Genomic DNA, 72089 nt, shown 5'->3' with positions numbered 1-72089 from the left:
CCACCTTCTGATCTCACTTCTTGTTTCTTGATATTTAAATCCTATGTCCTGCACTTCATTTCCTCCCCTTCCCCTGGCAGGTGTCCTCTTTCGTCTCCCCTGCATTTGCGCTATCTCCAATCTCACTGGGCTTAGTAAGATCGTTGTCTTGTCCCCCCCCCCCATATGCACCTCCCCTACCTCGTCCTGCTTTGAAACACTTGTGTATGGACACGCTATAAATAAAATATCAGATCACATCTTCCTTATTCCTTGTGTCATATAGCCATCGGTTGAAATTACCTGATACTAGGGCTGAACAGTTTGGGCCAGTTATGGTTTTTAATAATTGTATTAGGCTCTCATTGAAATTTCCCTTTTCATAAGGTGAAATATACTCTCTTCTGTATGTTAAAAATACATACATAAAGAACAGTCATCTAAGGGTTATCCTAACATATAAAGTCTTTCTTATAACCGCTATGACTCCATCCCCTCACATATGACAATGCGCGTGCTTCCACCATTATGAATGCATTGCAAGCTTTAGACTGCCATACCACCACAGATTCAGGTGTGCAACACCCAAGCACAACTTCCATCCTACTTATCTCCATGAGGAGGTTTGGGCAATGTTTGTATCAAGACTTGCGTTTCTCTCCTTTGAAGATCACATAGAGTTTAGACACAATTTGAAAACCTTCCTGTTCCCTAAATAACCTGAGTCCTGCTGGAAGGGTGTGGCATGGTGGTGATTTACTAAGATGGTGGCATTATGCCTCTGCAGAGGCGAGCTGTCCCACTTTATAAATCCCTATCTACCGAACTACATACTACTTTAATTTGTTATGGCATTTTTGCGAAAGCGCAGTATAAATAAAAAATACAAATAAATAAATATACACTGTATAGCGACTTCTTTGTGATGAAAAGTCCTATTGCTAAATAATGGGTGCTCCAAGCCATCATTTTGTCACTAATCCCAAACTTCTATGTAGCAAAACTGTGTCATGCATGTAAATTCAGCAGGGCTGTATCATGCATAGCTTACTTTTGTGCTGGCTTATTTTTCCCAAACTCTCCCATATTATCCCTATCCATTCAGTATTATTAATAACCTTTGAGGGGAGCAATTCATTCTAATGTGCCCCCCCTGACCTCTAAGTCAGCTGCTCATTTTTCTAAAGTCATTCCTTTCCTCTTCAACTGGAACTTCAAGTGATTGTCAACTTTGCAAATCAACCTTTTTACCACAACAGCCCTAATCAATCACTACTGGAAACTATCACATCATTTCCAGGATCTCCCCATGAGTACGGCTATATCCAAAATAAACCCTGGTCTTTCAATCTCTCATTAGCATACCAAGACTGAGTCACATGTCCTCCTGTTTATCAGCTGCTACCGTCAGCTAGTTGCTGGTCCCATAATCTAGAACGGATTTTGTTTCTACAAAGTAATCAGCTCTTGTCCCTTTTACTTCAGTTGGTTCTTCAACTTACTTGTTTCGTGGAAGGTGGCTTCTGCATAACCACATGTAGGAAAGTAAGTGCCTATTAATCTAGGCCCAAACCCTCTTTCAGGGATTATTGGTCATTTGTTCTGCACAAAAATATTTTTCTTGGCAGGTGGAGTGTATCTTCGTGACTGTAGGCACCTATTACTTTACGAATGCAGTTGAATTGTCTGTTTCTTCTTTTTCTATGAACTAAAGGAATCCTAAAATGCTCATTCCTTTTGTGACTTTCATCATGTTGTTAGAGCCCTATGGTGTTCAATTTTCTTGGTTAAATTCATCACTTTTAATTTTGTGCCTTCTTCTTGTTTTTTCTTTTTTCTACCTCACCTAAAACTCTCACATTTTCTTCTGGTTTGCCCTCCCAACCTTGCCCATCTTGGTGTATGGCTGAAGTACTTTGCACAGATATGTTTGCTTCCTTGATGTTAATTGGCCCGATTTGCTTGTACGACTTGTAGAGAGGATTGGGGTAGGACAATGGGCCTCATTAGAAGTGTTGCCGTAAGGCAACAACGGCGCCGGTAGTGCTACCGGCGCCGTTGTTACCTTGCTGCAACATTCCGAGTTTGCTTGCGGGTGCCGCTCTGGACACCTGGTCAGACCAAGCGTGCAGAGCGGCACCTGCGAGCAGACCAGGATGGTAGCAGCGGTACCGCTGTTAACGGTACCGCTGCTACCATCCTCCCCATCCCCATTGAGCCCTCTGGGGGCTCAGATGGGAATGGGGACATACCGGCTCCGGGTCCCGCGAATGGGAATTACTGGGTCCTCCAAGTTCGGAATGGCCCAGTAAATCCCCTTTTGCAGGAACCCGACCCGAGTTTGGGGGTTATCCAAACTCGTAATGAGGCCCAATGTTTTGACAATCCCCTTAACTTATGTTTGCAGAGAATGTGGCCTTCATTGTTTTAGGATTGAGCATCTTTTCATCTCACTACTATTAGGTCCATTCTCACATTGTCTTCATTATGTCCTCTTATGGAGATCACAGCAGACTTTTCTTTTTGGACATTTTCTTAATTACCTTTTCAGCTCCAACAAGAGATTTGCATAGCATCTTATTTGCAGCTGAGCTCGCATTCGTGGGTTATTGCTTGTTACACTGTATAGATATTTGTTATCAGATCTTTTCCTGGAATTCCATTCTCCAAGCCTCTCCTACACCACCTTCTGTATTTCAGACCGCTCTATTTGAACCTAACTAGATAGTCATTTCGTGCATGCCCTTCTAGTAATATTTCTCTTTTCACCTTCAATGAGGCATTAACTCATGTTTCTATCCACTACTATAGGTCCTTTTTTTCGGACAGTGAATGCTCTTGTAATCTCTTCTTTTTCGATCTTGTGGTCTCTCATATCAATTCTGTATAATGTATTGAGCTTATGTCTAATTCTCTTCTAGATAAGTTTCCTGGCACTCTTGTTAAAAATGGCTTGCCATCCTGTCTGGGAAAGACCAAAATCCAATTTGGGTCCACTCACAAGATGGCTGCCTCAGATATCATGAAAACTGTTCGAGAAGTGGACAAGGTTAGGTATTCTCTCCTCTTCATGTTGTAAGCCAGCCCTACTCCATCCACCCTAAGCTAGGCCTTAAAGTATCTGGAGCACCAGTCAAGGCATTATGACTACCCAAGCAATTATCTACACAGGCTTGGCTAGAGTGCACTGGCTATCCCAGAAAAGCTTGGCTGGTTGTGGAGTATCCAGAAAAGAGAAGGCTCCTTTGAATTTTCTCATTCGCTTCACTGAGATCAAATGTCAATGTCCTAAGCCTGTGTCTTGGTTTGTTCGTTTATTAGCTAGTAATACACTGTTCTAATCCCTCTAGTATTCCCTTCTTTACACTTTCTCAAAAGAAGACCCAGGATGCACATTTAGTTCCCAGGCCAGCAAAGTCTCTGTTTCTATTACATTTTGCACTTATAATCTCCAGTTACGTTCTGAGTTCTCGCTCTTCAGCTATTTCTTTTCAGACCTTCTTATTGATGATCCAGATGTGAGTGGAATTTCAAAGTAAGTAGAGAAATCAAAAGTATTCCGGATTCAAGTACTGCTCTAATGCTACTCGCTGTGGCTTTCTGCATTAACTTCTCTTCTTGTTTCTCTTCCCTTCTAGAGAGCACATGAACCAGAGCAGAGAATCTTTAAGGTCTGAATGGGTCGGGGAAGAGTTTGGTATAGTACATTTCTCCTGGAAGAGTATGTTTTTGCAAATCTTCATTCAATCTAAAGAATTATTGATTGTCCCATCACTTTGCAACACCCCATCCACCATGACACTATCTTTTCCTTCTGCCCCATGTCCATCAGCCCCATCACCGGGGTTGTCCTTGACGCATCCTGCTCTGGCATGGGTACACTGTTCCTGATGGAAACATTATGGAGCAGGCAACACATTGCAGTAATAAAGCAAATCTTGTCAGGTGTGCATTGTGAGACCCCTCATTCTCTGGAGACATCTGAAATGGTCCTGTAGCACCCCATGGGCCTGCTTGGTGGTGTCCACTGTGCTGATGTATGCATTATTGTAGTATTTCTACATTAGTGCCATGGTTTCAAGTATTGATGTCATGAGCCACGGTCAACGTGGGCTATCTAGAGGCCCAAGGAAGAAGAAGAAGTGGAAAGGATTATGAACAAGGGCTCCTTGTCAATAATAGGTGGCTGGGTGGTAGCGTGCAACCCACTGGCCCATTATAGAGGAGCCATCAGCCTAGGGAAAAGCAGGGAGAGGACAGCAAACAGGAGGGTTCTCTTAACTTGCAAGAATCCTGTGTTCTAGAGCATGCCGTTTTGGGGCACACAGCTCTATCAACAAGGCAAGGTGCATTGGGCATGGTGGAATGGTCAGTGCAGAAAGAGGGGCACTCTTGTGCACCATCCTTTCATTGCTGCCCAATTGAATCCACTGCATATTCGTTTTTCAGAGGCCCAAAATTCACAATTTCTGCATGCCCAGGGCTCTAAAGATTGATTCCCTGTTACTTCAAGTGCATGGTGCGGTGCTCAGCCTTGATTATTCGTGGAGGCTGAGCAGCAGATAGACCAACACAAACTGTGTAGTAAGTTGATATATATATATATATATATATATATATATATATATATATATATATATATATATATATATATATATTGAATTGCTATTTTATTTCTATCGCGCTCGTACACAAGTGTTTCAGAGCATGACAAGGCAAGGGAGGGGAATAGGGCAGAACAAAACAACGATCTTACTAGGCCCAGTGACATTGAGAATGCGCAAGTGCATGGGAGAGGGGGAGGGGAAAAGTGCATGGAGGGCGAGAGAAGTGGAAAGTGCGGAGCAAAGGAGAAACAGATAATAATAAATAAATAAATAATAAAGGCAACTAACAGTGGTAGTGCAGCCAGCAAGTGGCAAGTGCTGGGTTTAAGGCAGCAGACAGGGTAGGTCTGATAAGTGCAGGAAGAAAAAGGGGAGGGGGGGACTGTATGGGTACAGATACAGACCCCAGTGCAAGGGGTGGCCCGGAGGCAATGCGGGAGGTTGAGCGGGTACCTGGGCCCGGAGGACAGAGGGTGGCCAGGTGCACAGTGCCGAGAGAGAACAGATCAGCACGGGAGAGGGGGGGGAGGCAGAAGCAAAGAGGAAGGTTTTGAGGTGCTTCCGGAACCAGAGATGTCTCTCGTCAAGTTTTAGAGTGGCAGGGAGGCTGTTCCAGAGGGAGGCCCCAGCCGGAAAATAAATATATATGTGTGTGTGTGTGTGTGTGTGTGTGTATGTGTGTGTGAGTGTGTGTGTGTGTGTGCATGTGTGTGTGTGAGGGTGAGAAGTGTGCATGTGTGCATATTTGTGTGTATGTACTTGTGTGTACATATGTCTATGTGTGTGTACATTGGCAAAGGAGGGTGCCCTTGGCAAGGTCAATTTTGGGCATGAGCATCATGAAAGTAATTCAAAGTGATGCTGCTGACCTATATTGGAGGAACCCGTGTCATGAAAATGTTTAAAGTGGCAACAATGACATATATTTATGACAGCAGATTAATTAACGTGTTTTAAAATGGCAATGATGACATATATTGAATGTACTAGCATGAGAGTACTAGCATCACAACTGTGATTTAAAGTGGACATGATAACATATATTGGCACACTAACCTCATGAACATGATTTGAAGTGTCAATGGTTACATAAAGTGTGGACACCAGCATCATAAAAGTATTTTACATTTGTAATGATGACATATAATGTGGATACTGTGAGAAGCGTAGAGGTATTCTCCCAGTAAGACCCTGAGAGTCCTCAATTCAGGTGGCCAGCAGAGGGCCATCACTCTTGGATCCCAACCCTGGGGGTGGACGAGTGAGGAAGATCAAGTGGGTAGGGTAGTCCGGGGTTGCCTTTGTGGGAATACCCCAGGCAAGACGCAGTATTGTGACAGGGCAATAGTAGTGAAGGAGGAAGTCCCGGACGCCTTCATGGGTTACATTGATTCTCGTCACCTTAATACAGCTGTCATGTTCCCTAATTTCAATCCCATCATCAATGACACAAGGTGAAGAAGGGAAATAATCAATTGCCCAAGGTGGGGAAGGAAGAAAAACCAACGAAAACAAAGGCAGAGGTCTAGTATTAATATCCATTCATCCTCTACCAATCTAGAGTGCAGGTAATACCATCGAAACTCCTGTTAGTATAATCGACCATCAGGAATATGGAAGGGAGCAACCATCCCCTTGAGGGAGAACCAGGCTAGTGGGTTTACCTATGTCCATTTTTCGATTCCCTGATAAAGTAGCGGGAAATAGATCTATCTTCTAAAACCCTTCCATCACCCCATCCCCATTTTTAACCAATACTGGGACGGTGAAGAGGCAACTGGGAGCAATAAAGATTACCCATAGGAACAACATGCAGAAAATAAGGGAAACCTACTATAGAAAGAACTCAAGCTGTCCCACTAATATAGCCAGGCATGGTCAAGCATTTAACAAGGACCACTTACACCTGACTCCACTTGACTGTTTATTCACCTATAAAAAGGTGTGATTTTTCACAAGGAGGAGTGCGAGCTGGGGATTCTGTCCAGACCCGAGAAGCTGAGGAGGAGAGAGCAGGAGGAGTGAAAGCTTGGAGGAGAAGGGCATGCTGAGAAGCTGGCCGGTGTTTGAGGGGGGCTGCAGCGTGGCTAGGGAGCCGTGCCTTCAAGGAGCCGGATTAAGGAAGCCTGTATCCTGCTGGTGGCATTTGGGAAACTGCTCGATCCCTTGGGACGTATGCTGGTCCCAGGGGTCCCTGAGGGGCAGGTAGTGAGACCCTGACCTCAACCCTATGTATCCAGAGGAACTGCTTCCCAACGTGACGCTGCCTGGTGAGTAACAGAAAGAAACTCAGGAGCGTGCGTTTGAGTTAAGCAGAGTGGAGAAAGACACAGTGTTAAAGGTGCACGGAGAGGAATGTAAGAAAAAGTGTACGTGAGACAGAAAGTGTATGAAATAAGGAGAAGAAGAGCAATAGAAAGAAGAAAGTTGGGCAAGCAGTGCGGAAGAATAGTAAAGTGAAGAAAAGCATTTTTGAAGAGTACGAAGCATGCAAAGTGTGCATGGTAAAGAGAGGACAGTGTGTAGGAAGCACAGGAAAGAAACAGACAGGAGTGCACGTTAACGATAAAGGAAAAGGAGGTGCAAGAGTGCATGTTAGAGGAAAAGAAAGTATCTGAGGTGCACATGAGCCACAATAAGAAAGAAAAGGTGTAAGTGTGAACGAGGAAGAATCTAAGGAAACAAGAAAGGGGTGCAGGAACACCTGAAGGTGAAAGGTTTAAAAGCAAGAACAAGGAATATAAAGAGAGGGGTTGCAGGTCGGAGTGTTCACGCCAAGGAGGAACAAAGAGGTAGACGGTTTCGAAAGTCTCTGACCGTGCCCCACAAGTGAAGTGTGCGTGAAAGAACTGTGTCTAACGGAAAGGTACATCCTGACAATTTGAGTCTTGTGTCTAAAACCAAAAAGCGGCCTACGCTTGAGAAGGGAACCCTGAGGGGCCTAGCAAAGTGGAATTGAAGGAAAAGCAAAGCACATCCTGACAGAACTGAATTAGTGTTGAAAAGTGTGGGGGGCCTGAGCTTGGGAAGGGAACCCACTAGAGGCCTAACCAAGTTGGAGACTTATTGTTTTGCAGGGGTCAAGTCCTAAAAATTAAAGTGAGGGGGCTCATCAACAGAAGCTATGGGATGTGACGTCACATAAATAGCATATCAAGGTAAAATATGCAAATTTCATTACATTGGCTTTGCATAACCACCCAAATTGAACAGGACAAAGGGCATTTGCCTTTCATAAAATCAACACACACACACAAAACCAAGACAGGATATTTTCTTCTATTAGTGTTTTTGAAAATGTTAAAAGGCGTGCATGTTTTAAACTCCAAGAACCGATACAAAGGTTTTCCCTGGGACTTGCAGTACCGAAATGGGATATTTCAACTTATGTTGTTTGTTATCTTTCATCACGTTATATAGTGCAGTGGTGAAGTGTTCGGCCTACAAGCCTGACGACTACGGTTTGATCCCGGAGGTCTGCCTTAATTCATGAATTCAAAGAGGACATCCAATGTTTCTCGTTTAGCTGGGGGGGACTGAGTCCACCCTCTGAATAAAGTGGGTGGACTCCGTCCCCCGCGTGTACCCTCGACTTGAGCCCTGTTGTTTTGTAATGTTGAAAGCATTGAAGCTTGGGCAAGGGAACCCTGAGAAGGTTCAAAAGCAACTGTGCTGAATTTCTTTTGTGGTGTTTTAAACTTGGACAAATTGGAAGTGCCCTGAGCTTGGGGACGGGAACCCTGAGAGGCTTACTTTATTGTTTTGATCGAAGCTTGGGGAAGAGAACCTTGAAAAGCTTCCAAAGGAACTGTATTATATTCATTTTGTGGTGTTTGGAACTTGGACAAGTTGAAGCTTGGGGAAGGGATCCCCAAGACACTGAAGGTAATTGAGAAGATTGCAAGGGCTCTGTGGAGAAGGTCTTACGAACAGCCCTTTTTGATTGAACTCATTTTTGTGGCATTGACTAAACTACCCCTGGTGAGAAGTCTGCCTGAAACCAACCCTGGTTTCCGATTTCCTGTTGAACCACTATTTAAAGACTTCCTATCACATTTTTGTAAAGAGTGAGGGCAAGCATAGGTTTAGACACAGATAGACTTTTATTTTGGACTATTAGACGTTGATAGCCTTTAGAAACATCAGTTAAGGGAACCATCCCTTTATAGAGTTAGAGCCAGTCAGGCATTACACCAACCCAGGAACCTTAGTACATAAAGGTTTTGAAACTTAAATCTTTGGGTCTGTGTCTCTCTTGATACCATGCCTGTCTCACAATACCTTCTTCCTAACTATGATTTAAAGTGTCAATGATGACATATACTGTGGGCACCAGCCGCTTAAAGGCCTTTTACAGTGGTATTGATGAGCTATAGTGTAGATGCCAGTATCAGAAAAGTGTTTTACAGTGGTAATGATTTTGAGAGGTAGGGTGGGCACCGCTTTGTCTTTATACTAATTCAATAATGTCGCTCATTTTTTTCTCTTATATTTGGGAGCTCATCCTTTACCCTAGGCACTGGGTTATCAGAACATCTACAAAAAAGAAGAAATTGACAATTTCCATCTCAAGATGAGCTCACTCGCACTCCCCTGGTCGGGTTTCAATCTATGTTCAAAGTAGTACAAAACTGTAGTTAGTTGTTTCTTATGTAGTTATATTTGAAATCATTAATCCACATTTCTATGTATGATTTTCAGTCTCCTTGTTTATTCCTGACCAATCAGTGTTTCGAAATTATAGTCCATGCATTTCGGACATCCGTCCATCATCAGGGCTTTTAACACTATTCATAATCATGAAATCAGTGACAATCCCGTCATTATGATGCATTCCCAATTATTCACCATTCAGTGAAATCTGTAAAAAGATAAAGTATCATCACATACCCAATTGTGGTTGTAATCCAAAATGGAATGCCACGAAAAGATGCAAAAAAATAAAAACAAAACGAATATACATTATGGAACATTGTTGTTATACATTGTGAATATTTCAATCGTATAATTATATAGGTCTCTACCTGTAGGTCTTCTACTTCCTAGAGATTGTATACATCTCTGCTGTATGGATCTCTGAGCAGCCCACATTAGCAGCTCCTGTTCAGTAAATACATAAATAACCTTATATAATTCCCCTCCGAATCTAATCTTTTTCTTTTAAGGTCGCATCATATTATCCCTCAGGATCATCGTTCTTACCTTACGTAAAATACTGCTGTGCGGGCAGACCGGCTGCACAAAAGGAACAGCCGCTGTATGTAATGGCGTACTTGTGGTCTACACTATCTCCCTTTGTTATGAAGTTGCAGTTACTGCAGTGTAGGCACGGGTATGTCCCTTTCCTTATGGTCTCAATTGTTTTCTTCCCGGGTCTTGTTTTCACCAGCCTGTCTCTTAGATTTGCACTCCTTTTGTAAGCGAAAGTAGGCAATTCTCTGAACAAAATGTTCAACTCTCATGTCGCTTGACAATGTACTCCAGTTTTTCTCGGAGATAAGGGCAGCAAAAGAGCGCTTACAGAAACCCACAAATACCGACACCAGGAAAGAGAAGAAAGAACCGAATATAGTCTATGTTTCATGTTACTCGACACAGAGCAATAAGATTAAGAGTGTGATTAAGAAAAACTGGAGTACATTGTCAAGCGACATGAGAGTTGAACATTTGTTCAGAGAATTGCCTACTTTCGCTTATAAAAGGAGTGCAAATCTAAGAGACAGGCTGGTGAAAACAAGACCCGGGAAGAAAACGATTGAGACCATAAGGAAAGGGACATACCCGTGCCTACACTGCAGTAACTGCAACTTCATAACAAAGGGAGATAGTGTAGACCACCCCCGTACGGGTGAAAAGATCAAATTAAGAGGATATGCAACATGTGATACACCAAACATAATTTACGCGATCAAATGCCCATGCAGCATTTATTATGTAGGGCAATCGAAGAGACCTGGTAAGCTACGATGGAACGAGCATAGATCATGCATTCGGAACAATAATGTGAATTCAGCAGTGGCAAGACATTGGAATTCAATGAAGCATAACATTAGCCAGATGAGGATACAGGTTCTCGAGGCTATCCAACAACGTAACACACATGAAGATGCAGGGAGAAGGTTAAACCAACGAGAATCATTTTGGATCGATCGACTTGACTCCCTGAGACCGGGGGATATAAATGAGGAAGTGAACTTTATGTGCTTTTTGTGAATTTCAGTAAATATAGATGAAGTGGTAGAACACTGGATACTAAGAGAGGGTACACGTTGTGTCCCGCAGGGAGCTCCCTGTGGGACGTAAGGCAGTGGTTCCACTGCCAAATGTGAAGACCCTCTATTGAACAGTACAATATGAATGGGAATGCACATAAATGTATACAATGTTACGTAGCCAACATTCATGTCTAAGTGGGATGAATTGATTCTACATGTGAGATAAAAAGTGTCAAACTAAGAATATATGGGGACCAAACTGTAAGTTATGTGATGCATGTAAACCCAAGAAAATAGGAAGTAACTCTCTTGTGAATATTAGAACAGGTAATTGAAGATTAGAATATGAGAAGAATGCCAAGATATGTTATTAATGTGGATACATTCCAGCTACTTGTATTTGGTAACAACTGGTAACTTGAGAACAACCGACCCCTGTATTAGAGGAGGTAATTTGAATAATGACATGGTATTCAATAAATATGACCTTGTTCAGGTCCGTTTGGTAGGGCAGGACACGAAGAACCAGAGTACAGCATTAAACAACAGGGATAGATGATCCACTTCTTTTCGTCCGCATGAAGACTACCTTCGAGGTCCGGGCGCATGCGCGGGACCTCGCAAGGTAGTGTCCGGCACGCGGGCATGCGCGTTGTAGTAATACACGCTCGAGACACAGTATCTCATGGTTTTCTAAAAATATTGCTTTCTAAAAACCAGCATAGAATGATGTACACGGTGATACCGTAAAGCTACATAGCAGGTTATCCCGATGAATTTTGAAGAGTAAAGAGGAGAACGAGGTACCGAGTGAAACACCGCGCGCATGCGCGCAAGCGATTAGTGTATAAGTACGCCATTACATACAGCGGCTGCTCCTTTTGTGCAGCCGGTCTGCCCGCACAGCAGTATTTTACGTAAGGTAAGAACGATGATCCTGAGGGATAATATGATGCGACCTTAAAAGAAAAAGATTAGATTCGGAGGGGAATTATATAAGGTTATTTATGTATTTACTGAACAGGAGTTGCTAATGTGGGCTGCTCAGAGATCCATACAGCAGAGATGTATACAATCTCTAGGAAGTAGAAGACCTACAGGCAGAGACCTATATAGTTATACGATTGAAATATTCACAATGTATAACAACAATGTTCCATAATGTACATTCGTTTTGTTTTTATTTTTTTGCATCTTTTCGTGGCATTCCAATTTGGATTACAACCACAATTGGGTATGTGATGATACTTTATCTTTTTACGGATTTCACTGAATGGTGAATAATTGGGAATGCATCATAATGACGGGATTGTCACTGATTTCATGATTATGAATAGTGTTAAAAGTCCTGATGATCGGATGGATGTCCGAAATGCATAGGCTATAGTTTCGAAACACTGATTGGTCAGGAATAAATAAGGAGACTGAAAATCATAAATAGAAATGTGGATTAATGATTTCAAATATAACTACATAAGAAACAACTAACTACAGTTTTGTACTACTTTGAACATTGATTGAAACCCGACCAGGGGAGTGCGAGTGAGCTCATCTTGAGATGGAAATTGTGCTTTTCTTCTTTTTTTTACAGTGGTAATGATACCATATATTGCAGGACCAAGTGTCATGGCATCTTTTCTCAGTGGCATTGAGGACACATGGGTAGCATTATGGGTCAGTGGGTAATTATAAGTCCAAAGGTATTTGCTAAATACAGCCAGAATTATGGCCCACTGAAGTGAGGGTCTGGAAGTTCTCAGCAGAATCCTTTCAAAGTGAAGTACTTTGCCGGATGTCAGATAATGTCAATCAATTTTAACCTCCACCTTGGGGTGGAGTTACAAATTCCAAATTGATCCTGACATATTTCTGACTTTTATTTTAACTGTACTAGAGTGACAGGCTCTTCACTTAAGTAGAGAACACAATATTTGTAGAATGTGCCAATGGTAATGGAGTGAAAAGGTGGGCATTTCTGATGCTCCTTCTCCCAATCTTACCCATGTAAAGCATCAATGGTCAAGACAATGCGCCGCAGCATAGGTTTGAATCCCGATCCCGTGTTTAGAAACCACTTGCTGATATTAAGCACGTTATAAATTAACAATAAGATAAAAAAAATAAAAAAATGGTGTAGCCAAATGAACACATAAGGTCAGAATTAGGTGATAAAATAATGTTAATGTTCTAGGTAATTTGACCTCAATTACTTTCTTGCACATGGTGTGTCTCATAACTTCAATTTCCACTCAAGAAGACATGTGAAAGGAGTGTTTTCAGATAAGGAATCAGTTTCGTTAACTTTGCAATGACATACATTTCTGTGCAAGAGTTTGTATTGTACACATACCCCGTAGCCAGATCTGGCATTGCTGTAGTCGCTGTATGATGTGGGCAGATAGTATTTGTACACACAATGGCCCTCATTACGACCCTGGCGGAAATCGCGGTGCAAAATGCACCATGGAGCACGGCGGAAAGCTGCCGATAGCGCCATGGGGGTTGGCGGATTTTCCGCCCCATTCCGACCTTGGCGGGGCGGTAAATCCCCAATCCCCATTTTACCCTTCCCCATTCCCATTTTTGCCCCATAGGGTATAATGGGAGTGGGGAAGGCGTTAATTACGCCACCGTAAAATACGGTGGCGTAATTAACAACAAGGTCCCGTAGCGCCATGGATTTCTCCGCCCGGAAAAACCAGGCTGAAAACGCTCCATGGCGCTACGGGAACTCGTAGTAGGGCGGACGGGTCCGCCACGAATAACGCTGGCGTAAACCCACTCCGCCAGGGTCGTAATGAGGCCCAATGTGTTCACTATTGGAAGCATGAAGGTGCATGTGTGAAGTGCAGGTCTGCATCACAGACCATTTGCGCATTGATGCAATGCTACATATGTATCTTTCAGAATCCCTGCCCCTGGGGCCCAGGGTGATACTGGTGCCATATGGGTGCAGTATACGGCACATGTTAGGTTAGGTGACATAGAATGTAGCTTTTATTCCAGTCAGATCCACTCTGTTCCCCACGAAAATGATCTGCTGCTCTGTGTGGCACATCACCACAACCAGGACCCGGGTCAAGATTTCAGGAAGAAAAGGGCTGTGCAATGTCATGCAATTGCTGCACTAGGCCACTACCCTGGAATTAGTTGCCAGCACAGATAGGGAATACAATGAGCAGTAGGTGTCAGGTATTTCTGCTCTGATCTCTGTTGAGTTCTAGGGCATTCTTGATGCACCCCAAGATTGATTTATTGTGGCCAGGTCTAGCCGGTAGGTAGAGACCCTGCTGCTTGTGTAAATCTACGGGTGCCATTGGGGGCCTGTGTAAATGTGGGCTGTGCCCCCTTGGAACACTCCTCCCCTGATGCTGTTGCTGTGTTGCCTGCCTCCTGGGATGGATGATGGGTGGCAGCTGTGCAAGCTGATTGCCTCCCAGCTATGGGGATGCTGGGCAGGTTGATGAGGGTGAGGGGTGCTGGGAAGGCTGATGTTTAGGCTGATGGGCTGCATGCTAGGGCAGCTTTTAGCCAGTCTGACAATAGGGGGTGCTGGGCAGGACGGTCTGATGCCTACTGTGAGGACATCTGGGCAGGCTGATAAGGACCTGTTGAGAGACTGTTAGGATGCCGGCAGTGCTGTCTGCTGTTGCTGTGCTATCAGGGCAGCTTCTGCTAGTGGAATGTGCCGTAGAGCAATAAGGTAGGTCGCTGCTCCCTCTGCAATGGCTGCTCTGCTTGCCTCTTCATACTGACCCGTGCATGGGTTCAGGTGTTGGTTATTGAGATGTGTTTTCACTGCTGTTTTACTACTTGAGGCCACCTGACCAGATGTATCCCTGGTTTCTCAGTGAATATTCATTAATTTATTTATTTATTTATTCGCATTTGTAGAGCGTGCAACAGCCCAAAGGCATTGTGGCGCTTAATGTCACGCTGAGTGTCTATTTCAGGCCTGCTTTCCACTATCATCCGTGTGGTCTTTCAACGTGGGATATCTGCAGGCAGAAGATGATCATACACCTTGAGAGGAACTGCACGGATAGTCTGCGCGGTTTCACCAACAACATTCAATATGGTTTCCTATGTGGGTGTTCCACACATAAACGAATGCATGTATGACTAGGCTTCAGCAGCATAAGCATAAGTGTGTGGGTTATGTCCTTTGCAAATCATTCCCCACACCTATGCACATATCAAAAATATGCTGTGACGAATTTGCTGATGGTGGACCTGGAAATCATGCAAGGATCACAGGTTTTGGACTCACTGGTAGTTACATCCTAGGTTGAGGGGTCAGTTCACCTACCCAGGTGAGAGCACAGACATGTTCATGTTTCTATATTCTACAAAAAAAGGCACTGTCGGCGCCTACCAGGCACTAGTACTCACTGCTTGAGGGGGAAATGGGCCATGCTTTCCGATGTCCAATTTATTAGCCCACATTGATTTTATGATTTGAAGGTTGATTAAAAAAAAGTGCAGGTATATTAAAAATATTAAATTGTGAACGTGGGGTCAGTTGAAAGACTCCCTTTGTTTGTTAGAAATTGTTTCACAGGCTCCTCTGGCAAGAAATGCTTATATCAGAAAATAAAATTCCAGAAGCGATTAATTTGTACTGCTGAATTGGTGACATTATTACAAGCATTAAGGTAAATTATTGTTGGGAGCAAGTACTGGTGTAAGGAATAAGTGGTGAAAAGTGTCAAAGATAGTCATTTGCATTCTAATAAAATAGTTGGAAAATATGCCATAATGTTATGTGACACTACAACTATGGGCAAGAGCTCCATTTAGCTGTGAGGGGCTCAGCAGGAACCTGAACCAATCAGATTAGTGATTAATGTTAAGCAATGGCCAATGGGTTTATCCCGCAGTGTCTTTGTATCTAGCCAGTTTAGGAGAAGGTATGGTAGGAAATACAAAACTGGCATAGGAATGAGACAGGCATAGGACTACATATGGGTTCAAGTAGCAAGCAGAAACAAAACATCCAGCCTGCAATTTGTCCTGACGCCGGTCCTCCTGCAGCATACACCCTGGGGAAGCAACAGGTGGGTGTTTGAGGTGCGAGGTGCTGCCCCAGGGAGGGCCAGAGTTTCGGTAAGTAGCAGGATGGCCCGCTTAGCAGAATGAGACACACATGTCTGGGGCAGTAGACGGTCATCTCTTCCTATGTAGTGTCGAGTACCAATGTCAGAAACCAGGATAAACAGGAGTCAGTAGGAATGAGTGCCATTCCCTGGGAATTCCAAGTTCTGCAAGAAGTCATCTTTCCTGTGGGTTGCAATTAATAAAAATAATTAACAAATGTTGCAGAATTATTTAAATTCAAATCACTTTCAAACTCTGCCTTGAACAAGCTGAATACATTGAGACACTGGGCCCAGGGACGTCATTTCACCAAAATGCCACTGATAGCGGAAGTGACATCACAGGACCCTTGACCTCTGATGACATCACAGGACGTGGTGTCATTTGACCCCACCCGAAGTGACATCACCGGAAGCGATGGAACACAACGTTTTACCCCTTGACAAAACAGGAAGTGGCATCACATAGCGTTGTTCCTAAGTACACTTTGAAAAATATGGTTGCAATAATACTGTAATATGATATACATGTCATACAGGAATGGATCACTATATGCATCATTAATATTAGTGTGTTTAGGCCCATATTACCAAATCTCTGAGAATGCAAGCAGACGTTCAAGGCCAAATGATAACAATGTGTGATTATGTAGTACTTACATGTAAGCGCTTTATATAGAACAAATATACATACAATATCACCCAATCTGTGTTGGTCCTCATTTATCAACCTCAGAAGGATGAAAGGCTGAGTTTGTCTTGCTGGCATTCGAACCTGCAACCTGCAGATCACACACACATCCCAGCAGCAAGCACTCAACCCACTGAGCTATCTTACCAGCTACAGCTATCTTACCGGCGATAGTAACCTGAGCAATTACATGTCTGAATGTTCTCAAAGTCAGAAAGCAAATTACACTCTGTAGTGAATACCATTAAACTGGTAAATGAGATTTAACAGCAGGTCAGTTCATCTGCAGTTCTGGTGCAAGGTTGGCCACATGTCAAGCCTGCATAGATCTACTTTTCAGGCTTCAGAGGCTGGCAGAATACATACCATTGGGAGGGTTTTTAACTGTATATTAAAGAATTTAGAGTAGCGCAGGGAAAGCAGCGCATTCACACGGTATCTCTGGGCACTCATTACCTCATACATGCAAACAAACATCCTGAACAGCATGCCAGGGAGATGGGAAAGATAGACACATTACAACAAAGCATTAATTGTGGCACAATGAAATCAAGGGCCACTTTATTTGCTATAGTCAAACATTTCTGCACTGTACACAAGCTTTTAGGCACCAGGATTTTGTCAAGTGACTGAGGCCACCGAGATGGAATGTCTTGTGATGATCGTAACAGAGACAACAGCAGAAAAAAACCATGCTATTACTGCAACTTGTGAAAAGCAAAATACATAGTCCGAAATGAATGCTTATTCTACTCGAAATACTTTTTGGAAGTTTTTGTCTGCATTGTGAATTCGAATTGTTTAAGAACAAACTAAATTATTTGTTATTTCTATTCTTTCTTATTTAGGGTCACTGCTCAAAGTGTTAAACTTGTGGAACCCCTGTTTTTTTAAGAGGCCTGAGCAAGAAAGTCAGCAACTCCAGAAACAAAGAGCTACATGGTGCGGCCCACAGCCCAGGAACCTCTATTAAACAACACAATAATAATCATATTTTCTTTTCAGGGTAGCAATGGAGACCAAGAGGTAGCAAGGGAGATCTCAGGGGTCGCCGGTATGACCCCTGGCGATCTCCAAAGGACGCCCTGACTGGGCTTTATTACGAGTACAGCTGCCTTGTAGAATTTTGATGGTAATTCTGTTACTGCCACTTTATTTGGTGGCAAGAGAATTAGCGCAAATGGTACAGCACTGCTAAATTCTGAGATTGGAGGTGAAGTGGAGGATTTACCCCCAAGCAGAGCTGGAAGTCAATCCTCCACAAATCAGTGAATTTGCAGTGGCCTCTCATTACGACTACATCTCTTTCCATCCTCTCCTCCCTCCATTCCCCCCTACCCCCCGGACCTCAACTCCCCTGTCGCCCTCTGTGGTCTGAAACATAATAACTTGCTATACTGGATTACTCCAACTGGGTGAACAATATCTCCGACTCATCCCTCCCGCATTGTATTACCTCCCTCTGCCTATGTGAATAAGGCCGCTGTTGATATAAAGGACCACCATTAAAGGACCTGCCACTGCAGATGCAGTTTTTACCTTTCCATCAACGTTTTGAGAGGGTAAGTGTGAAACAATACATAAAAATCCTAATAGCAAACACAGACATTTTTGTTAGAGCAGAGAAATAATGGAAGAGGCTTGAAAAGATTCCTGTCAGTATTGCAATGTCCCTGTGCTTGCCTTCTTACTGGGCACAGGGGAAAGAGACACAGGAGTGCAGCAGATCACTGCGAAATGGCATGTGCTTTCATCTGTGGCAGACATCTGTGGCAGACATGTCTGTGGCAGGAAATTAGGCTACTCAAAGCCTTTTGAATGGTGTGGCGGATCCAACAAACGTGTGGCACAGATGTATGTTTCAAAGATTGTATCTAACTATCCTAATGGAGTTGGGGTAAACACCTAAGGGGACTAAGGGTTTAGCCACAAGAAATAGGGATATTCTTCTCTCCGAACTAAGAGAGGGTTCATAGTGATAATATCCAATACAAAAATGTCGAAAGGCATTTTTTCGAAAAAAATAATGTCGAAAAAAAAATCGAATTTCTTTTTCACTACGTTTGTTATTCGAAATGGGGGGGTTCCCCTCAACCCCTCTTTTTTTTTGGTTTTTACTTTTTTTTTTACTTGCGAAACCCCAAAAAATATATATAAATAACAAAATAAAGAATTTGATTTTTTTGTTTTTTCAAAATTATATTAGAGGGAAAGGGGTGGCTTGGGGGCGGACTCCCCCAGATTTAAAAACACAAATTAGATGAGTTTTATTCCTGTTGGCAAAATGACATGGAACCCATTGGAATGTGTGCTAAGTAGGTTTTTTCACTTTGTGCAAATCAGATCCCTTGCAGTTTTCTTTCACATATTGATTGACATTCTGAAATGAAATTTCACTTAATAACGTTTATCGGTAAAACTTTGTACAGTTTGTTTGGGTCGCTAAGCACTGGCACAATGATATTCAAATATTAAGATAGACTAAGAATTTAAATTAATGGAGAAGTCAAAGCCCCTATTTCAAGCATGGTGGAAACGCAAGAAGATCTTGTTTTAAGGAATTAAGGAATTCATTCATTTCAAGTTTCTTTTCGAAAGCAAAACAGCATTTCCATAAAAAAACGGGAATTAACTATATTTAGTTATACAAAACTAGAACATGCATCAAGAAAGGGACTCCACAATCATGGATTCTTATGTTTTAAATGTGTGATCCCTTTTGGATGATATGTTATTTTGGGGGTGGGTTACTATACTCTGCTGCCATTTGCAGTCTTTTGGCGCTAAGGAAGCTGCAGAGGAAGCGGGCTGGTGTTGTAAAGTATGGACTGCAGGAATGCACCCCACCCAATGCAGGACTGCAGGAATGCACCCCACCCAATGCAGGTTATCTTTGCTGTTGTGTTTGTGCGTGCAAGCCAGAAGAGCCGGAGTTCTGCATGAAAGTATGTTTTTAGGCGATTTGTGTCTTCAGCATATCTCTGAGATGTAATTCTGAGATTAAAATGACACCCAAATTGTCATCCCCATCTCAGGCAATCTCGAACAAGACACAATCACAGTAAACAAAGTCGATTCCATCATGCAAAACTGGATGGCCCGTACAGTCTTTGTCTCAATGATGAAAAGGCAGAGATTCTCATTGTGGGTTCGCCAGACAAAATCAAATCTCTCCATCCTGATTACTCTTCCATCATTATTGATGGCACATCCATAAAGGTCCTTAAACAGATCAAAACGCTTCCCATCTACTTAGATACCAACCTTACAATGACCAAACAGGTCAATGCCCTCTCGTCAGCGACTTCCTATACAGCCAAACTCATTGCCTTAAGTCAGCAATTCCTAACCCCATAAAACTGCATCACACTTGCACGTGCGCTCATCCGGTCTAAATTGGGCTAGTGTAACGTACTGCTGCTAGGAGCCTCTAACACCAACCTCGCTAAACTCCAATTACTGCAAAAAAAAGCACTGCGAGCTGCCTTGGGCATAAAACAATCCAACCATATCTCCAATACAAGGAGGGATGTTCACTGGATTCCCATAAAAGCTAGAATCATCTTCTGTATTTCCCACAAATGCCTGTCCAAGACCGCGCCTTCCTATCTCAGCAACACCATCACCCTTACTAAGGCCAACAGAACACTGAGATCCAACAATTGTTCCCAACTCTATGTCCCACAATTCAAAACCACCAGAGCAGGAGGGAGCAGCTTTCCAGTAATAGCACCCAAAAACTGGAACTCCCTTCCATCCCATATCAGAAACGAGCCCTCCCACCAGCGATTTAAGAAATCCCTAGAAACATGGCTTTTCAACAGATATTAAACAGTAGTAGCCACCCTAATTGCCTGACTATTCTCATAAGCTAGCAGCTTGCACACCATACGCTAATTCCTACTTACTCTACCTGATGTCATTGCACTAAGTATTAAGTGTCATTATGTCTAAACATACCACTGTAATCAGCGATTCAAATGTACCCAGGAGGCACTGTATATTGCATGTAACTAAGCATTTTCTTCAACTGTAACCAGAGATGCAAGACTTCTTTAACCTGCGCCGTGATACCCGAGGGTTTGGGCGTATAACACATGCCATAAATAAATAAATAAATAAATAAATCAACTAATCATTTGTATAAGAAAACGTTATAATGGAAGCTTGGAAACAAACACATTTGTTTTTTTCAGGAACAGACCTCCAATTGTATCAGGATCTTTCTTCCTTTACTCAGGTGAGTCTACAAAATCTACAAACCATTACCAGGACGCTTCATCATAAAGGTATTAAATATAAATGGCTTTTCCGAGTTGGGTTACAAGTTCAGTATGAAGGATGCACACATAGTGCTCTGTCCTCGGAAGAAGGATGTCCCATCCCAGGTCTCAACGCACAGTTCTGGACCCCTCAGCTACAGCTTGCTGAAGAGATCCTAAGTGTCTGCCCTGGCCCTGAAGGTCTGTAGGAAAAAGGCTTTCCTCCACTGGAGCCAAGCAAGCTACTACTGGCATGCCATGTTTAACAATAAATTACATTTAGCCGGCCATCTCTGCAAAGGCCATCGATCCAAGGCCAACCTCTGTCTCAGCCTGTCTATGCCTGACTCTGCCTTCTGCCAGGAACTCTGCTCAGCAAACCACTACCACATCCGCTTAACTTCGGCATAAGAGAGTCTGCCCTTCAAGAACCTTTATGCGTCTCCCGCTGTGAAGAGTCACACTCTGGAATACATGTTTAGCTCTCCTTTCATTCTTGGACGAAGAGGCCAGGCTCCAGACATTGGATATTAGAGGGTGAGCAGTCGTCTGCAGTCTGTCTACAGTGTTGCTGTTCTCTTCAAACCGGCAGTTACCGGCAGTTACACCGCGGAGTGGTGAGCGGAGCATGAGCAGAGGGTGAGCAGTCGTCTGCAGTCTGCTGCAGGAGCTGATGGAGCCACCCGGTACGACGGGGGTCCTGGCTTCCAACCAGGCTCCCACCCCCCTGCTGTCTACCATCTCAACAGACTCTACATCAGAGGCTTCACTGCGAATTCTATGGAGCTCCTCCAAATCTCTCGTCAGTAAGAAAACCAAATTAGCATCATGCGCCAAAAAACTGAAGGAGATAAGGTTAGCCCCTAAGGCAATCATTTCCATCCCTTCTACCACATCGACCACATCGACCACTCTAAACTCTATGAGTAATTTGTGTAACGGGCCGAGCTCAAAGACCCTCTCCATGCATAGTATGGAACTGAATATTGCGGACTCTTTCACTGCCATTAAACAGTCAGCCACCAGCATTTCATCCTGTTGTAACACATTGATGAACTCTACGATAAACTCTTCGCTAAACATTTCTACAAACATTTTTACAAATTCTACAAATGCTCTAGATATTTCCAGGCCGATAAACGCAAATGCAACTGCAACAAAGACTATCTGGGAAACAGACCCTGGCCCTGTCTTTCTTCCGATCTTACCTCTCTCTCCGGTGACTTGGACTCATGGTGCAGCGATTTCCGAGGCCCCCTCGGACTCAACAGGGCTCCGCTTGGTCCCTCTACCCGCAGTGCCTGCCGCGGCTTGCTCGATTTCACCTCGCGGCCCGTCCCCCGCCCGGCTGCCTCTGCTTTCCCATCTCATAACCGAGACGAGGGGTGCCTCGGTTTCGGTCGTTGGAGGACAGCCGGCCGAGGCCCCTGAGCAGTCGGTCTCGGGTGGGAGATCGGGGGCCCGCTTTCCCAGGAGCGAGCCAGCCCTTACAGAGGTGGGGGCTCCGGCGAAAGGTGAGCGGCTCCTTTCTCTGACCTCCGTTGCCATACCCGGCCAGCTCGTGCAGGATGCAGGATTCCCTTGCTCAGCCAACGCTGATCGCTGACGTGTTGCTGCCGGGGCGGGATGGCCCCTTGGAGGTCTCTCAAAAGGCCCCAACTTCCACACCAGTTGCAACGACAGTTGTCGTGGCAGCCCAAGTCCACGCCTCATTAGATCTTACAAATTACAGTGATAATCAGTCAGCCCCCCGAGTCCTGCCATCCAGGGTCCAGGACAGTGACCCTGTTCTAAAAAACGATGAAAGAGCAGTTGTAGCACCCGGAGTTACCCTAAAGGATCACCTTCTGCGACCATCGATTTCCAGCACTTGTACACCGTCGGTAAAGTCAATAGATCTTACCATTCCTCATCTAGAACAAAGCTCCGCACCTCAGTTTGAAACTCATGATTCCCAAGAGGCTTTTAAGCAAAATAACAAAAGAAAAAAAAATCTACAACAAATGCAAAACAAAAGCAACTAAGACTAAAGAAAGTAGGGAAGCAAACTTTACCGGTGCCACTGCTCTCCAGTGCACTCAAAGATTTTATAAATAAGCAGTATAAAAGAAAGCTGGATCAGACTAAAGAACTGTCAGATTCCGAAATCCTGGAGGCCATCCAGGACCTCCCACCTCTAAGCAAAGCAAGGAAACTAACGCCAGGGATCCCAAACCAGGCCCATATTCAACCAGCCATCCAAAATCAAATACTAGGATCAAAATAGTCGTCCAACGTGCCCAGAATTGAGACAGCACCCAAAAGGTTTGTAGTAAACCTAAATAACGAAGTGCCCAAGCTAAAGGAATCCAACAATGAACTGGCACCTCCGGGACGGATTCCCAATTTGGGTGACCCCTCTTCAACTGGCACTCAAAACAACCCAGTCACAGAGGAAAGCACCTCGAAATCAAGCAGGTCGCCTAACATCAAAGAACTTGGGCAAACGCATGGAAAACAAACCTCTTCCATGACCATACGCGGCCCCGAAACTAAAGCATCCTCACCTCTGATGCAATCTGAGCTGCGGCCTTTCCCTGTGCGTCTAAATTTCGATGATGGCCAGACCCAAACTGATGTTCTTTCGGAAACTCCCGACTCATCGATTCAGCACTCTCCACGACCCCGATCCCCTCCAAAAAACCGAAGACTGAGTGAAATAACTGGCTCTGGAAACAAGGATTCGCCTTCCAAAAAAACAGATCTTCCTATAATCATGTCAGCAATCACAATAGCTCTAGCACCGTTTGGGAAGCTATATGAAGCGATTAATGATTCATTGAAAGACAGTGCTGTTTTAACTGCAATGATGCATAGCAAATTGATCTTTGTTGAAGGCTACATTACAGCTCTAGACCAAAGAAGTAAAGACCAGAGAGAGATGTGGGACTCAAAGCTGAACAGACTAGAAGATCTATTACAGCGTCTTAAACAACCATCGATAGTAACCCTGGAAAAAGAGACCCAGACTGAAGGCCTCTTGAGTCCCCCTGATTTGGACCCTGTCTTCAAAATTCAAACGGAAAGGCCCTCTCAATCTACAGTGGGATGGGCCTTACACCAGAGAGGAGTGGAAAACCAACAACAAAAAACAACATCATGCTCTAAAAATAAGCCATTGCTGAAATTCTCCAACGGTGCCCAAAGTGTGTCGGCTCTCAACCCCCTGATGTCTGCTAGAACCAAACAAAAAGACACAACGAAAGAAAAACTGATGACATCTTCCCAAAAACAAAGGGCCTCATTACACGGAAGGCGGTAAGGGTTAACGGTCACCGGTAATGGTACCGGTGACCGTTAACCCTTACCGCCTTACTCCGAGGTCCCTTTGCGGGTTGGTACTTTAACGCCTGCTTTTTGCAGGCGTTAAAAACCAACCCGCAAAGGGACATTGGTGCTAATTACGGCACCGCAAATTTGCGGTACCGTAATTAGCACCTTCCCATTCCCAGTATGCCCTATGGGGCAAAAATGGGATTGGGGAAGGGCAATGGTGGAAGGGGGAATTACCGCCACGCCAACCTTGGAATAGGGCGGTAATTCCCCTTTCCCCCAAGGCGGTGCCGGTAATTTACCGGCATGGACCAAGGTGCTAATAGCACCTTGGTTTACTGCCTTCCGTGTAATGAGGACCAAAGTCTCAATAACTCAGTTATCTGCATTTCTACCTCGTCTAAGACTACTGAGGATTTCATAACCCAAAGTTCTCTGATGGATGTAACCCAACACTTGGACGTAATAGAGGAAAGAACATCGCACTCAACAATCTCAAATGACCCGTTTCCTCAAACTCCGACAAGATCAACTTGTGCCACAGTTGGGGTATGCACTCTCCCTGTCACAATGACACAAATGGAGCCTAAAGCCACCAGACTGAAATCTGATGCGTCGCAACAGAACCAACAAAAAGCATCACCAGTTTCAAATAATCAAATCAATCGAAAAACTAGCCCATCGAGATGCCGAAGGGAGGATCAAGAAAAATCAAGTGGCCTGTCCTTATGCCCAACTCGTCTCTTTGAAATTGAGCAAAAAACTACCAACAACCATTACATGATCCTAAATAGAAATACGGTTCTTAGAACATTAAAAAAGGTGAAACTCTTACAGAACTTAAAATCAGAAGACTTCACCCTCATCGAGCCATATCACAGAAAGAACCAAGCAAAGGCCTTCCTACACATCAAAAAACGTGCACTTCACGAAATACCACAAGAAATATACGTGGAGTTAGCCCATTCGGGTTTTAATCTCTACGAGATGCCATCTACCTACTTAAAAGAATCGTCAAGAGATAATTACACAAAATCACCCAGAAAAAAACAAATACAAATCACAAACAGAAGACCTTTACAGATCAGCGAGAAGGGGGAGAAGCCCACGATCAACAACCAACAAAAGTTCAAGAACCAACGGATCAACATCAGATGGACTTCTTTCAACTGCACGCCTAAGGTACACCACAAGGAGCGACGAGAAAACAGACGGTAGAGAGGACTACAGAAACAAACACGATCATGAACAGAAGCAATCTTACCGTAGCCGTAACCAAGATGAGACAGCATCTCCACCTAATCAAAGTATCTCAGAGAAAATTACAGACCAGACCCCGATCAGCCCCGAAAAAACAACAAAGAAAGACAAATGGAACTGGTTCCGCAGTGTTCTAACACCAGGGTACAAAAAATAGCAACCATCCGGGGGTGTTAAGCCGACACCAGTCATCTAACAACCATCTCAGCCAACAGTCTCCGAAGATACTATAAGTATAGCATCATGGAACACCAGAGGTCATGTTCATTTTACCAGGCCGGACACTCACGACCTGGGCTCCCATGACATTATATGCCTACAGGAAATGTGCCTGTGGGAAAAACCGGCTCTAGACGGCTACTCTATCGAAATTTCTCCGGCCTTCAAAGGACCTTTGGGTCGCCCATCCTCGGGCTTACTGATAGCGACCAGAATAGGATCCGGTGTATCCATCACAGAAGTCATAACCCGCAGCTATGAAATTTTGGCCGTTTTGACCACATGGAACTCTCCAAATCAATCGCCCAAGTCTACAACACCAGACTTGGTAGCTATTATAAATGTTTACTGGAATCCGCAAAAGATTTCTACAGTGAACCTCTGTGACAAAGTGACTAATACAATCGATGAGATTGCAATTAAATACAAATCTCCTAATATTTTGATCAGCGGGGACTTCAATGAAAACTGTACTACGCATAACGCGCTCGAAGTAAAAGAACCCTATAACTCTGCTGAAACAACTAGGGGTCTGGTGTGGAGTTTCATCATGAAATCCAGAAACCTTTTGAATTCTGCCACCGCCACACATTCAGATACCTTAATACCGAACTGGGAGCGTGATAGGTCTTCAGCTACTCTCGACTACATCTTTCCGTCCGAACCAGTGTTTTGTAAGATAGTGTCTTTTGAAGTAATCAGAACGAAGTACAGTGACCACAACCTACTGAATCTTATATGCAGAAGTAAACGGAGCATATCGCAATTCTACGACAAAGCCATTAAGACAAACTCTCAACAAACTCGGCTACGTATGATCGCTTCTGATGTTCACAAACTCACAAACCAATTCACCATCTTAATGTCTGATCCCATATCGCGAAAGGGTATGGCAAGATCGAGCTATATTCCCCTTCTTCTTCCCTTCAAAAAACCTAGGAAGAACTGCAACAACCTTAGCAATCGCCATACTCATGAGTATAACTCAGCTCTGGTCACCAAACGCAGATTTCTAAGAAAACTAAAAAGAGAGGCAACAACACTGAATCAACCTATACTCTGGGAAAAACTTTTGGTTGAAACAAGAAATTACAAGCAATGGCTGAGAAACTCGAGATGTGTCCTATATCAGTCAGACGCCGAAGAGATGTTGAAGGCCTTGTCTACCAAAAAATCCCGAGACTTTTGGTCGCTAATCAACAAATCGAACAAGCTCCCAAACTCGCAGAGGATCAATACAGTGTCGGAAGAAAAATGGATTGCTAATTTCCTGAAGCTGTTTGAATCAGTAAAAGGCAACGTTAACGAAACCAGGTGACCAAAGGATATAGCCTGGGTGGACCAGACAGAGATCGTCGAGATCAAATCTACTATCCTGAAATTAAAGTAATCAAGAGCACCGGGGCCTGACGGACATGCCAATTGCGACCTCAAACAACATCCGGATGACTGGTCTAACCTTATCAGCTCAATTTTTGAAGTCTGCCGAGAAAGAAAAACAATCCCTGACTCATGGACGAAAGCAGTGATCGTTCCGATTTTTAAAAAAGGAGTCAGAGACGATCCCTTGAATTACAGGCCGATAGCCCTTCTTGATGTTATCGGAAAGGTTTTTTCTACAATTCTTCTGAACCATTTCCGCAAATGGGCTTTCACTTCCCCGTGTTTAGATCCCTTACAGACAGGATTCTAAAGAAACGCCAGCACTAGTGCCAACATACTGTGCCTGAATCTACACAAAGACAGAGTCCTGACTGGAGCCCTGTGGATGTTTCTAGCGTTTGTCGATCTGTCCCAAGCTTTCGACAGAGTGGACAGACAGAAACTGTGGTCCAAACTTAGGACCTGGCATTGTCCAGAGAGCCTCTTGGATCCAATAATCAACCTACATTTAAACACCAGCATAAAAGTCCGCCTAAATAATCAAGGTCTAATTTCGAAGTCCATACCGACTTTTCGTGGCGTGTAGCAGGGCTGTCCTTTGGCTCCAGCTTCGTTCATATCTTTTCTCTGAGACTTCAAAGAGACCCAAACCACAATCAGATCATTTCCACCAAAAATAGGCAACACAAGGGTCCCGAGACTTTTATATGCAGACGATTTGATATTACTTGATCTCACTCAGGTCGGTCTGCAATGACAACTGGATAACCTCACAGCTTACACCACTGAAAACAATTTGGAAATCAATAAGTCAAAGACTAAGATAATGATTCTGCAAAAACCAGGAACCAAAAAGAAAGAGACCTTTCAATGGCACCTCAATGAGACGGAAATAGAAGTGGTTGATACATTCAAGTACCTTGGAGTGCAACTGGATAGTACCAAGAAAGCACGGAACATGCAAGATGAACTGTGGTCTAAAGCCAAGAATTTGGCTGCACAACTGAGAGCAGTCGATCGAAAATACGGCAGAATTTCTCTCCAACCGGCGATCAGCTTTTATAAGGCCAAGATCATTCCCACGCTGACATACGGTATGGACGCTACCCCTTCATTTCCTCTGGTTCTTTGGCTCAAACCTGAAGGTTTCATCTGGAGATCTGTACTGGGCCTACCTAAATCCACTGCCGTAGCTCTGATACGACGGGAACTCGGCCTTGTCTCCCTAAAAGCAGTGGTGGACATCAGTACTTTACAGTTATATAGGAAAGTCATCCATCTTGAGAGCCTGGAAATCTACTGCATGATTGCAGAAGAGATCGATAAAGGAAATAATCACTCTATGAATGAGTGGGCCATGGCCCAAAATTTTAAACTGCAGGAAATTGTGTGCAGTAAAGAAGACCTAAAGAACAATCCTGTTAGGATTACAACTAAATTGGAATGCTTGGACAGGATTTCTACCACAGAAAAAGCCACACTTAACAAACCACTAGTTCATCTCCCTATGACTATCAATAAACTGAAAGAACCTATGGCTTACTGTAAAAGATATCCAAATAAATCACTGATGAGAATCTTTCTGAAAGCTCGTCTTAATGTCCTGCCGACGCAGGAAATCCTTGTGATAAGAACAGGAACCACGGTAAAAACCTGCTGATGCCCTGTCCAGCTATGCACCAAGCCAGGCTAGCCTTTTTTAGTCCTCTGACGATAAATTCATTTGCTGGCAACGAAGAAACTTGGTGGAATCGCCTTATCACTGGGGACACGATGGCACACGGCATCTGCCAAACTTCTGAACCTGGCAATGGAAAAATTAAAACTGAATATTGCCGTCTGATCCCTGTCTACCACATATTGGTTGAAATGCTGTCTGTTGTACCCTGTGTGATGTCTTTGCAAATCTTTCTTCTTTGCGATGAAATTTGTTTGTGATCTTGTAAAAATCTTATTTGATTATATACAAGTAATAAACAAAAAATTTTAAAAAAATGACATTGTATAAAAGTCATTGTAAGATTCTTTGCTTTTGGAGCATAGCTTATTGAATATACTGTTGAAATGCTTAAATATTGGGGGTTTGCTTGTCTGCGTTCTGAGTGCTCCAGAATTATGATGGCGTCAAATTTGCAGGTTTATTTATTTATTTATTTATTTATTTATGTTTAAAACATTTACCTTTAACAATATACAAAAAACATAAATTATACATTCTATATACAATTTCGTAAAATCGTCATTTTCTAAAAAAACAAATGACAAAAAATATGTTTTCACTTTGCCATAAAAGCCACAAATACCAAAATTCAATCAAATCATTTCCGAAATAATTAAAATGGTATCTTTTAAAAAGTATTCCTCAATGTTTCCTATTCACAACCGTTTCAGATAAATTAAGTGATCTCAGGAAACCTACCACAGCAATCAGATTCCATACCTCCCAAAGACCTTTCCCACAGATGCTTCAAATCAATGTGATCAAGAGAGTGCAAGAAATTCTTAAAGTATTTCAGTCGAATAGGTTGATGCGCAGGACATTCCAGCACCAAGTGGTTTAATGTTTCTGTCCCTTTCTCGACCCCACAAAATATACAAAAAATGTTATCATTTCCAATTTTGTTATATCTAAGGAGAATTTCTTTAGTTGGATTTAGATTCCAGTGGAATCTCAGAAATTCATTCCTTGCCAAGCGACTCGGTAGATGTTATAGTATGTTATGTTGATTTATACTGCGCACTGCTATCACCCAATGGCAGTCTTCAGGAATGGTGCTCCCAGTTTCCTATGGGCTCCTGCTAAATGCGTTAGGGAAGAATAACTATGCATTTTTTCTGTTGTTTTAATCCAGTCCCATATTCCCAGTAAAAGTAACAGGCTCAATGTTTTAATGACAGTCATGCCCATCCTGTACACACATAGAACAAGAGGGGAGTTATGCAACATAAAATGGCAGTATTCACAGGCACACACATTGCAGAGTAAAGCTGGAGACTATGAGGTACATGTGAGTAAGGAGCAAGCAGGGATTGTGAAGCACAGACGGCCTCACTCGTCTACCCCGCCATCCAGTGTTCAGGCAAACACAGCTGCACTGCACACATGGAAACGGTTAAGTAAAGGTGGCAAGGCTGAGATGATCGTGGCCCGATGCCCCACGCATGGCACTCACCTGCCCAGGGCACTCTTCCAGGAGCACAGGCCGAGCAGGGGCATCTTCTGTCCCATGAACAGAGTCGCACATTCCGCCATCGTGTCCACCTGGAGGAGAAGGAAAGGAAGTGTCATGGGAACAGTTTGCCCCACCCCACCTGCTTTCAAGAGCTCTGTAACTTGTCGCGGTTGCACCACAAGACACGGTGGGCGCCCACCGCAGCGGCACCCTAGGAACTTCCGGAAGCCACCTATATTGAAAAAAACAGCTCTGAGCCTCTGTTTTTGTGTCCGTTTTTTCAAATATAGATTAGGTATGGATCACAAAGGCCAAATCTCAGGGTTTCAAGGGAGACTGCGGGGTCACTACTGCGACCCCTAGCAACCCCCAAATGACGTCCCTGCTCAATATTTGAGCAAATTCAAGATGAGCAAGCAGAGCCAAGAACAGAGGGCTTCATCAGAAGATAGTATTTCTTCAGAAAAGATGAAATTAGCTAGTAACTCTAAGTGTAATAAAGTGCCAGGACATGATGGCTGTACAGCGGTTTCCTATATAGCTTATGCACAAGCATGTAGCCCTGTTTTAACAAAGCTGTATACATCTGTTACAAAATCTTGTAGTGTCACCAGTTCTTTGTTGGAAACTAAGATATCCCTTACACTTAAGCCAAACAGGGACAAGACAAAATGTGAAACGTATCATCCCATGTCATTAATTAATGTGGCCAAAAATGCTTTTACTAAAATCCTAGCCACACATTTAGAAATACTATTCCCCAATAGGTGAACAGCGATCTGTCAGGATTTTTTCCAAATGTACAAATTTGACAAACATTTGACATCAATAGTAGCATTTCTCATCTGACAGAAACATCGTCATGTAAATACCAGCAATTGGTCAGTCGCTCAATGCTGAAAAGGCATTTGATTAGGTACATTGGTCATTTTTGCTTGCCACACTCCAAAAGGTAGGAATCTACGACTCATTCATTCATAAAATAGCCTTTGCAGGGATCAAATTGAATCTTAGAATACTTGCAAATGACATATTGATTTGTTGAGCAAATATGATCCATACCCTTCCACAACTAATGTAAAACAGCTCAGGTATAGGTCTGTAGCAGATTTTAAACTTAACCTTGATACAGTTGAAATTTGAATATTACTACATCTTCTCAGTAAATGGCCAATTTAAGAACCTATCCTCTTTGACATGGGCAACTCGTAGTATCAACTGGAGATTACCAAATTATTAGATCAATTAGATCATGCAAATTATTTATGATTACTTTGATAAGCATTCATTACAAATTTGGGGAATTGGGCTAGTTCACCTTCTTCTTGTCTTGGATAAGTGAGAATTGTTCAAATTATCATTCGTCCAAGTCTACTATATTATTTTCAGATCTTGCCTCTGCATTTACCCAATTCTTTTCTTCTGGAAATTGACAAGATAGCATTCTCTAAGATATAGAAAACGGGAAGGCCCACAAAATAACGACTAGTCTTTGATATAGGGGAAGTTGAGATAACCAAATGTTTTTACTTATTGTCAAGCTTCATAGCTTCGTGTCTTGTTTGAATGCATTCAATGGTCCACGATAGAAGTGTAGGCATCTATGGACCATTCTATGGTGGGACAATCTTTTACAGATGCGTTATGAATAAAGGAATGTAATCACACCCCCCCTAATTCATTTAAATCTACAATCACAGATTTCGCTTACACACAAAGGACATCCTCTGCACCAAGCTACAATTTACTTCCTTTCCCTCTCCATTAACACCCTTTCACTCAAACCCAACTTATTGAAGAAATGCCTTTTGACTTGGTAGTTTGAAGGATGTACAAGGATATGTGATGTGTTTGCAAATAGAGCAGCGAGGTCCCTCAACCAGTGTAGAATGACATTTGGACTTGGTGGAAAAGACAGCATATCATATTTACTGTTGCGTCATTGGGTACTTCAGAAAGACAATGAAGGTTCTGCTAATACAGCTCTCGCAGATTTTGAGAACTTAATCTTACTCACAACGGTCAGTGGGCCTGATCTCTCTTTAATAGACAATGCTATGGAAGGCTGAACAACTGATAGAATGGAGATTTGTTTCTGAAGGGAGCTGGCTGCTGAAAAACTCAATATCTTAGCAGAATTGGCTTCAACTTTGGAAGGATATCCCAAATTATTATACCCATTTGCAGTTATAACAATCTTGCTATAATGGTACAATACACCAAAGAAATTGCATGGCTCTTACCCTGATTACTCTGCATTTTGCTGGTGGGGTGCGGCTGAGTGGGTGATGAATCGTGCATCTGGTGGGCATGCTCTTGAAAGAATATACTTTTTAAAGAAATACAAGCAAAAATTAAAGACATAATGGGTTTCTTTGTTCCGGGGGACTCAGCAGTGTTCATTTTGTGGACTTGATCTGCAACGCTGCAGCAGATGCATGAGGGAGATTAGAAACTGGACTCAGGGCTAACTACTACAGCTAACCTTACTATCACCTCGATGTATTGAAAGTCTGATGAATCTACAATAAATCAATGGTTGCAGAATGTCTTTTATGAAATGTTCCCCTTTTTTTTATGAAGAAATGGAAGTCCATCCTGGAATGTCTTGCACAAGAGAACTATGTGTTAGTATCACCACACGGGAAGAGAGCACTTGGTTTAATGATCTAACAACTTTGCATTTTGTAGAATCCATGAATAATGAATTGATGTTATATCAGGTTGTTTATATATTTGTTCTTGTTGGGGAAAGGTCAGGCGTAATGATTCTTACAGGGCCCAGGAGTCCTAATGTAGGCCTTGTTTTGTAGTTAACGTATGTTTTCTTCACATGAAGCTGTAATAGAGATCAAGGGACATCAGGCCAGTGGGAGGGAAGTTTATTCTTTTCTAATTTGTGTTATTTTAAAATTGTTGATTATCTGTAATAGTTTTAAAACCTCAATAAAAAGACTTGGAAAAAAGAATAACTATCAAAAGTATGAAATTAAGAATTATACATTACAGAAATGTAAATAATATTTTATGAGGTGGTTTAAAGTTGGAGAACACCAAAGACTTTCCTTAACCAGAGGTGATACTGGTCCTAACCCTGGACTCGAAACACACATTAGCTGTTAAATTGATAACCAAGGTTTGCCTTCCGTTATGTAAATAACATCATTCATTTTTAGTGTTCCTCGTCTGACATGTGGAAACTTAAAAAGTCCCAAAGGGGGATTTGGGCCCCCCATTGCAGTTCCTTTTTTTCTGTTAGTGGTGTCTTCAAATATAAAGAAAGTCTTATTCAAGGTAAATAATAGACCTGGGCTTACATATACATCTATAAACAAACCCCCAAATGTTGCAGTTTCATTCAAAACAGATTTCCCCAAACTTTCTGAGAGGGTGCAGAGTGATCTGGGTGCTTGGAACAAATCAGTACATGTAGGTCATGCCCCTATTTCAAATATAGAATCTCTCTTGAGTAGGAAGAGGCAGTTGGCTGTACAGCTAATGAGCCATAGTTAGAAAAGCAATAGCATTTATTTGAGGAAGAGGCAGACAATTAAAGTAGGATTTAGTTGAGGGAAAGGTATAACCCTAAAATATGATTTTTTGAGGGAGAGGTAGAAAATGGACAAAGGGTAATACATTTCTATGACTACTTACTTTGCATAATATGAACACCTTCCATTGCTTGTCAGATTGATGTACAGAGCATCACAGAACCATGGGCAGGAGTAGGCAGGAAATGTCATTAAGTGGAGATAACTCAGTGTGCAATCCTATTGTCTCCAAAACTCGTTGCTTGAAAACTTGTGAATAAATCATCCTAAAATTCTCTTTGCAGATTAAATGTCTTAGAAATCATGTTAATCAAGCGAGTTCATTCTGTGGCTGTAACCATGTGTGTCCTCTTTTAGTGGCCAGTCTGTATACTTCTTGCATGTGCAGGAATGTCTTAGAATTCTTTGGATTTCGAATGGCATTATATTCAGTGTCAGTGGGCATCATTACCAGGTTGGAGGTAGCCTTGCCGGTAAAACCGGCAAGGCTACCCTCAAACACGCATCCGGGTCCGGCACCCGCGAATGGGCAATTACCGGGTCATGCCGACCTTGGCGGACCTGGTAATTGCCCTTTCCGGGTGCCGGTAATGTGGAACTCCCCATTCCAATTTGAGCCCTATAGGGCTCAATGGGGAGCTCAGATGCACCGGCACCGTTGATAACAGTGCTGATGCATCCAACGAGTTGTGCTCGCTGGGGCCGCACTGCCCGCTAGGTCCAACCTGGCAGGCAGTGCGACACCCGCAAGCACAAATCCAAAAAAGCTTTACGGATATACGGAAATCCAAAAAGCTTTACAGTGAGTCAATTCATGGATGGTCCTCTCTGTAAAAGACTGCCAATCTGAAGACCCACAATGAACAGTAGACAACTCATTTCCAATAAGGGGTTGAGAAATAAACAAACACTTCATCTATCCTTTTTTGCATCGATTGTAACACTTTCCTTGTAGCTGATAGCGATTGAACAGAAGTTCCAGTTTGATTAGGAGCTGATAATTTGTTGAACGCACCAGCAGAAACCTTCTGGGAAACATCTGCATCCCGCTTTGATGTAGAAATTACCCCTGGGGAGTCTACACTATCCGTGCGGTCATCATCCACAGAGTCCATACTCTCACCACGAAGGTGCCATCTTCTGCGAGCACTTTTTGCTAAACCTTCTAGCAAGCAACTCCTACCTGCAACAGTATGAGCAGGGGGGGAGTTTAAAACAACATCATTTTTTAACATTTTTTTTTATTTGTTTAGTCGACAAAGCTAACTTTTCAAATATTTCATACAAAGTTATAACAACAGTCTATTAACAATTAAAAAGGAACATAATAAGTATTCATGACCAATTATTTGTATAAAAGAAAATAAAAACATTATAAGAATAATGATACAGAAAAGGAAGGAAAATTACTTTACATTCAATCATCAATTAAACAGAAATGTACATTAACTCTCTGTTTCTGGCAACATCGCTTCGAGATAATGAACTATGGCTACTTTCACAGCCAGCTTCGTGCTCGAAAAGATCAATTGCCATATCTGGTCATAATCTAAATGACTGTTCAGGGCAAAGAAATGTTTAAAATCAAGTTCAGCTCAGAACACTCCACAATGAGATACTGTAAAGTCTCATCTATAGTTTCATTTAAACAATAATGACAATGACTCTGGTCTTGTGGTATCTGTTTTCTTCTAGTCAACACCTCCCGCATATGCCACAAGTTAAGCCTAAACCGCATATATTGTCTGCGTGATTAAGGACATTTAATAAGATATTCGGCCATGTATCTATATATCTTGAATTAACGTTAAAGTGATTTATTATTATGCTACATTGCATTGAGTTGAAATAAGTTATTCCCATAATGTGCTTAGTCTGTAAAACTAGTAAGCAGCCTCTCTGTATCTAAACCTGTGTCTTCACAGGACCATTAGAGAGGGGTAGTTAGTCTGTCTTGTATTTTTTCTCTATATCTCTTGCTACCGAACAATAGCACATCAAAATCTTTGTAAGAGATACACCTGGCTTGATTACTAACCCAATCATGCTGATGAATTTTGATTTTTGCTCGACCAGGGTTGGTGATGAGTAAATTCAACGTTACATCAGCTAATGCATTCAGTGTGTTTTTAAGCCAATTGTTTTGAAAGTTATTTTCAGATGACAACAAATAATGGGCTGTTACCACCCGAACATTTGGCATATTCAAGCCTTGCAAACATTTCCTTAACAAGGCACACATCTTCCATACTACCTGAGCATGCAGTGACAAAGATCCTAATTCATGGTATATCATGGGTAAAGGAGTGCAGCTAGGTAACTGTAAAATTTCCAAAATGTGGATACTATAATCTCCCAATATTTGCATTTTCTGGGTAATGCGACTTCCACTCCATATAATAGAATGGGTATGACTTTTATTTGGTAGAATGCCATTATATGCTTGAGAGAGTATTTGCCAAATTTGTAAACTAGTATCTTCACTTGGGAGGTTAATGCTTGCAATTTACTCTTAAGTTCTAAGGTGTAGGATTCACTGTTTTTTACATTTGAGAAGGTCACCCCTAGATATTTGTATTGGGGGACAATCGTCAAGTCACTTCCCTGTAAGTTCCATTCATACCTGCTCTTTTTGGACTTGGGATTGTTACAAACTACATTGAGTCTTATTGATGTTTATGGCCAGATTGTTAACTTGGGCATAGACATCAAGTTGTTGCAGCATATTTTGCAGGCCCGTTGGTGTTTGAGAAAGCAACACCAAGTCGCTCGCATATAATAAATATCCAATTTTCTGAGAGCCCAACCTAGAGGGATCGCCGATAGCATTAACAAAAATCTTCCCCATGTCCAATATAAAGAAGTTAAATAGGAACAAAGCGAGTGTACACCCCTGTTTTAAACCTCTGTGAGTAGTAATTACGGGAGATAGTTTACCATCAAAAGTCATTCGGACTTGCATCAATGTTTCTAAATGAAACAGCTTGATCAAGGTTAATAAAGATTCTGCACAATATTGTTTCCTCAGTTTGTTATATAAGAGGACCCGATCAATGGAATCAAATGCGGCCCGGAAGTCAATGAAAGCTAAATAAAGTGACTGATTCCGGGCAGCACATTGAATTTGATAATGTTTAGGGCAAGTATATTCGGAATCGTGCCTAAATCAGCAACAAATCCTGATATGGATCTTTCAAATGCTCTTTAATGATCCAAGCATTTAGTTCTCTAAGAATCAATCGGCAGTAAATCTTGCATAGCACATCCAGAAGTGAAATTGGACGTTAGCTATTTGGTTATTGCTGATCCCCTTTTTTATAGATTGGCACTGTAATTGCGTGTTTCCAGGTTTTGGGGAGGCGTTGAGTGCGATTTATAGCTGTAAAGATGTTATTCAATATGGATGCCCAAATCTCTGGATGGCATTTTAATATATAATTTGACAACACATCGGGACCCACTGCTTTAGAATTACTAGTTTTGATTAGAAATAGGATATCATCTTGATGAAAAGTAAGATGAAATTTCTTCGGAATTTTGAACAAGATGTTGAAATAATTGAGTTACCTGAGACTCCAAGCAATCCACAGGAGGGAGAGTATAGTCTCCCAACGAATTCTTTGACTGATGAAATGTCACATAAGGGCAATGCTCCTCCCTCAAATCTGGGTACTAATAAGATTGCATTAGCTGAAAAAGTCAAAATACCTGCTATCAAAGATCCGAAAGAAACATATGATCTTTTTATAAAATCAAAAATACAAAAGCAAGGCCCTACTCCTGCCTTATTGAACCCGTTCGCAAATGAGTTTCAAACAAATAGAGCCCCACAGGTTTCTCAGTTACAAGATATAAGCGAACAGGCAACAACTGGTTCTTCTAACAAGTAAATTGTGTAGAGGGCTCGCCCATGAAGAATGATCTCGCAAATAGGTCCATTGGTAAACGCCCCATGAGTGAAACTGAGGTAAAATTCTTAATTAATGCCGCAGTAGAAGAGGCATTGAAGCCCAGACCATCTCACGAGACTCTGGTCCCGAATCCACCCCTCAGATTTGATAATCCCTGGGTAATGGAGCCTCAAATAAATCTAGGGCCCCAGCCTCCACATGTACAAAATATGAGCCAACCATCCAGGATGGGGACCCCAAATTAAAAAGAAGAGTTGGTGGGCCCCTCCAAAAAGAAGGAATCAGTAAACAGATTCCCCAACAATACCCCACTGACTGAAACTAAGGTAAAATTATTAATCAATGCTGCAGTAGAAGATGCACTGATTGCTAGAACTTCCTTTGAGTTATTGGCCTCTATCCCCCCTGTCGGAACAGACAAACCAATGCCTCCTCTAAATCAGCAAGAGATTCGGGAAATTGTCCACGACCCCATGACGCTGGACGCTCCCTTACCCACCCTAGCCGTACCGGACATATCGCCCACTCATTTAGCACCCCCTAACACTATTCCAGTTAAGCCCCCCAGAAGGCCGAGGGAGGCAGTGGAGGCAAGGGTTCCTAAACATTACATGGATACCGAACTCAAACATATAACTTGGAGAATGCCATGTTTTTTAGACTCCTCAAGTATCTTAATCTATCCATTATTCGACTATGGCTATCAACCTTCTATGAATAGAAATAGAACCCTGCAACTTCTTAACGATATTCCTAACTTAGCAAATCTGACCTCTGCAGACATCAAAGGATGGACTTTATTCATCCTTATTGCTATGACCATGTAAGAATAGTATTTTACTCTAAATTGGTTTATCGGAATGTCCTTTTGGAACTGGATCAGTTCAACAAGAGGGGATTCGATATTCTCAATTTTGGAGACGGCACCCAACAATCAGAAACTCCTAAGCCAACACATTTTATAAGATCGGTAGGCCAGGGTGAACAAGAGCAAAAAAAAGAGACAGAGAGTCTCCAGGAACACGACTCAAGCTGGAGACGGCTTGCCTCGAGCCTGTGAGACTCAATTGCCCGATTGCAAAACCTAAAACATTAGACTCAGACGTAAGTAATACTATCTCCATCTTATCCTGGAACTCTCATCTATTTTCCTGTGTGGAATTATGTCAGTACTTAAGAACAAAAAACATTCTATGCATACAGGAAACATGGATGACCTCCCCTGCCCAGATAGATGGATTTGAATGCTCCCATCTTCTAGCCTCCCAGGGTAGAATAGGTCGACCCAAGGGGGGACTCTTATTGGCAATAAAGCTGGATACTGGTATCAACATAGTTGAAACCTTCACAATTCCCCCCACGGTATTGGGTGCGCTCCTAAAGCTTGACAATTTTAATTACCTACTAATCTGGAATATATACTGGTCACCCGGATTAAACCTATATGAAACTACCACCAAAATGGAAGTAATAATGGAGAAATTCCTTTGTATTTATCCTGGACTGCAAATTTTTATAATGGGGGACTTGAACACAAACTTGTTGATGCAGACGAAGGAAATAGTTGCCACTTCGAATATAGTCCACCTGAACATAATGGGGGAACCCGGGGAAACAATCGACTTACAACTGAAAAGCTCAACATACAAAAAGTGTGACCGACTGGGCTGGTCTATGTTATTTAAAACCTGGGGCCTGAAATCTGCACATGAAATTTTGAATTCGGAAAATCCATAAATAACGTGGACATCACGTACTAAGTCATCAGCTATTGATTATATCTATGTCTCCACAGATATTTTTAATTTGATTGAAAGTTTTAGACTATCCCCTACTCAGAAAAGTGACCATAAAATGCTCGAATTGAACCTCCATATTTCGACCAGAAATTCAAAACCTTTGCTGATGCCTCTTGACCTGATTGTAAACAATGGGAATAATAGGATTTTCTGGCACCCGATAACGTTTTGGCATGTAATAATTTATTTTGCAAAGAACACACAGATTCCACTTATGAGGAAAAAAAAGCTAGGTTTACACATGACCATTTTGGACCATATATAAAAACACTTATTGAAAATTCTACAAAAAAAACGAGGAACTATCCAACTAAACACCATCTACATAAATATGACCCCACAGTGTACATAGCAAAAATGTTACTACGCCGTACATTAAGACAAGTACATCTATTAAATATATGTGAGGATCTTAAAAGAAAGGGGGTCAAAGGCATTAAGCAAGTATATAAGAATTGGATTAAAAATCACAAACGCAAGCTACTACAAGAAGATAATGAGGAAATGCTGTCATCACTGAAATATTATTCCATCAGACATTTCTGGCAGCTCATAAATAAAACCTCTAAATCTGTTAGAGTTCACAATCTTAATCCCATTGATGAGCTAACATGGAAAAACCATTATGAGAATTTGTATACAAACAGAGAGGATGTAGAATATGCTCCATCAAATTATGAGGACATACAATGGCCGGGCAACTTTTCGGTTATTATGATTAGAGAGAGGATAATAAAATGTAGTCCATCTCGAGCAGCAGACCCTACTGGGCTATTGAATATCCTCTTTAAGGGGAATCCAGATAAATGGTCGAGAGCTCCATTCCTCCTTTTTGAAGATATAGGCTGGACAAGATGTATTCCCCCTTCTTGGAACATGAGCTATATAATTCCTGTCTATAAAAAGGGAGATAGATCCATGCCATCCAATTACCGGCCAATAGCCCTCTTAGATTCCGATTCAAAAATATATGCAAGCCTTCTTTTACAAAGAATAGAAGCTTGGCCAACAACAGAAAAGATCTATTCATCTGCCCAATTTGGCTTTAGAAAGGGAATTGGAACATTGGCTGGAGGTCTGATAATCTCATTATTACAAGAATTGGGATGGCAGAAAGGGGCAAGTCCGGTATATCTGGCGAGCATGTATCTTTCTCTTGCGTTTGACTTGGTAAGCCGTGTAATACTATGGAGGAAATTGGCCCGGATGGCGTTGCCCCGTGAACTATTAGACATCTTGATTCATCTTCATGAAGGGTCAACAATACAGATCAGATTAAATAATGAAGGCCATCTTTCTACACCAGTCAAGACCTCAAACGGCCTTCGATAACGGGTGCATTTTCGCTCCGACCGACCCTATATAATTTATACACCTCTGACATAGGACAGTCACTAGGGCCTGCTTCCTTAATACAACCTATGCTGGAAGGTAAGAAAATGTGCTGGTGTTACTATGCGGATGATTTTATGTTATTCGACAGGTCCCCGATAGGACTCCAGCACTTATTATCTGCATTCGCAAAATATATGACAATCAATGGCCTAGTCGTGAATCCTTTAAAATCTCTCATCTTATGTTTAACTGGAAAAAGAAGACCTCTTCTGAAAAACTGGTGTATGGGCAAACATAAGCTGCCTATTAAAAGCTCAATGATTTATTTGGGCTTTTTTGTGAATGCAAATGCAAATAATACGTCAGTTCTTACCCATTTTTTATCTAAGCTTAAAGTGTGTATCACACAGCTGCGGGTTGTTGACCAAAAATTCGGAAGCATTTCTTACAATCCTTGCTTGAGATTCTATAAGCTCAAAGCAACCCCTAAAATTCTCTATGGCTGTGAAATCCCATTTATAATGGGCAGATTAGACGTGAACAGATTAGAGGCGACTATTCTAAGGAAAATGATCACCTGTCTTCCTAACTGCGTACCAATAGTAGCAATTCGCTATGAATTCAGCTTACAGTCATTTAGGAATATAGTACAATGGAAATGTTTATTGTTGTTTCGCAATCTTTTAACGCAAACTGAAAACAATCTGTATCATGATTTGTCTGACAAGCTGAAACAGGGCTTTCTTAAATCAGTACTTTTGACTTAACTTATGGAATTGTGTTTAATCCTATTGAGTAGCGTTGGAGCCCAAATAATAACGCTTTTAGTCAACCCTAAAAAAGTGAAACAACTTTTGCAAAATGCTGATTGGGCGCTAACTATTAACAAACTATCTTCATATAGACTGTACGCCCACATATCTTATTATAAATATATGGGAACTATGTAACCTTACTTATATATCTTTCCAAATAGAGGCTGTAGAAATATCTACATGAGATTTAGATTCAAAGTTTTGTTTACCAGGGAAATAATTACAGCAAGAACAAAACCTGTATGTCCTATGATATGGTGTAGGCACTGTAATGAACACGATGTAAAAGAAACACTCAGACATCTGCTATTGGAATGCCCTACTCTGTTAGCAAAATGACTATTTTATTTCTCAGGCTTTGTATCAGATGTAACAAATGTGGACACAAATCAAGTCTGGAAACATATGTTATTCGATAAGAAAGTTCCCCTACAGTTAGCAATTGTAAGATTTCTTGAATTAGAGTGTGGTCTAATGTAAATTGTTTTTATTTGGGAGGTCTCTTTTAACTTTTGAAGAAGTAAACTCTATAGTATTGTGCTAAAATCGTAGATTTACTGTATTGATAATAATTATGTCTAAAATTTTAGATAAATTGTATTCGTTGTTTTTAGCTTCTTTTTAATTGTATTATTCATTTTAATTGTGATTTTGTAAAGGTTTTGTTTAAAACCGTATACAAATAAAGTTAAAAAAAAATCTTCGGAATTTTGAGGGATTCCAAACTCACAGAACTTTTGGGGACAGAATGTAGCTCACTAAAATGTGCTATCCATTGTTGGTCAAACAGCAGTTGACTGAATGGCTGTTTGGGACCCAACTGTAGATAGATTTATGATGGCTCACGTTCTGGCTGTGTTTTTAGTTGCCAAAGTATTTAGCATATTTGCCCCATCGTTCTGATAAAGTTGGGATCTATGGCTTTTTATCCAGTTTACATAGTTGGCCTTAATTTTCCGAGAGAGGACTTCCTTCACACACGTAGGATGTTTAGCAGCTTGTCTCACAACATCATTAAGGTGGGAGGGAGGCTCAGTAAACACATCGGACCTCCCTTTGGCTGTACATGCTCTAATGTTTGGCATTTTGAAAAACACATTTTAGCCAAACACAGAACCACAAAGACCACTCAATATCCTGAACAAACAAACCAAAGTGAAACTGCTTAGAACAGCGAGGGGAAAGCTTCCCCAACAGAATTGTGATGGTTTTAAATAAGTTGTTCTGGACGCTCACTTTACCCCTCACCCTAACCTCACACCCTTAGTACCATAACCATAAGGGGCACCGTCCAACTTCCTTGTCCGGGTACATGAACAAGGGAGAAAAGCAGGCGACTCTGGTTCCCTGGAGGACGATATGGCAAAACACGGCGGCCCAGCACAGCACACCAGACGACAGCTGCAGCCCCCACCAGCCACAAGATTAGAGGAAAGGACCCAAAGCCGTGCTGGATCGTAAGCGGCCATAGGCTGCTGCAGCCGCTCCCCACAGCAATGTTTGGAGGGTCACCAAGAGTGTTTGAGGAGGTCACCAAGAGTGTTAGGCGGCTCAGTTCAGTACTCAATGAGGTACGTCCACTGGTGATCTTGCTAGAACTCAACCTATCTAATATGATAATGGCCCATGATTTGTTTGCTTAGGTGATTCTAGTGCAGCTGGTTAGGGATGTGGTCTCATCCCTGTGTGTGGATCCACACATAGCCTTGATGAAAGATAACACTAAACAAATGAAGGCCATGTTTTTTTAACCACGTTTCAAGTACTAAAACACTGCTTTTCAGTTCCATGGGAGCTCAGAGAACCCAGCAAAATCAAACAGTTAAAATATGAAAAGAGGTACTGATGCATTGGGTAGGAGTGAAATTGTATGAGGCACAGAGTCAGGAAGAAAATGCGACAACCCCTGTGTTCGATACACCACTACCAAGGATGTCAAGAATATTGTCTTCTTCATCATCAATGAGTGCATTGCCGTTGTCATCTACACTACTTCACCCATCTTCTTTGAACACTACTGATAGTCATAGGTTGGAGAGAGAGAGCATGCAGTGTGCCCTAAGGGGGGCCTACTGTGCATAAATCGCTATACAAGCAGCAAGCATTTGATAGCCTTATGTGGAACCAGCCAAGTACACACGCAGCCCCGTGCACAAGGACCCTGAGCTATGCAGAGACTGCACTCTTCAGACACTACTATTGGAATAACACACTGGATATGGTTGGGCTGCTTTCTTATACCACTGTTTTCTATGTTCCACTGTGGAATTACCTGCATCTCTAGACATGGTGGTATATGCTTCCATTGCACCACTGGAGGAGTTAACTTGGATGGCGGCGGGTGTGAATGGCACATGTCTATAAAATGTTGGCTTGTGCCAGCAAGAAATGTGTTCATTCAATCCAGTTGTGGACAATGCATAATGCTCAGGAGCCTCGAGCATCAGCTCTGTCATCTACCATCACCTTCCTCTCCTCTGGCCGCCTCACCACCTCTGCATCTGCTCCTTCTTGCACTCATATGCCTTCTCCAGTTCCGTCAACTCATTTACCACCTACTGTACCTCAACGCCCTCTCCTTGTTCAGCTCCTGCTTTCCCACATTTTCTGCCTTGTCAGGCTTCTCCTCATCTCTGCATCCTTCAGGTCCACATCCTGCTGATCTTCCGTCTTTGCTTCCTCCTCTCCTTCCTTCTACTGCTGATCCTCCCACTCACACGAGGCTGACGTGCTCCCAAAAAGATCTTCTTGTTTCATAACACTTGTGGGGATGGGGGTGCTAATGGAAAGGGTTTCTTAGAGGGTTCTTGATGGGTCTAGTGCAAACTGTCTACCATGACACCAACCCCATACCCAATGGGGAGGTGAAAAGGCTATAGTGGAAAGGCTTAGACAAGATGAGGAAACATATTGCCAGAAATTGCGGGACATGAGGCTGTGTCCTGGGGAGACTTCCTGGCAACTGTTTTACCTAATCAGAGACCTAGCAGGTAAATTATTGTAGCCCACTACCACCACAACTCAGGCTTTCACAGACAAAATGTTTTGTATAGGCCCCACCCCCACCCATCCAACGATGATTGCATCATCACCATTGGGTAAGCCTGAATGAAACATATAACAATCCTTCTTCCATCAGAAGGATAAGGCAGGTCATATGATATCCCATGGTAAAGGGGGATTTTCTGCACACTTTCCACCTAACTGTGCTCCTCGAACAATCCTTCCCAATGGCCAAGACTGATGGGGGGTACAGAGGAGGACTCCGGTCAGCCCAAGATAAGTGTAAAAAGAACCCCATGGCTTTGTGCTGAACCAACCTTCCGAGTGGTGATGCCGAAGGGACCGCAATGCTTTGAGTCCAGCGAGTGGGGCCATGTATCTTGGCTTTGCCACAAAAAACATAGCCAATGGAAATCAGTGTATGGACTAGCAACGATACAGTTCCACAAGGGCAATCTACAACTATGACCTACAACGACTGCACTGGTGATATATTTCTGAACGGAAAACTAACTCATACCATGTTGGATAGCGGACGTCAAAAATCCACAGTGAGTATCCTTTTTAGATATTCCTACGATCTGGTGTATGATATGAAATGATATTTTATTTATATTGCATCCATACACAAGTGTTTCAGAATGTGACAAGGCAGGGGTGGGGAACAAGGGAGGACAAAAACAAGCAATCTTTCTAGGCCCAGTGACATTGAGAACGTGCAAGTGCAGGGGAGAAGGGAAGGGGAGAAGTGCAATGGGGAGGGGAGGAGTGGTAAGTGCAGAACAAGTGATCGAAACTTCAACAACAACAACAAACAGGACAAATATTGCTGCCAGCAAGTGGTAAGTGCGAGAATAAGGTGTAAGTGTGAGAATAAGGTATAGACAACGGGTGTCAGATAAATGCAAGAAGCGGACTGTAGGGTTGCAGATCCAGGCCCAAGTGCAAGGCTTGCCAGGAGGCAGTGCAAGGGTACGGCAGGGTAGGCAGGGATCTGGGCCCAAAATCAGAGGGTAGCCAGGCACTAGGTCCCGAAGCAGAGAGAGATCAGCAGAGGAGAGGAAGAGCGAAGGCAGAGGCAAATAGGAAGGTCTTGAGATGTTTCCGGAACTGAAGATGGTTCTCCTCAAGTTTCAGAGAGGCAGGGAGGCTGTTCCAGAAGGAGGCCCCAGCCGAGGAAAGAGATCTACCCCCAACTCGCTGCTTGGAGAAGGGGCTGACCCTGAAGGAGTGGAGGTGGAGGAGTGAAGAGCTTGAGTGGAAAGTATTTACGAAGGAGAGTTGAAGGTATTGCAGACCCAGGCCCTAAAAGGCATTGTGGATAATGCAAAGGGTCTTGAAATTAATCCTTGCAGCCACTGGAAGCCAATGAAGAGATTTCAAGGCTGGAGAGATACGATCCCTGGGCTTGAGGCCAAGGACAAGTCTCGCAGTCCTGTTCTGGATGAGTTGCAGGGGGCAGAGAGTTGAGGTAGGAAGATCTAGAAAGAGGCTGTTGCAATAGTCCAGCCTAGAAAGAACCAGAGCTCCAGAGACAGTGAGCTTCTGAGGGAATACATGGAGATCTAAAATAATATCTAACTGAACCAGTAAAGTTTCAGCTGAAGGACAGAAGAAGGGAAGTAAGACTGGTGGTCTTCCTCTTCCTACCTGCTCAGGTGGTTATCGGATCAGACGTCCCACATGTCAAAGAACTCATATGGTTGGTAAAACAGGAATGGTGGAAAGAGGCACCATTTTCACAAACAGAGATACCTCATACCAACAAGGCCAGAAGAAAGAAAAGGTAGCGCCTCAGAGAATGGCCATTACCAGTAGGACAAACTGCATATGCTGATTGGAATCTGTCGAATTAGAGTAGGGCGTTTTGAACTACACAGTCTGAAGAACGTTGTGGAGCAAGCCAACTGTGACATGGAAGCCTATATACAACCAAGACCCATGGTTTTGCAAACAGAACAGGCTTTACTATTGGGTCACTAGGAACAAAGCAGACCAAGAGAGAAGACAATGATTGATTCTATGTACCCATCAAAAGATCCTGCTCAGGATGGCACATGATCACATGAGGCGGGCGACCTGGCAGCTGAAAAAATCTAACAGACCATCCTACAATCGTTCTACTGGTCTTGGGTTTAGAGGGAGATAGCACAATATTATCAGAACTTTGTCGAATGGCGTGGGCCGGAGAGGACCAAAGGAAGCAGGTTGCGGGCCATGTGAAGCACTATAAGCAGAAGACCTGGAGGCAGCGGAGCAAGCAGATGCCCATGCCAGACCCGGTGAGTTCACTATGGTGCTGACACCCCCAGAGCGCTCCGTGATCGCCCCCTGGTCAAGCTGGGGTGCCCTAATCAAAGAACTATTGCAAAGAGACTGAAGGGGCAAAATAACTCTTATTTGGAATACCGAACTGACATAAAGCTGCATAATAATTCATTTGTAAACCAGGTTGATATAAAGAGGAGAAGGTGGGCAAATATGAACGTGAAAAACAGACCAGAAAGTTGTGGTTGTATTTATGTGGGTCAGGATACAGGCCAGCAACAAGAGAGGGCGATATTCAAAGAAACCAATACAAACAACTATTGAATCATACTTAGGCAAGTTAAAAAGAAACAACATTGCCAAAGCCAAAAGGAGGCAAATAAGAGACCCAGTGTTTGTAAAATATATTGCCCATATGTGCAGGAGGTCCTAAGAGGATCTGGCTTGAACCAACATTGCCAAAGCCAATGAAATTTAAAAGTGGGAGAGAACTATTGTCATCATTTGGTTGATGCAGAAGTCGCGAAACAAGAGTTGCAGTATAGCTTCCTTCTGACAGGAGATATTCAGGAGGTGTGGAGCATAACCTGCATTGCGTGTGGCAAACACAAGAGTGTAATGAATAGCACCAGTGGGTTTCTTATCTTCCCAGAAAAAATACTGAAGCCTGATGTTGTAGAGCAAAAGACATTGCTAACTTGTTGGCAGCTAACGGTAGCTAGTCATTGGGCCTCATTACGACTGTGACGGCCACGAAATGAACGAATTCTGCAGCGGGTCACGCTCTGTACGCCTGGTCAGACCAGACCTGCAGAGCGGGACCCGCTAGCAGACCAGGATGCTAACAACGGGCATGTTGTTAGCATCCTCCCCATTCCCATTGAGCCCTACGGTCGGAATGGCCCGGTAAGACCCCTTTTGCAGGACCTGGACCTGAGTTTGGAGGTAGCCATGCCGGTAATGACGGCATGGCTACCTCCAAACTTGCAATGAGACCCATTGTATTCTGGCCTAGAAGGAGAGTATGCCAGGGCAGAGGACCTTGTAGTATTAGTCCTGGCCGGTGAGTGGACCAGGTGGAAGTCTTTGAAGTACCGTGGTGTGGTTAAAAGTCTTGAAAAAGAAGTGGCAGAGCCACTAACGTGTTTTTGTGAACTGTTACAGAATCATCCTGACAAAATAATATTAGTGTAGCAAGTGCTATGTGAAATGACGCAGAATCATCTACAATGGATAAAACAAGTGTTTTGTGAACTGTTGCAGAGCTATCCTGACAAAGAATGTTTTGTTGTTGATCCTAATGAACTCTGGAAGCATCCTTAGTTTGTGTGAAGATGTTGCCTTAAGTTCTTTGTCACAAGTGGAAAGAGGAAATCTTTGTTGAGCATTTTTGAACTGTTAGTTGAACCGAAATTGTAGCAAACAGAGCTGTATCAGAACTTTTGTTGTCAAGTTGGAATCAAAGAAACTGAGTTGGAACTTTATTAAAAGACAGGATTTCCTTATCCTTTTGGCACCGTTGAACAGAATCCTGCTGGCATCTGGGTAAGGGGAATTCACACGGATTATAAGGAGAGACAAGTATCAGGTTGTGACTCTAACTGTTATATTTGATGTATTTGAACTGCCATATATTACCTTAGTGAGTTGTTGTATGCACAAGTGTGAGGGACAGACAACTTTTGTTGCAGTGTTTCCTTTAGTTTATTCTAGGCAGAGAAATCCTTGTCAGGGTAGGGATGGTGAGGCTTTTATCAAACCTTTTGAGTTAATAAAATGGCATTGTTGGAAAAATCTTGTCAGCCTCACATTACTGACCACTCACAGTGGTCCCTGCCTATCTTACTAAGGTGACATTAGTCATGCATGAATGAATGTCCAAAGAAATAAGTCTGCTGTCCAGAACTAACCTAACTGACCCTACCAATATGAAAACTAACTTAGATCAGGAGAATGACTCCCTTCTCCTGAGGATACGTCTTGTAAAGGTCTGTATAATTCTTGTTCAAAACATCATCCTAAAATAGTCTCTTGTGATTTTGTGGATTAGTCTCTGTAATTCTCTAAGAGACTGTTAACTGTTCACTTCTCTTGAGGGATCCCTTTTGGGGTTCTTTCATATGATCTACTTTCTTGGTTTTTGATTGTAGTGTAGTGTTGTAAAATGCAATTGTTTCGATAGGCTTCCCCTCTGGCGTAATTACAGTTCTATTTGGTCAGGCCTACTTGGCTTTATAGAGGCTTCAAATGAATAGTTCCTTCGAATTCCAATTCATATTGTTTTTTCTCTTTACTATTGCATTCTCCCTCGGCTATTCTGTTCTTCTTGTACAGAATGTTTAGTGTTTTTCCAGTTTTCCTTGGGTATTGTTATCCACTGTTCCTTTCTCCACAACATGTAAAGTTCAGACCTAGCTTTGTCTCATCACTTCTACTGAGACGAGTGGCTTGCATGGTATAATGATTTCCATGGGCCTCCCGTTATTCCTGTTCTCCCCGTTACCTTCTATTGTGAAGGAGAACGTTCATGGGAGTCTTGTACCTCAGGGATCCTCTTTCTTATGCTGTGTCAGCATGCCTTTGTGTCAACGTTTTCGTCTTTGGCTATACGCTGCTCTTCGTGGTGGCTCTGTATCTCGAGGGGAGACACAATATCCTGCTGCAGTATACCTACTGTGGTATCGTCGATGACCGACTGTCCACCACAAATCCTTTGTAGTCATGTCACCACATTCCTCTGGGTCTGTCCAGCTGGGGACTTGCGGTAACAATGGCGTCCTGCTCTTTGGTCTTGAGCTAGTTTGAAACTTGCTGATGCTTACTCCGCCCTCTCCATGTCTTAAGCAGCTCAGGGTCTTCCTTTACTTGCATACGCATCCCTCTATCTCATCATCACTCATCAAGTACACGCTCTTCAATGTACTTGTCCCAGTGAATTGGAAATCTTCATTTCAAGGGATATACTCTTCTTCTTTGTGATAATGACATCTGCTGATATTTACCAGTCTCTAGTATTGTAGGGTACCCAATGTAGGCCATGGTGTGTATAGATTTAGAGAGTTTTTCACAGGAATGGGAGTCCTTGTCCCCAAAGGGGGAATCTCTCCCAGTGAGGTCCAACTTGCATCAACACCTCAGAAGGTTGTTGCGGGGCGGGATCACCACCTTAGCCTCATGGGGTGTTCCCACCGGGGCTGAAGGGACAAATTCCCTTGATTTGTCACAATTGTCAGAAACGTCCGAAAGATTGAACTAAAAATATTGATTTTAAGTCCATCATGAAATGTAGCTATTGATTTGAACATAAATAGCTGTATTTGAATGTCCTTTTAAAAGATGGGTTATATGATGCCATGATATGTGGAGAAACAGCTACCTTCTCTACTCCTCCACTATATTGTACTGTCATACCATGTCACAGAAGATAGCAATAATCAAAGGTGATTTCACCAACTTTGTATTCTTTTCTAGCACTTAATAATACAATCATGGTGAAGCGCAAATGCCACTGCAAACAATGTGTAGCGCGTGTAGTATAATGAATGGAATGCTAGTTTTTTGGGATCATCTTCGCTTAATAATATCAACTACACTTGATGGTATAATCCTTTTTTTGTACATAAAGTGGAAAATCCATGGACCATGTGGATCATTTCAATATAACACAATGGCAAATATGGTGGGCGGGCAGCTGGTCTTTCCACATTTTAGCAATACAACAAAATGCTTTGCAATGCCAATGTGAACACGGGTAACAAATCCCTGACTTTTGACTCTGATCACCTGTTAGTAGTTGTCGGGGGGGTCGGAGGGTGTCAGCCTCTCAGGCAATGAGTAGGCTCGAAGCGGGGGCATTACCAGCGGTAATCCCCCAAACTGTCACGGCTACATGTAGTCTCTTCTCCCGTTTCCATGGCGGCCATTTTATTTGTTTACTTTTTTTCATTTTTTTTGGTAGCTGCCATTGAAAGGGAAATCGGACTTCGTTTTCCCTTCCCCAGTGGCCATTTTTGTAACATTTAACATTTCGTTTTCTGTTCTGAAACACCTCGCTTTGTTCGAGCCTGTAACTATGGGCCCCAGGGCATTACCTGACTCACTAATGCCCCCGCGGCTCGGGTCTATTGCTTAATTATGCCGTCTCTTTAATCTAGTTTGAGACTCCCACCTTACGAGGCATCCCTTGTGAACAAGTAGAAACATAGGTTGTTTATGCTAGCACTACTCAACACACATCCATGTAAGTGAAATATGAACAACTCCGAAAATGTAGAGTGAAGGTACGTTTGTCTGTGATCTGGTCTACAATTCATCATTAGACCATAGGGTTCATTAAATTTAAACTATACAAACATCTGCGAATACTAGGCAGACATCTTCTAATTGGGCCTTTCTTGCCTGCTAAGAATTTGAAGGAGGGATCAGACTACACCACCTACAAGTATAACTGGCTACCATCTTATCTGTTGGGTAGTTCTAGTGTATGAGACAGTCTGAATGCTGTTTGCCTAGCACCGTTACCATGGCTGGTATCTGCGACAGTTATAATGCTGTAAACCCAACACCCTGAGGTCTGTTCTCAGGGAAAGATGATCGCATTTACTTGGCACCGCTGCGCTATTACCTTGCAACATCACAAGAGCAGGTAACCAGGACAGTCTGAATGCTGTTTTTCTAGCGCCACTACCAGAGCTGGTATCCGAGACAGTCCAAATGCTGTTTACCTAGGGCCCCCAGAGCTGGTATTAGGAAGAGTCTGAAGTCTATTTGCCTAGCTCCACCACAAGCGCAGGTACCTAGGACAATCTGAACACTTTTTTCCTAACAGCCATAGGATTGGTATCAAGGATTTTGTGAGTATTGTGTTCCTTGGTATCTACGGGACTGGCAAGCCAGGGGACCGTCCAAATGCTGTTTCCCTAGCACCTCCCGGGCTGGTTTCAGGAACAGGATGAGTGGTTTACCCAATACCCCCAGTGCTGCTACCTGGGGCAGTCTGAATGCCCTTTACCTAGCACCTCCGACAGGGCTAGTATCCAGGTTAGTCTAAATGATGTTCATCTAGCGTGGCCAGGGCTGGTATCAGACACCTTCTGAAAGGTGTTTATCTCGCACCAACACTAGAGCTGGCATCTAAAATAGTGTGAGTTCTCTTTCCATAACAAAAACAATATGGAACATTTGCTTCTTGGTAACAGCAGCTGGGAGAATGAGCTCATTTCTTTGGAGCTGCAGAGAAATGGGCACAGTATCCCTGTCCCAAACAATGGCAGACCTGCCTGCAAATGAATCTACTTTTTATAGATTTGTAGACATTGAAAATCATGCTTCAACATGATACATTATCTAAGTCACATTTGAGCATTGTACTTACTGGCATAACATTCTTTAAGCTTGAGCACAGCTCTAGCGGAGGCACGTCTCCTGCTTGCTCATCTCCGCCTGTCCTAACCACATGACAGATGGCCTCTTCTTCAGGGGGGGTCGCAGGACTATGCATAGGCATCGCATCAGCTCCTCGTTTTGAACGAACCCACGGCACATGCCTGCATGGTTAGAGCACAGCTGAGCATCATGCTGCTGCCAGATGCCCGGTTTCCTGTGCAGGGCATTGCCTTGTTCTGAACAATGTCTTGCTTTGCAGATGCATAGCCTTATGGAGTGTGTTATTTCTGATTCAACCAATCGTAGCCCTTAGCAGCTCAGAGCTGCAGTGTTTTTCTGTTCAGTGTACAGAAGTCCTATATTATGTGAAAATCAGACAATACTAATTTCCTTTTCACACCTGTACCCTATGGGCTAGTATGAGGGAACGTTCGAATGCCATTTAACTAGCAAGCTCGGAACTGGTATCAGAGACAATTTAATTGCTGTTTACCTGACGCCCCCAGGGCCAGTGTCCTGGAAAATCCATATGCTGTTCAGCAGTATTCTCACGGCTGGTATCAGAGGCAGTCTATAGGCTATTTACTAGCACCTCCATCACAGATGGCATCCAGGACAGTATGAGTGCTGTTTACCTAGCACGACCACTCGGCTGGTATCTGTGACAGTCCAAATGCAGTTTACCTTGAATCGTCGGTCTGTTATCAGAGGCAATATAAGTCCTGTTTACCTTGCACCCCCAGTGCTGTGATCAGGGACAAACCAAATGCAGTTTATCTAGCACCCCAGCACTAGTATTAGGGACAATATGGGTGCTGTTTACCTGCTGTCCAAAGGGTTGGTATCTGGGACAGTCTGAATAGTGTTTACCTAGCCCCAAGCCAAGGCTTGTATTTGGAACACTCAGAATGCTGTTTATGTAGCACAACCGTGAGGGCTGGTATGTAGGATACACCGAATGCTGTTTAACTAGCACTCCGGGGGCTGGTATTCAAGACAGTCTGAATGCTGTTTATATAGCACAACCGTCAGGGCTGGTATCCAAGATAGACTGATAGGTGTTTAACAACCTCCCGCCCACCATGGCTTGGAGCGGGGACCAAAGGAGTGCAGTTTGCCTGGCAACCCCAGGGCTGGTGATCAAGGACATTACAAATGATGTTTAGCTAGCACCCCATGGGCTAGTGTCAGGGACATTCTGAACACTGTTTACATAGCACAACCACTAGGTCTGGCATCAAGGACAGTGTGAGCGCTGTTGACCTAGCACCCCATTGGCTGATATCAGGGAGCAGGGAGAGTCATAGTGGTGAACTCCTAAAAAAGCCAGGGCTGGTACCAGAGATCGTCAGAATGCTGATTTCTAGCACCACCATCAGGGCTGGTATCAGGGACACTCAGAATGCTGTTTTCCTAGCACTCCTAGGGCTGATATCAGGGATAGTCCAATTGTTGTTTGCCTAGGGCAGGGACATTTGGAGACCATGAGAGTCATTGATGTCACCAGAAGACAAAAGATATACAAGCAAAAAGAGAAATGGTGCTGAAGAGGCAAGGGTAAGGCTGCAGGTATTTTAAGGCTTGTGTGCCAAGAGAAGCCAAGAAATATGCAAACGGTATAGGCAGGCAATAGGGAGATAAGGGCAAATCTAGAGATTATAGGGAGGTAAGGGCACATCTATAGATTATAGGGAGGTAAGGGCAAATCTAGCGATTATAGGGAGGTAAGGGCAAATCTAGAGATTATGATGTGTTTGAAATGCCGTGTTTTACCTAATCTTCAGCAAACAGATGGGAGACTCCCCTCACCCAGTTCCGCTGCTATATTCATTGGATAACTGTAAAATACTATAGTGATAAACTTTGTGCAACAGGGTTGGCAGGGCTAGTAACAGCCGCCAATCAGAGCCCAAATTATGCACAAGTGAATGGGTGGTCTCAGCAAGGGCTCAGTCCACCCCATATTGCGGTGTTTATCGCTATTAGTACCCCTGAATATTTGTCTGGGGTGTTATTTTTTTAGGGACATCTCTGCAACAAGTTACTTACACGACCAATTTCCCTTAAATAAAACTAAGATGGCTGTGGAGGGAATAGTTTAGGAAGTATGTTCCTTTATTATTTCCATGGTTGGGCCGGGAGCATGCAGGACAGCCGGCTGAAGATGTGGGTGGGAAGGGCATACAGGTAAGTGGGTTAGGTGTGCGTGGAGGTGAGAGCTGGAGGTTGAGGTGGGATTTCATAGGGGAGGCAACAGGGCAGAGACAGAATTTAGGGAGCAGGACGAAAAGAAATGGTGGACTGAGGCAGAAGCTAGCGCTCATTTTACCCGTCACCTGTTTGGCCATCATCTCTCCACGTGGGTCTAATATATGATCTTCAATATCCTTTGACTTGTATATTAAGTGGGGGTAAGTGGGTGCATGGTGTGGCCACTTCTTAGTTAGCAGAAAACATTGTGCATATGTTCCAGAAACCCACGTTCTTCAGTCCAATATCTACTTACAGTAACTCTATTCTACTTTAAAAAGAGAGGTTGTGACGAATCAATTCCCCAGGTACCGGTGGTCTGGGGGTGAATATTGGTGTCTAAACCATCAATCAGCCCCCCACCTCTAATACAGAAGAAGGGATCCAAACAGTTTGGAAGAACGAGCAAATTATAAACCCCCTTGTCCTCCTTGTTTTGGTAACGTGGAGGGAACGGCAGGCTTATCTGCGAAAGGTCGTGGATTGTTGATTAGTTGCAACACAGAGAAAATACAATTATTACCCAATGATAAAAAGGACTCCCCAGTCAAGGTTATATCAAAAATATCGACTTTATTTATATGACAACAGACAGTTCAAGCAACACTTCGAAATACAACCCACCCTGTAAAGGACTGTAGAGGACAGATAGTTCATGAGAATGAAAAGGGATGCACTCTGGATTCTGACAGGAGGATAGTTGGGTTGGTTAATAAATACAACAGTTTAACGTTGCTTGGCTTCAGCACAAAGGAGCAATGGGTCTTAATATGTCTCTAGGAGCCTCCTGGGAAAGACCAGGCAGACAGAACCACAATGTACCTTGTGAGGCAGGTGTTCTTGATGCTCGACAGGGTCAAGTCGGCTTCAGGGCGCTGTGCAGGCTTTTGTGACAAAGTTCAAGGAGGGGCTCAGCTGTGGGTATCAGGAGGCAAGGTGGCACAGCGTTCGAAGCTGGATGAACGGGTGCAGACTGGCCTACATGGCGGCTCAGGATCAAGAATCGTACAATTCTGGTCGCCGGTCCTGAAACACTGGTAGAGACATTGCTGATGTCTTCAATTGACTGTGTCTTGACAACTGTCAGCGTGGCAGTCTGTTGCAGCCCGAGGAACTCGACTGGCTCGTAAACTTCCTTTAAGGCGGTCGTCAGTAGTTTCTTGTCGAGGCACTTCTACCAGCTTCGTCAATGGGCTTGTGTCGTCCTTTAAGGCGGACGGCCCAAAGCTGAGGAGTGTGTTCTAAGCAGATTCCTTGTCCTTTGTTGTAGGTTCAGAGACCTTCTAGAGCTTCCTACCTAGAAAGGTTGCTGCAGGGCATAGCAGGGCACGCTTGGTGCTGGCTTGGTACCAGTTCTGGAGTGGCCAGAGGGTCCTCTGAGGTTTTATCTCCCTCTCTTCCCTGGGAGATGTTTAGGGGAGGGATCTTGCTTCCCTCTTTGGAGGTCCTGGTCTTCCTTAACTGGTGGAAGATGTAAGGCAGACTGCACCTTCAGCCAGGGTCCAATGATGAGTTTTTCTTGCTACTCCTTGCTTCAGATGATCTGCCAAAAGAGGGGCTAAGCCCTCTTTTGAAGCCAAGCGGGCCACAGGGATTGATGTAGGCTATGCCTACCTTAATGCACCAATCTTGGGGCCCCTACCAACAATCTTCTGTATGCATAAGGTCATAACCAGAGTGCTTTGCACCAGGAAAGGTAAAGGGGTGAAAACATTTGATACTAAGTCCCACCCATCTTGCTGTCTGTTGTTGATCAAAGAGTCGCTCTGGTTAATGGCACTTTCTGTGGTTCCTGATTAAAGCAGCAGGTCTCCTTTGAAGCTGCAGCGAGACCAGTCTCTTTAGCTCCTGCAAACCACATTTTCGCACCTTATCAATGGGGTCCCCCTACCGGGGTGGCCTATTGTAAGCATGCAGTTGCAGACATGACAACTGACAATGATACTGAGGGTGGGAGCTGGCTTCAGCTTGACACAGTTACATACGAAAGATTGTTGGGTTTTCCTGTTTCCTTTGTTAACCTCTGCAGCCAGGCTCCACGTGGGCCTGTTTGAAGTACACTCTATTAGTATGTTAATCGCTGCAACCACTGCAAGGCCAGAAAAAGAGCAGAGTGGATTCATGGAGCCTTTGTTAGTTATTCAGGCTGGCTGTAGCAGGGGGATGCTTGGACCTCCCCCTTTCTGGATATGACATGGTATACTCCTGACTGTCACATTCCAACTAAATATGAGAGGGCAGACTGTGCATGTAGGCTGTGTCCATCCAGAGTACACAAGACTATGCTTTTGTCGTGGTGTGAGCATAGGAAAATGCATGTGGATTAGCCCCACACATTTTCCTGAGGTTGGTCCACCATCATTCCACTTAATGAAACATTTTTAAAAAAAGCCCAGGTGAGCGTTAACCCACCGTGCGGATTGTTGAATGCCACACAGAGGTGATAGAAGTTTTGCAGCCCAAGCCCAGCCTTTGGAAAGCCCTTCACATTGAGATTCACAGCTTTCTGGCTTCCCACAAGCCCCTAGACACCGCTTTTCTGCTAAATGCTTGTGAAACTGTTCACCATCACCTCCTATCCATACTGCAGCCTGTTACTGACCAATCGCGACTAGAAACACATTTGCAGTGTTAAAGTAACCAATGCAAAAGTCAAATCCAAGTTAAAAAAAAAATATATTAAGCTTTTCTGTTTTTTGCTTCTTCTTCCTATGTTGATATCAATACAATGTTCTGGCAAAAATCAATGCAAGAAAGCATTTCTAACATAAAAGACGGACGATATATTTTTATTTTATCCGAACAGAGTATTAACTGTCAATTCACGGCCATGACTGTTATTCCCTTTACTTCCTTTTCAGAACGCAGCATTTGGCGAAATGTTGGATGACGTGGCTGTTCAAATGGATGGATACATTCACTGGAAGGCCTCACTGGCGCGCGCCACGGGATGCCACTAAATGGATGCGTTGAACACTGCCTCACGTTTCCCTTTCAAACACATTGCCGCGTATTTTTCCATGACTGAGGTGCTTTCTTGAACGCGTGCCCAGCGCAGCAACACTGAAAACAAAATCTCTCTTAACAAGCGGGCAATTATATCGTGATCCACAGACCCTCGGTGCCCCGTGCGGGGGTGTAGGGGGGACATTGCTTCATTGGAACGGTGCGCAATCTATTAAAATACATGTTTTGTAGCTGGCACAGACTGCCAGTCTATTGTCTGGCTTCACCTCCCACATCCTCCTGCTCCAAGCGGATGTGATGCCAAGTTTATTCCTTCCCCCTGCTAAACATTTGAATCATTCTCCTGGCAAGCAATTTCACCGTCGCAATTGCCTTCCTCAGATCGGAATCTGGAAAGGACTATGCGGAAATCAGCCCCGTTCTCTCCCAAAATCTCGCCCAACACAGCACGACCACACCCCTGGGTCTCTATACCTTTCACTGGCTGCACCGTTTTTTTTTTTTTAGCATATTTGTAACTTTGCAAACAAATACAGGAGTAAGATGAGCCCGTGACCAGCACGTGCCTCTGCCAAGGAGAACGTAGGAGTGGATGCACAGTATTTTAATAACTGCAGGGTGGGATGGCATCACGTTTATGCATGAATGCATATAAATGGGATTGCAGCATGTTTTCCGGCCAGTGTGTTTTCACTGATTATTCCAAGCAATAACGTTTCAGCATCAGTTTGAAGTTGACTAGGTGAAAGCAGGGTCTCACTGGGCCATAACATTGTCTCGTGCACCAGTGAAAAAGTGGGCCACAGTGGCAAATGGGTATTCATTCTTTTTGTGACACTGTTTGAATAGTACCCAAGGGCGAGTTTTTGATAAATTGTGATCCAAACTCTGCATTGAAAATAAATATTTATTCAGCAACACTGATCAAAACTATAAGCCGCATAGTGAAGTAACATATCAAACTGGCCCACATTGGCCAAAATAGTGGCCCACTTTGACCAAAAAACTGGCCCACACCAGCGTTTTGCATTTTTGGTTCGGCCATGGGCCTATTGCCCTATAGGGCAGTCCGCGCCTAGGGAAGGTATGAGTATAGAGAAGTAAGTCTATTGCTAGAAAAAAAACTGCTCAAATTGTTTTCTCACTTTTCCGCTCAACTTCGTTGACCACAGAATGTGGGGGAAGAAACCCCACAGCCTCCTTGCTACCCCTCCACCCCCTAGACTATTGCCTGACCACAACCAACCATCTACATTTTGGTGGTAAAATTTGATTGAAAATTTTTTTGCAAAAGCAAATAGAGTTTTTGGTCGAACAATAGACCCACTGCCGAATCCAGCACTTGTCCCTTGAGGACAGTGTGGAATCGAAAGGAAAACATATTTCATGTTCCTTTTCATACGAAGAAAATGTGATTTTAATTAACTATTTCTTATGTATTTTCAAATATGTGTTAAATCGTTTTGTTGAAAAAGTACAGCTGATGTCAAGCATAAATTACTATGCCACCTCCTTGAGTGGGGGTGAGTTCTGGACACTTTTGCAATCTTCAGCTCATCCCAAAAGGGAGCTCTACAAATCCTTCCCTCCCCTTCCAGTGAAAAAGAGAAAACAAACTATATATCATAATAGTTTCTGGAACAGTAATAAAGATAACAGTTATGAACATAGCTATTTGACAATTTTTCAAAAAACATTTACAAAACTAAAGTGTGAGAGTCCCTCTCTTGAAAAATACCAAGGCCGAGTAAGGAGAAGCTACGTTTGGATTTAATTCTGTGGGCCTCATTATGAGTTTGGCGGTGTGGTAAAAAAAGTGGTTCCACTACTTTTACAGCACCACACAGTTGCAATGGTGAAGATAAAGTGGAGGCTCTACCTCAGGCAAAAAGCTGGAGGTGTATCCTCCACTTTAGCTCCAATAAATTATATGATGGGTTATTTATAACATGCTTAATACCCAGAGGTTTCTAAGCACGGACCCGGGGATCGAACCTGCGGTGCTCCGTGTAGTCCTGCTTCCAAGGCGAGCACGTTGCCCCCTGAGCTATCCTCCCGAGACCATGGTAAAATGGTGGATTTGATCATGCAGTATTACTGTTCCCAGCAAATCCGCCAACAATCCCCGTGGAGTCCTATGGACTCAGAAAAGGGGAATGTGCACCACCATAACACCACTCGTAATCCCTCTGCCATGGGGCAGAGTGGCGGCAAAAGTAAATGAGTTTGATGGTAAACTGGCAACAGACTCGTAATAAGTCCTTATGTGCCATGAGAGAGGAGAGATCTAAATGTGCTTTTAAGTGTGATTCGGGTGTCCAAGAACAGTCCAGCACTGAAATGCCAGGTAATTTCCATGTGAACAGATGTACCGTCACATGTTTCTGCCTCATTGGGCCCCATCAGTGAACTTAGTCGAAGCACAGAGATCAAGGGGTCCATGGCTGGATTATACCTAATCATTTGAGGCGAAACCCCAAGTGTTTCAACATTCGTGAAATGTTTTACAAAATGTTTAAATGTCCAGCGGAAAAAGCAAATGCCATGAAACATTATCGTGTATGAAGTATTAATTGTATCCACCAAACATGCAAAATAAGCAATTCTTATCAAGCACGGAAGCTGTAAAAAGACACGAGTGTAAGCTTAGCAGGTTTGAGTTTACGCACTTCCAGTGACACTTGGTCGACTAGTCCAATTTACTATTTTCACCCAAGTCTGGAGAGCCTGTGAGAGTGCGGTAAGAGTACAGCGCATGTGCATAACAGCTCCAAAGGGAGACGACAGAAAGTGGGGTCAAAATAGGGCAAATGATATGCAGAAGGCTTGGCGACTTGAGAGTGAGAAACGTCCATGTTGCCCATGGTCTCCTCCACTCTTTTGAGGCTATTGGTCTGAAACAGTTTGCTATAAGCCCCACCCATAAGGACGGTCACACCTTGGACTGGGTACTCACTCATCGCTTATAAATTGTTGATCTTGAAATCTCAGACTGTCCTTGGTCTGACCACTGCTTTATATCCTTTACCGCGAACCTTCCTGGCAAACTTGTTAGGCAGAATACTAATCCACGCTCTTTGAGGGTTGTTAGGAATACCCATAAGATCACCCCTGCGGCTTTCCATGAATAAGCTTTGCCTTTACTGGCCAATCTTACCCCCTCCAACAATGTTGTAACTCTCACTGATCAATGCAATGAGACTATTGCAGCCATTGCCAACTCTCCTGCACCTCTTTCTACTAAAACCGTGAAGACCAAAACTATTGGTAAATCATGGTACTCTGATAAGATTATTCACCTTCGAATATGTAAAAGACAAAAAGAGCAGAAAGATAACCCTTTTCTTCGTATCACAAAAAGTGATCAATGCTGCTTTGATATCTAACAGGGCTTTAGAAGGAAAAACGCAATGTTCATCGGGATAAGATCACTCTCCTACGCACTGGTCATGCCACCTTGACCAATGTCCATTACAAGGAACTTGAGTGCACTGAAACATTTAATTGCACTATCACTGTTTTTAACTTTAAAGAAATAACGGTAGCTGAACTCTCTAATATTGTCCGCAATCTGAAGCCATCTTCCTGCCCTGATGATCTCTGTCCACCATCTAACATTAAATAATCTTTTTTAATGTCTAGACCCTTTTGTCACTAAATTAGTTAATTCCTCCTTGGTCTATATCGTAAAGTTTAGTTAGTTGCATCCACAGCAACCTGTGATGTTAACAAATATTTTCAACTCATGGATATCCAGTTGAAATCAAGTTGGATAATGGACCTCCTTTTCAGGGAAGTGAATTCAAAAGCTTTATGGCAATTGGTGGGATTCATCATCAACAGATCACTGCTGTGTTTCATGGTGAGGCAGAATGATGAATGAGAACGCTTAATAAAGTGTTCAGAATTGGGCATGGCTAAGGGGGGGGGGTATTGTAAGGGCATTGTACACATTCCTAATGACGTATAGGTCCACCCCTCATGCTTCCAAACGGTTTCACCAGCTGATAATGTCCTGCGGAGGTGTCCCTCAGGGCTAATTCACACCATTCATTCCGGAAATCTAGGGAGATTGATAATGAAGCAATCTAAGAGTTGAGAAAGGTGAGAACGAACGAGAAAGTTTTGGCAAGGAATTAGTGGATCACAGTATACACATAGGTGACACTGTTCTTACTCAAACTCGAAAGACATCCACTAAAATAAGCCTTACGTATGAACCTTGCTCGTTGAAGGTGGATAATTAAGGAGATATGTTTTCATAAAGCACGTTTGCTTTAAGGCGGAGGGCGCTACATGTGTCATGGTTCATTGCATCTTGTAAATTGATGGGGACGCACAACACCGGAGCAGTCAGTCTGTGCAGAGCCCCATCACATTCCCTTATTAGGAGACTACCAGGGTGCCTACAATTGGCACAAAGAACACCACCACCTTTGTTGAACACACTGGGTGTAGGTACACTTCGAAGATAGACGGATAAGGCATTTGCCTTTAGGCCCTCATCTAAGCTAATATTAGATCGTTGATGTTACCAGTAACTTTTGGGGAAACAACCTGGTATTTAGGGATATCTGGACTAGGGAGGGAAAGCCCATGGGACATAAGGAAGAGATGCCCACTTGTGGAATCCACCTCCTATTTCCAACCCTGTACGATATATTTAACATTCTGCTCATATTCAGACATATCAATCAGCATATCTCAACTGCTTTAAGAAAAAGAAAAACCCTTGAACAGTTCCCTAGTTTCTGTGAATTATTAAGGCCATCAGTGACACTAGTCACTTTAGAAGTGCTCGAAAACGTGACGAGATGTGAAGATTTGGCAGAGGAATAGAGGCAGAGTAGAGTGTTAAATCAAGCAAAAACCACAAAAGCAAAGTAATATAGGAGCAAATCCAGGGAAACAACTTATCCAGTAACAAGACAGAGGACTGCCGCAGGGGAGAACTAGAGTGAGCTAGAGAAACATTCCAAGGGGAGGAAAGTCCCAGTGTTTTTAGCACAGAGCAGGAGGAAGACCCAGGTATGCGGAAAATTATTATCGAACTTGGGGTTGGACAGGCTGGATAAACAGGAACATCCTGTGCAGACAAGAAGGTGGGTGAGACCCAGATAAATGCCAGAGTATGTGTGGTTTCCGGGGGTAGGATGAAATGCCATGAACCAATTGAAAGAAACACTGAAACGTATACATAGTTCCCTGTTGATTAACAACTTCGAGTCAATACAACATTCCCCAAGGAATATGAGCATCACACGTTGGGGAAGACAACTCAATTGTCAGCCATTTACATTACTTTACTTTATATTTATAACGCGCAAACCTTGGACCCGAAGACTTAAGGGCGCACAGAAGAACAAACAAACACGTATGACAGAGACAGCAAAGGACTTGTCGGGATTTAGCAGCAATATCAGAGTGTCAGGGAAAGGCAAACTAACTGAATAACAACATTTTTAGTTTTTTCTTAAACGTTTCTGTTGACGTGATCTTCCTTAGGTCTGGTGGAAGGAAGTTCCAGGCTCTGGGGGCTGCTTTATTGAAGGCACCTGTGGACACTTTACTAGTCTTGCTGGGGGGTATCTTCAGCTGGTTCCTGTTATTGAATCTAAGAGATCTCAAATTACTTTTCTCCATGAGGAGGTCTTTCAAATATACTGGCATATGTCCCACCCAACATTTATGGGTTATCAGTAGTAGCCGGAACTGAACTCTTTCGGCTACTGGAAGCCAATGCAAGCTCCGTCTGGCCTCGGATACATGCTCTCTCCACTTGAGTCCTTTAACCATCCTCGCAGCGCTATTCTGAATAACCTGGAGGCAGATACACTCCGCTTTAGGCATACCTACCAGTAGGCTGCAACAGTAATCAATCTTAACGTCTACAATAGCTCTTGCAATAGTCTCTGAATTTCTTTCAGGATGTGGGCCAGGAGTTTTATATAATAGGTCGACGAGGCAACCACAGTGCTGACTTGCGCCTTCACATTAATATTCTGAGCCAGCACTATGACCAATGTTTTGAATTTCTTCTTAGCATTGATTTTACAATTTGCGACCGAAAAGGATTCAAAACTAGCACCTAGCTTAGTAATCTTTCTCTGTGTGCCCACCACCATGAGTGTTGTTTTTCCTTGTTTAAGGCCAGGCTATTCTGCAACATCCATATTTGGATAAGGTCATATAACTTATTTATGTTGCATTCATCTTCAAAATGGGATCCTGTAAGCGGGATGACACATTGCGTGTGATCCGCATAATTAGCAATTGCTATGTCGTTCCACTCTAATAAGTCAAAAAATGGCACCATAAAGATATTATAAAGGGCTGGAGACACACAAGTTCCCTGGGGAACACCATAGACTAAAATCATAGGTTCAGCTTCCACTTCCCCGCTGAAGACTCTACACTGTCTATTTCTCAAAAATGATGAGATCCACTGTGCTGCATTATCTTCAACCTAGTGATCAAGATGGAGTGATCCACTAGGTCGAAGGCCGCGGATAGATCCAGCAACATGAGGAGGGAAGCTTGGCCTTTGTCCATGGAGTCCAGAAGCATAGACTTTAATTCCAAAAGCACTGTTTCAGTGCCATGGCATTGTCTGAAGACTGATTGAAATTTGTTGAGGATCTGGACCGTATTCAGATGTAGAGATATTTGACCATACGCCACACGATCCAATATTTTTAAGAGGAAGGGAGTATTAGTGATAGGTCTGTAATTTGTCGCTATTTTGGTACAAAGATCTGTTTTTTTTAAGAGGGATGTTATCCATGCTTTTTTTTTACCCCCTCTTGGACAAAACCTTCTACAAAAGATGCATTGATGAATTTGCACAGAGCTGTGATTAATGTAGGGGCAGAGGCTTTAACTATCATTGCCTAACAGGCGTCCCCCTTACAGCTTGTCGTTTTGAGTTGCTTAATAATATTGACTAATTCTATCTCTGTTATTCGGGGGAAAAGTTAAAATAATTCTGTGCATCGGTCTCACCCGCAATCCCTGATGGGCCTGTATCTGACACTATTTTTGTGGAGAGCTTTTTGGCCTCAATATTTTCTTTTATATTATCCAATTTGCTCATCATAGTGTTCTGTATGGATACACACCATGGAAGTAAGCCATAGCCCAGTCAGGCTTTGGAAAGCTTTAACATCTTCAGCTGTGTCCTGGCTGCAACCATAACTCATGAATGATACAACCACAGAAAGCTCACACTTTGCAGGTTTATGAGCAATACAGCTGGTCAATCCCCATGCACCTTGAATGCTACCATGTCACTGGGCATACATGACGGATAGATTCAACTTATTGACATTTAAAAAATGATTGCTGTGTTAACCTCTGTATTATGCAGTACCAGGCTGCAATCATCAGAATATTTACTTTTAAGTATCATAGTTCTCTCGTGCAAATACAACAATCTCATTTCCCAGTTGGAAATTTGGTTTCATGAAGTAATGAAGAGCGATCAGTGGAGCCACTTTTTATAGTACCAACAAAACACAGTTTTACAAAAACATCACCGTGATTCACTCACCCAGATTCTCAACATAAGTGGACTTTGATAGCTACCACATACCAATCAGGATTTTAGGATGGTGTAGCACCAACATTAGTGTAGGAGATTGCGCCTTAGCCAGACAAAGCATCCCTGTATTGTTAAGTATGAAATCCATGAGTTCAATTCCTGAACTCTACCAGCAGGAAGTCTTCATAGCAGGAAAATACACTATCCAGTGAAGAACATTTCCATGGCAGAGAGCTAAGTGGCAACCAAAAGACAGCAAAATGATGCTATGCAATTTAATATTTTATGGATTCAAAGTAGCCCTGATTGGAGTAATTTCAAAACTACCAATGTCGCGAGTCCTAATGTTTCCCTAAGTTTGAACCCACTCAACCTTTTTACTAGTGTAGCATCGCAGAGCCCCAAGAGGATAGGATTCCGGGACCACAAATGTCAAGCCACATTTCCTGCAAACTTCAACAAAGGCTGGTGATCTCCTTTTCTGATTTTAAGATCAAAGACTTTTGTCACCTCAGAGAAACCCCTACATAGTTGGTGTCTGAACTAAAGCAAGATCCTCCGGCGCATCAGGTAGGTTCCAGCAAGTTACTTTATTCAGCTTCAATAAGTTACATTAAGTTGTCTCAGTTAGAACCACTGGCTCCCATCACCCAGACAGGGGCACTCCAACTGCCTGAGTCTTGAACCTTTGTTACAAGTATTTCCTCACTCACACAATAACATTCTCTGTGTCACACCAAACATTCTCTCTTACCTCACCACTATACAACATCTCCCTTCCTTCCAGATCTCATTACATCACAACAAAGCACATCACAAGCAGATCACAACACATCTCCTTTCTTCCCATAATGTATACATCCAACATGCATTCAAACACACAGGTTATCACACACCTCCAAAATACACACAATCACACGGTGCACCATTTTTATGAGAGACGCAAGTCAGAAATAATGGGACTCATTGCACGGACGGCGGTAAGGGTTTACCGGTACCGGTAAGGGTACCAGTGCCGGTAACCCCTTACCGCCTTACTACGAGGTCTCTTTGTGGGACCCTACCTTAACGGCTGGTTTTACCAGCCGTTAAGGACGGGACCCGCAAAGGGACCTAGGAGGTAATTACGGTACCGCAATTTGCGGTACCGTAATTACCGCCTTCCCCATTCCCATTGAGCCCTATGGGGCAAAAATGGGAACGGGGAAGGGCCATGGTGAATGGGGAATTACCACCCCCACACACCTTGGAATAGGGTGGTAATTCCGCCATTCACCATGGCGGACTCGGTAAAATACCGTCAGCAACCATGGGGCTAACAGCGTCATGGTTACCGCCGTCCGTGTAATGAGGCCCAATAACTTTACGGAAGGCACTCCCCCCGATCTACTCGAGCTGAATCTCCACATGATAGCCACTTAAACATGATGCAGGTTAAACCCCCTTTCTACTCTGGCTGGCATAACAATGCCACACTTGGCAGAAGGCGTACCTACCCCTCTATCTAATCTGGCTGGCATAACAATGCCACAACCACACACATTTGGTGGGAGGCGTACCTACCCCTCTATCTACTCTGGCTGGCATAACAATGACACAACTACAAACTTTTGGCAGAAGGCGTACTTATCCCCCTATCTACTCTGGGTGGCTTAACAATGCCACAACCACACACTTTTCGCAGAAGGTGTTCATACCCCCTATCTACTCTGCCTGGCATAACAATGCCACAACCACACCCTTTTGGTGGAAGGCATACTTACCCTCCTATCTACTCTGGCTGCCATAACAATGCCACAACCACCTTCTTTTGGCGCCAAGGGCGTACATACCCCCCATCTACTCTGGCTAGCAAAAACAATGTATAACCTTACAAACATCAACCTTTTTGGTATACATGTGTACTGCATTGTTTCACTAAAAGTCCATTACTGCATGGATATGCAGCCTAGAGCTGAAATATTTTCACAAAAAAAGTTTATACTTTGCATTACCCTTATACCACATTGCACATGCCTTGCACTCACTAGCATTAATACTTTCGATTTAGCAAGATACTTTAAACCTAGCAGTCCTTGTTGCTACCATGCAACATAGAGCTAAAATTCCTCAAAGTGGCTGAGCTAAGAACATATAAAAATTCAGCTGAGGTTATACTTCCACACTCACTGCGCCATCAATACCCATTGCGCCATTGATTGCTTCAACAAAATCGTGCTGCTCATTTCCTAAGACTTTTCTTCGCATTAGACATATTATTTAACAACCCTCACTTAATGCGTATACATTTTCTTAATATGTCACATTAAATGCGCACAAATGTTATATAAATGTGTGAACCACACTAAGGGCCTCATTACGAGGTTGGAGGTAATGGAAAAATGATGCCGGTAAGGGATTACCAGCACCGCATACCGCTCCGGGCTATTCCGACTCAAGAACCCGGTATTAGCGGCACTGCTAATACTGTGCTCCCCCTACCGGCATGCGCGGGGGCACGCAGCCCTTTGGGCCGGCAATACCGGGATGCCGCTAACAGGAGGAACACACAAGTCAGGCAGACATGCAAATACCGGCATCATGAAGGCGCTAATAAGGGATACCGGGATTCCGGCAATACCGGCATCGCGAACCACCCGCAAACAGCTATGTGCAGTGTTCCCAACTGCCACAGGTGCACACAATCAGCACAGGGAGGCAATAGAGCCTGGCCCAGCACAAAAGGAGCACACCCACACACCAGACCCCTTTCCACACCAAAATGATTCAACTTGTAGTAGCAATACTGGGGCTGGAGGACATGCTTGCATTGCTACACCAGCAACAACAACAACAACAGCAGGCACCACAGAGGAGACACAGGAGGAGAAGGAGGGTGAGACAGGCCCAGCAAGCCCCACCAGTGCAGCCAGTGGTACCACGCAGGCAGCCCCCAATCCCTCACATCAGAGCCAGTCCATTCAACCTAACCCCTGAGCAGATCCATACCCTGTACCGCCTGGACCGGGACACCATCACCACCATTGTGGACATGATACACAACGACATTGTCAGCCTTATTGAAATACGCACCGCCATCCCCCCTCTACTGAAGGTAGTGTCTGTGCTCCACTTCCTGGCCACAGGCACCTACCAGCACACAGTGGGGCAGATGCATGGCATATCACAACTCTTATTTTCTCGAATGCTGAGCCAAGTGCTGGATGCCCTCCTGAAGCACTCAAGGAACTACATATCCCTACCACGGACTTCCCAGGAGATATTTGACATGAAAGTTGGCTTCCATGCACTGGCAGGCATGCAAAATTGTATTGGTGCACTTGACTGCACCCATGTGGAATTGGTGGTCCCGCATGCAACGGAGGTGGTGTACCGCAACCGTAAGCTATATCAATCCATCAATGTACAGATGGTATGTGACTCCAGCAAGATCATCACACATTGTTGTGCCCGATTCCCCGGATCAACTCATGACTCTATGGTCCTGCACAACTCCACGCTACCACGCTACATGGAGCGACATGCAGGACGACGTGCCTGGCTGCTTGGTAAGTTGCATGACATGCACATGGCAGTGTAATGGGGGAGAGATGCACACACCACCATGGTGTCATTGTTGTGGTGACTGCACAATGTCCACATCCCAAAACACTGTGCCCCAAAGCATCCCAAACTGAACATGACAACCAATCCCCATAGCAATGATGGAAGCTGCACACCAAGCACAACATACTGAACTTCCTACCACCCCAGATCCCACAACACGTCCACCACCCATCATCAGTCCTCACCGTCCGTAACACAATCCAGCAACATACTCTGAGTATGCACAATGTAAATGTCTGCAGCAAATCACTACACAGGACAAGCATCCATGAGAGTGCACAAATCAAAACCACCAAGGGAATCCACTGATTGTGACAGGGCCACCACCACAGTAGCGCAGCATGTCACCATGGGAATAATGTTCGCTGAATGTGAAATAATGCATAGACTACTGCCAACGCTGTCAGTAAGTAAATCATACTGAACACTACACATCACATATTTAATACAAATGCAGTGGTTTGCGTCCACAGTGCATGAGCAAAATCAAGGCAGTGTACACCGTGTATCATCTTGAAGACGCAAACCACAACATAAGACCATGGCACAGCACACATTGTGGCAAGGTAAAATGTGTGAATACAACCAGGGACATGTGCATGTGTACCACAAATATCTGCAGGCAAGTGTAATAAGTACAGCTGTCCATCATGATTTGACTGACACATACCTTATTTTGCACCCATGCAGGAGATAGTGGCTATCCCTTGAAGACATGGCTCCTCACCCCTGTCCGTAACCCACAGAACAGGCACGAAGATGGCTACAATCGTGCCCATACCCGTACCCGTGTGGTCATCGAGCAGACCTTTGGTCTTTTGAAGGCACGTTTTCGCTGTCTCAGCCAGTCGGGCATAAGAAGGTGGGCAAGATCATCATGGCAAATGTCATGCTGCACAACATGTGCATCCGACAGATTGTGCCCCTGCCCCCTGACATTGAACAGCAACTACCAGGTGATGATGAAGAAGATGAAGAGGATGTAGACGGACATCATCGTGGTGGCGATGCACAGGAGGGACGTGCCGTGCGCCAGTCTGTGATTGGCCAACATTTCTGAGACACATGGGTGCAGAGGGTGCCATTTAAGTGGGACTGAGGGCACTGGGTGTGGGAGTACATGGACACTGTGCACTGTAAACCAATAAATGACACGTACACAATAAGGAATGTCCACTCAAGTATTTTTTCTGGTACGCAACGGGTGTATTAAACTGTAAAAAGTAAAAAGTGCTCATACCCTCCACCTCTCCCCCTCCCCCCACAACTCCCCCACACACCCTCTCCCCCTCCCCCTCCCACCACAACTCCCCCAAACACCCTTTTCCCCTCTCCCCCTCCCCCCACAACTCCCCCACACACCCTACCCCCTCTTTCTCCCCCCACAACTCCCCCACACACCCTCTCCCCCTCCCCCTCCCACCACAACTCCCCCAAACACCCTTTTCCCCTCTCCCCCTCCCCCCACAACTCCCCCACACACCCTACCCCCTCTTTCTCCCCCCGCAACTCCACCACACACCCTCTGCCCCCTCCCCCTCCTCCCACAACTCCCCCACACATGGTGTCCAAGCACATGCTGTAGGTTTCTGCATCAAATGCCATTATCAGACTGCCCCATCTACTTTTGTCCACTTCCCGCATCTGGAGGCAGTATGTCTAAATGCCGCAAGGTGCACGCAGACCTGTGAAGGGGGCTGGTCTGAGTGAAGCTCAATGATGATGCCGTGCCTGCTTGCTCCAGTCTCGGGGCAGGACGCTCTGCCTCCAAGGAATCCGCTATGCGGGAAAGGAACTGCCTCAGAGCAGACACCTCCTCGCAGATACGAGTAGTGCTAGCCTCAATGGCCTGTCTCAGGGACGCAGTGTTGTCCCACTCCTCCTGCCTTGCCTGGGCACTGTCTGTTACAAACTGCCTAACTAGGCTTGTCAGCTCCTCCTGGAGCTGCACCGTATATGCCATTTGCTGCACCCCATCCAGGACACCAATGGTGGTGGATGCTGCATGTGGTAAATTACCAAAATCATGTGGCTCCTCTGTGGGGCTCATGCTCGCTTGCCCTGGCTCCCCTCCAGACTGCTCCTGTGTGCTGTCATTGGTGGAGTACAATGGTGTGATCTCGGGTGATGGTGGGGGACTGGGTGTGGCAGGTAAGTCAGATGAGTCATCCTCCACCGGGACACACACCTGGCCTTGGCTCTGCACATCCTTGTCGGTCTGGGGTGCCGTGGCAGCTGCCTCCCCAACAGAACTGTTGGCAGCTGAAAGGGCCCCATTGGCCACTGGCTACTGTGCAGGGGACACAGATGTTGTGGGGACTGTTGCTGTAGCAGTGGCCCTTGGCTGCACCAGTGACGTGGCATCCTGTGGTGTCTTCCCCTTCAGTGGCAGTCGTGGCTTTCCTGGCCTTTTTGATGTTGAAGGCCTATTGCCTTCTTCCATGCCCCTGACCTTCTTCTAGGGAGTTGTTGCCTGTGGCACTGAGTCCCGGGCCTCGCTGTCAGGATCTGAGCCTGTGGGGGACCGAGAGAGGGACGGCATCAGTGATGGTTCTACAAGCATCATGCATACATTGGTATTATTGCTGCTCTACACATTAGAGGGGATTAGGTATTGGAGTTTTGACAATCAGGTTGCTTGCTATATGGGGGGAACATGCAGGCATTTGTCAGGGTCACATATGTTTGAGGTGGTGTATGCTGTGTGACATGCATTTCTGTTGTGGGCTGCGTGCAGTGTGACTAATGCCGTTTCCATGTTTGTGGGGCGTGTCTCAGGTATGGCATTGGCATGCTGCATGCATGTGGATGTGTCAGTGCTGAGGACGGCATCTAGGCAGGGATGTGTCCTGACTGTAATGGGCCATGCATTGCCTCATGGCACGGTCAAATTGCTGGACTATCATCATACTTTGCATTACAGTGTTTTCTTAGGACACTCACCCCCATCTGCCGATGAGGTGGCGCCACGTTCCATGCCACCCACACCTTCAATCGCCTCAGTGCCAATAGTGCTGGTGCAGGTTTCCTCCCAGCGGCTTAGTTTGATTGGGGAGCTAGGCCCACCGCCAGTAGCCAGGCCCTGGCTCCGGTTGGCTGACATAATGTTTCGGACTCTGAGGCGCAGGTCGTCCCATCTTTTGCGCACGTCCTTCACTGTGCGGGGTGTGTTCCCAACTGAACTCCCTTTCTGGGCAACTAGTTGCCAGATTTCTTTTTTCTTGATCGGAGCTTCTCTCTTGAGGTTATTCGCAAAGGCAACCTCAGCATTTTCTGCCAGAGTGTCTGCTAGCATTGTGAGCTCGTCCTCTGTGAAGTGCTCTTTATGCTGACGGGATGCCCCTTTTTTCACTGCCTTGGCATGATGCTGGTGGGGATGATGTTTTTCTGCTGTCGGAATGAGACTCCAGGTGCTGTGTAGTGAGGATGTCAATGGATTGTGATTTTAAAGATGGCTGCTGT

The sequence above is a fragment of the Ambystoma mexicanum genome, chromosome 4p, assembly GCF_040938575.1.
Source record: "Ambystoma mexicanum isolate Mex_15411 chromosome 4p, UKY_AmexF1_1, whole genome shotgun sequence".
NCBI classification, from domain to species: Eukaryota; Metazoa; Chordata; class Amphibia; order Caudata; family Ambystomatidae; genus Ambystoma; species Ambystoma mexicanum.
The sequence above is the reverse complement of the archived record's forward strand: the minus strand, read 5'-3'. Positions refer to the sequence as shown.